This window comes from Zeugodacus cucurbitae, chromosome Y, assembly GCF_028554725.1.
Source record: "Zeugodacus cucurbitae isolate PBARC_wt_2022May chromosome Y, idZeuCucr1.2, whole genome shotgun sequence".
Classification (NCBI taxonomy): Eukaryota; Metazoa; Arthropoda; class Insecta; order Diptera; family Tephritidae; genus Zeugodacus; species Zeugodacus cucurbitae.
The window spans coordinates 9833351-9905439 of NC_071673.1; the positions used below are offsets into that span (position 1 = coordinate 9833351).

The window sequence follows — 72089 nt, forward strand, 5'->3', positions numbered from 1 at the left end:
ATTTTAATGAAATTTTTAACACTGTGTGCAGGTTGGTCCAACTTGAAAGATAGGATAGTTTATAACTCTCCTTATAGTCGCATTATTTATTTATTGCAAATTATTTCTTTATTATTAGCAAAGAGCTATCCACCAGTTGGTGGCGCTAAGTGCGCTATGTTACAGTAGATGGCGCTATATTTCTTTCTAAATTTTCATGGATTTAGGCTGTCATAACAAAAGCTGCCACTTGCTAAAAACATTAAATGAAAATGCGTTGTTTGAAGTTTATATTATACGAATCTATGACTTCCAATATTCTAAATTTAAGAAAAAATCACATACAATCCGTGAAATAAATAAAGTTATGTACATATGTATGGTCAGACAAATAAGCAATGCTGCCACTCTTTTCCAGTAAATCTTCCTCGAATTTGGGAGATTTCAGAGGAATTTAGGAAATCGCAGAGTTGATTTCTGCAAGTATTTCCTAAATGCAAAAAAAAAAAATTTCATTTATTTGCATTTAGGTATAGAATTTTGTATGGCTAATGCCCGGTTTCACAGTCCATACTTAAGTTGTGCCTAAATAAAATCTTAGCTAAGTATTGTTGCAAACTGAGTAGTCGTTTGCGTTTCACAGTCAATGCTTAATTTCTATAAAATTTTATTATGATATATGGCAACGTTATGGGCATTTAGGTATAGAATTTTGTATGGCTAATGCCCGGTTTCACAGTCCATACTTAAGTTGTGTCTAAATAAAATCTTAGCTAAGTATTGTTGCAAACTGAGTAGTCGTTTGCGTTTCACAGTCAATGCTTAATTTCTATAAAATTTTATTATGATATATGGCAACGTTATGGGCAACATATGTTTTACAAATGTCATTCATAAAAATATGTTTGAAATATTTAAATTACTAGCTGACCCGGCGAACTTTGTTCCGCCTTAATGGCAATAAATAAGCAGTTTTTTTTTTATTTTATTCGAAAAAATACAAAATAAAATTAAATAACTACATTAATCATTCATTATTATTTCTGTATTTTAGTACATAGGTTGCTCTTCACTTAAGCACCTTGTGATACACGACATTTTTTGTTTTATTATCAGGCGCAAAAACAAACAACGCAGATGGTCTTCCGACCCGTGAACATGCCACGTATAATTGACCATGGGAAAAACATGAATGTTCTAGATTTAAACCACAAACTTTTAAGGATTGGCCTTGTGATTTGTTGATTGTCACGGCAAATGCAAGACGTATCGGAAATTGAAGTCTTTTAAATTCAAACGGCATATCGGTTGGGATCATCGGGATCCTCGGAATGAGAACTTCCTCACCTTTGAATTTTCCTATCATTATCGTAGCGTAAATTACATTGTTCATCAATTTACTAACCACCAAACGCGTACCGTTGCACAGTTTTGGTTGGTTTATGTTTCGAAGCATGATTACTACGGAGCCAACGTTTAGGCGTAAATTGTGCGGTGGTAAGCCAGGTACGTCCAAAGAGTTTAAAAATTCAATTGGATAGTTGGTGGCTTCATCTTCATTTGTGACGCAGTCAATAGATTTGAATGAATGCATTGTTCCAATGATCTTATTTTGAATTATGTAGTTCAGGTCATCTACATCTTTATTCTTAGCCGCTAAAATTGCTCGCTCACTCAACCATTCATTATTTTTGTAGTTAGAAATAATATTTGGAAATACATTGTTGATAAGTTCGTCTTTTGATGAGACAAAATTACAGAAATTATTTGGAAATGATATTAATCCGCTCGATTCATCGACAGGTACTTGACCATTACCGATAGTCAGCAATTGCTCCGAGAAATCTTCAGCAGATGTATCATTAAGCAATGTAACTCTCATATTTGTTGTCAGCTGCAGTTTCTTCACATAGCGCCATAGATTTGACGATTTGAGGCAAGCGTTTATTTCGTCGGCAGCCGTAGATCTTGGAATTACTGGCAGTATTTGGCGGAAATCGCCAGACAGTAAAATCATTGCTCCTCCAAAACATCTCGAGTCATTGCGTAAATCTTTTAATGTTCGGTTAAGTGCTTCTAATGCACGTTTATGCGCCATTGTGCATTCGTCCCAGATGATGATTTTCGATGTCGCTAAAACTTTGGCCATTGCTGAGTGTTTTGCAATATTACACATTGGTTCTTCAATAGTTTGAAGATTTAACGGTAATTTGAATGCTGAATGAGCCGTACGGCATCCTTCTAACAATGTGGCTGCTATTCCAGAAGAAGCAACTGCAACCGCTATGTTGGATCTCGCCCGAACAGTTGCTAAAACTAATGACATAAGGAATGTCTTGCCAGTTCCACCAGGGGCATCTAGGAAATATAAACCACCATTTTCATCAGCGATTACCTTCATTAAAGTATCATAAACTTCCTTTTGTTGGTAATTCAACAGGGGTACATTCCTTTGAACTACTAAATCTAATTCCTGGTGATCATATTCACGTTCCCGTTCCAATTCTCGATTAAATGCGTCATTCATTTCACGATTTGGCGCTGGCATTCCTAACCTGATTAATAAATTACCGCACATGAGGTAGCACATATCTTCGATCAAGAGTAAAGCACGATTATGTATCTCCACATTCATCTCAATATCGTGATTTCTGGAACTGACACGACTTTGATGTAAAATATCTTCTGACATACTATCCTTGTATTTGTGCCACAGGTTACATGGGTTTGATGGAAAACATGTCGAAATTATGATAGCGAATAATGTGCGTATCTGACTTGGAGATGCAGAGATAATGGCTTCAGCGATTGTCGTATCCCAATGGGTATCGTTTTCTAATAAGTTCAATTCTTCACATGCAGCACGATATGTTGGGAATATTACACCATTAACAGTTCGTAGTGTCTCAAATGAAGTTGGTCCACGCACATTTACCAGCAACAACCGCAAATAGAAACATTCATCATTCTTTGGATGAACTGTATACATACGACCAAGAGCATCAGTAGAACGCACATCTGGATACCCAGAAACCGCATCACCTTGCTTCCGTCTTTGAAAATTCTTGGATGAAGCATTCCAAGTATAATAACGTTTCATCTCCGAGTAAAGCAAAGTTCGTGCAAACTGATCGCTTTGGCAGATTGCAAAAAAAACTGGTCAATGTAGTTGCTGGAGGTGTTTCAGCACGTTGCGTAGCATTCGAAGCCGTGAAATATACTCGTTGACCATTCTCTAGATGCACCGGCAAATTTATAACAGTAGAATGACGTTCGTGAATGGGAAATGCGAACATACGCCAAATCGCTTCATTACAGTTCACATAACGACCAACTTGATAGCGTGAAATTTCATCGTTGGTATTCGAGGATTGCAATCCAAAAACCGCCATATCACTGCCTTTCGTAACATATTTGCAAATATATTTTATGGACTTAACTGAATTGCAGTATTCAACGTTGCAATGTGTCTTGAACGTTTTAGAAATAAGTGGCGAATATGGAACAATCCAACTGTTGTCGACAACGAAATCCATTCTTTTCACTTTCGTTGTGACAGTTCGACCGTTGTCATCTGGTGATCGACGCCGATACAGCGGATACCCATCGTTGCCAGTGACAGTCTCCGCCGTTAATTTCCGTGGATATCGTTTAGAGCACTTTCCATCGACCATGCAAGGTGATTGGGGGTTGATGGCACCACACGGTCCATGAATCATATTAGTAGTAACAACATCATGTAGGTCTGGATCGACTTCATGAATAGGAATCTCGGCACATATGATATCATCTATTTGGTCAGGCTGAATTCTTTCCACTAACCAAATAAGAATGTGTGCGTGCGGCGGCCTCGCTTTTGCCATTCGATTGAATACATCCAGCATCGAGTATCTCCAAAGACGCGTTGTTTAACAATAAAGTTCATCAGGGACCGAATTTTTTGCCTGAATATACGTGCTGTGATGCCGTGTCTATCATTTGATGTTTGTCCGGGAAGCAGCAATTGAGTAATTTCTATCAATTTTGGATTACAGGTAAAAGTAATAAAGATATCTGGCCGGCCGTAATGACGAACATATGTCATTGCATCTTGTGCATATTCATGCATTTGACGTGGGCTGCCAATGTACGTCGCCGGCAGAATAGTTAATCGACCAATATTAGGTGCATTTCCTTCAGTACTAACTGCATCACGTAAATGGATGTACTCCTCAGAACGCAGTTTGGCTTGGTTCAACCTAATAAATGTTAAACGTTCCGTTTCTATTTTTACATACATGTCAACGCAATACTGCTGAAACAATCGACGAAACCGCAGCAAATAGTTGTCAGCATTTTGACGAATCATCAAACGATATGCATAATAATTCATTGAGCTAACTTTCTTTGTAGTTTCTTCACCTGAAATTAAAAATTTGATAATTAACCATTTCAAAGGCAAATAATACAGACATTAACCATTATTAAGATACTGATACTTTACCATTCAATGGATTTATCATTTTAATATTAAAATAATATCCATCTTCTCCTTGCCAAAACATCAGTGGGTATTGCAATGCGTCATATGATCGATGAGTTTCCGATATTTGTTGCAGTTGCCCAGTATCGCGACGTGTAAGCACAATATCGCGTTTTTCCAATTGTTCACCAACAATCAAGATGGCAACTTCGTCTACTGTTGGAGCATTAAATGTGCGTTCGTGTGTTCCAGATGGTCGTTTATCTGCTTTGATGACAACTTTATAGTCATAATTTGGCATGCGCTCTAAAGCACTCTTAAACAACCTGACCAACGCATGATGTTCATGAAGCAGACACTGCAAGTCTTGAAGAATTGCTCGCTTCATTCCTGCATTGATCCCTAGGCGTCGATCAAGTTGTTCTTCCATGTTGCCCATGAAATATATTTGTAAAAATTTATTCTGTGTATCTTCGTCCTGTCCTTGTATCTACAAAATAAAAACCAGACAGTATTAACTGGGTTATAAACACTTTTTCTGTAGGAGAGTAGTATAATACATACCAATAGATAAAGTAAGTTATTCTTTAACTACATTCTATGTAAGTACAAAAATAAATACCTTAAATGTCGGATTAAAACCTCCTTCTTCGATAATGTCTGCCCCAAATGACGTCATTTGGAAACAACTATTGTATTTTCGAGTATTTGCAAGAAAGTGGCGTGATTCTTGTGTTTCACCGCAAAGCAATGAATACAATGGCTCATGTGGCGGAGCCAACACTGGCAATTTCACTTTACCATTAACGCAGCATAATCCAGGCGTTTCTCCGGAAAACTTTAATGCACCACAATACTCGCAAACAACGTCCATTTGCCCAATGCAAACGCTAGGATGCAAGCTGTAATCATTGCTGCAATCGTATCGAAACGCAGCTCGATTCAAATCAGCTAAATATCTTGTTCTGCGTCGCAAATTATCTATTTGTTGACTTCTGTTGTTCGCTCGACGATTCTGCATTGCCAACCGAGCTGTTTCACGGGCTGCTTCACTTTGCTCTCGTGATTGAGAAGCACGAAGTCTAGCCATACTATTGCGGCGCTGTTCACGTGCAATTTCTTGTTCTTCTTCAGTCCTTTCATTTGCAGTATTTTGTATTCTTCTTGCATTACGGCTTTGTCGGGAAAGATTCGATCGTCTTGGTCGCGGCATTATTAATTAAACTTCACTTCACTTCAATCCACTTGTTAATTATTTATTTAATAGAAATAGTTTTAATATTGATTTCTTACAAATATCAAATTGTCATCCATACGTCATTACATAGCTGTCATTTTACGTCAATTACATAGCTGTCATTTGCGTTTTGTTATTCCAAGTCTGATTCTTTTTTGTTATACCACGTTTTATAGTGACTGACGTTTCATGTCAAGTCACAGAGGAACGCTGTCGAACGGGATAAAAAGTATCTTATGTCCGTCTCCTGGCTCTAAGCTACCTCCCTACCAAATTTCAGCCAAATCTGTTCTGCCGTTCTTGAGTTATAAGTGGTGTAACTAACACGACTTTCTTTTATATATATAGATAACAGACAATACATAAATTTGCGAGGAAAATTATTTCAAAAATTGATGAAAACAACAAAAGAACCCCAAATTTCAACACTAGCGAGTCGGAGCACCTATGGGAACTGAAGGAAAAGTATAAGCTGTTATTGAGTGCAAACGAACGGACACTTGCCCTACTCTACGAAAGATTTCGCTGAAAATTCAAAGCAAATTCAAAACAAAAATCAGCTGTTATTTAAGCATTGCTTAAGCCTCCCATTTTCAGTGCTTAAGCATAACCTAAGTATGAACTGTAAAACACTATTTTCCTGTTTTATCTTAAGCACAACATAAGTATGGAGTTCATTTGGAGTTAAATTTAGAGCTATATGCGCTATTGCAGTAGATGGCGCTACATGAGAATACATTTATTGACACTTATTTGTGATACTATCGGCTGACGTTGTAAGGTAATTGAATAAGTGCGCTGTATTAGACTAGATGGCGCTATAGAAGCAGATGCTGTTATATTAAAAGTCCAAACGTTTATTTTAGCTAAAATTTATTAAACGTAAAACGTGTGTTTAAAATTTATCAGACTCGGCCACACTTTGCTTTCTTTTTATTATTTAAAACTCTTTAAACGAATTAAATAAAAGTAAGTATTATTAGCTTGCTTTTCATTTTATTTAGTAAATCTTATTTTGAAAAAAAAAATCGAACCTCAATAATGCACAGACTACAGTTTCCTATTCGTTTAGCTTTTGCCATGTCCATTAATAAGTCTCAAGGCCAAACAATTTCCATTTGTGGGTTAGATTTGGATAATCCATGTTTTTCCCATGGGCAATTATATGTTGCATGCTCACGTGTGGGAAACCATCAAATCTATTTGTGTTAGCTCGAGACAGGTTAACCAAAAATATTGTGCACCAATTAGTGCTAAGTTAAATTAAAATGTTTATAATTCAAAAAAATAAATACTACTATTAAAAATTAAGAATTATCTATCCTAAGATTATAAAATTAAATGTTACATGTTATCAACTAACAATTTTGTAATTAACTTATTTGTTAAAAACTTGAATATAAAATCAAAAATGAACTATATTATGAAAATTTGTGCTTATTATCAACTCTACGAAAATTTTCATCAATAATTTTAAAAATTTTGACCTCAAGTTCATACCTCAATCCCGTGGATTTTTATACCACATATGTATATACTAAGGTTTCCGTCTTTATTCATAAATAATAATTTCACTGTAGTGAATAGTTTAATTCAACACAGCAAATCTAAAAGTGAGGAAATGTTCATTCTGAGAATTCGAATGATTCAAACCAATTTATCATTTAAGTTCAAAATTTTACAGTTTCATATGTACATACATATGTAGAGACGTTATTCCTGAATATATTAACGTTCCATACAAATAAATGGCCTTGAACAGAGTTCAAAAAGCGGCTTAACTATTTCAAATAAAAATTGAGCGGGGCGAAGTTCGCCGGGTCAGCTAGTATTATATATATATACATTAAAAAAAAAATACATATATCTTAATATATAAAAATCACGTGTCACGTTGTTTGTTTTCAATGGACTCCTAAACTACTGAACCGATTTTAATGAAATTTTTAACACCGTGTGCAGTTTGGTCCAACTTGAAAGATAGGATAGTTTATAACTCTCCTTATAGTCGCATTATTTATTTATTGCAAATTATTTGTTTATTATTAGCAAAGAGCTATCCACCAGTTGGTGGCGCTAAGTGCGCTATGGTACAGTAGATGGCGCTATATTTCTTTCTAAATTTTCATGGATTTAGGCTGTCATAACAAAAGCTGCCACTTGCTAAAACATTAAATGAAGATACGTTGTTTGAAGCTTATATTATTTGTGGTAAAGTTATACGAATCTATGACTTCCAATATTCTAAATTTAAGAAAAAATCACATACAATCCGTGAAATAAATAAAGTTATGTACATATATATGGTCAGACAAATAAGCAATGCTGCCACTCTTTTCCAGTAAATCTTCCTCGAATTTGGGAGATTTCAGAGGAATTTAGGAAATCGCAGAGTTGATTTCTGCATGTATTTCCTAAATGCAAAAAAAAAAATTTCATTTATTTGCATTTAGGTATAGAATTTTGTATGGCTAATGCCCGGTTTCACAGTCCATACTTAAGTTGTGCCTAAATAAAATCTTAGCTAAGTATTGTTGCAAACTGAGTAGTCGTTTGCGTTTCACAGTCAATGCTTAATTTCTATAAAATTTTATTATGATATATGGCAACGTTATGGGCAACATATGTTTTACAAATGTCATTCATTAAAATATGTTTGAAATATTTGAATTATAACCGACAATACATAAATTTGCGAGGAAAATTATATCAAAAATTGATGAAAACAACAAAAGAACCCCAAATTTCATCACTAGCGAGTCGGAGCACCTATGAGAACTGAATGAAAAGTATAAGCTGTTATTGAGTGCAAACGAACGGACACTTGCCCTACGCTACGAAAGATGTCGCTGAAAATTCAAAGCAAATTCAAAACAAAAATCAGCTGTTATTTAAGCATTGCTTAAGCCTCCCATTTTCATTTAAGCATAACCTAAGTATTACGTGTAAAATACTATTTTCCTGTTTTATCTTAAGCACAACATAAGTATGGAGTTCATTTGGAGTTAAATTTAGAGCTATATGTGCTATTGCAGTAGATGGCGCTATATGAGAATACATTTGTTGACACTTATTTGTGATACTAACGGTTGACGTTGTAAGGTAATTGAATAAGTGCGCTGTATTAGACTAGATGGCGCTATAGAAGCAGATGCTGTTATATTAAAAGTCCAAACGTTTATTTTAGCTAAAATTTATTAAACGTAAAACGTGTGTTTAAAATTTACCATTTATTAAACGTAAAACGTGTGTTTAAAATTTATCAGACTCGGCCACACTTTGCTTTCTTTTTATTATTTAAAACTCTTTAAACGAATTAAATAAAAGTAAGTATTATTAGCTTGCTTTTCATTTTATTTAGTAAATCTTATTTTGAAAAAAAAAATCGAACCTCAATAATGCACAGACTACAGTTTCCTATTCGTTTAGCTTTTGCCATGTCCATTAATAAGTCTCAAGGCCAAACAATTTCCATTTGTGGGTTAGATTTGGATAATCCATGTTTTTCCCATGGGCAATGGGGTCATATGTAGAAGTTCACGCAAGTGATGAAAGTTTCTGATTGCCATTCACTTGGGAGTGGCCAGGAACGATTCTTTTGCATATGACTCAAGCAGCTCACGACTTCCGGTTTTAGACCAAGTATCCCCTGGGTAGCTAACAGACATGCGTTTGGAGGCGAGCTAAAGTGAGAAGGCGAAGCCCGCTTGTGCGGTTGTGCGTAGGGCTGGAGACATACCACATAAAAAAAATCTCCCCAATGAAAACAAACACCGAGATCTCAAACTCATTGCATACCGCTGCAGCCGAAACAATTGGTCTCCGGCAACGCCAAAAAACCAGTTGGTACGATGAGAATTGTCGTTCCGCAGTGGAGAGAAAACAGACTGCCTACCTCGCAACGTTGCGATCGACCACAACACGTTCGGGGTGGGATAGATATCGAGAACTGAAGAGGGAAGCGAGACGCATTTGCAGACGTAAAAAGAAAGAGGCCGAAATGCGTGAGTATGAAAAGCTTGAAAAGTTGGCCGACATGGGTAATGCTCGAAAATTTTATGAAAAGATGAGGCGATTAACAGAAGGTTTCAAGACCGGAGCATTATCATGTAGGGACCGAGAAGGTAATCTGGTAACGGATGTCCAGGGCACACTGGGATTATGGAGGGAACACTTCTCCGACCTGCTCAATGGCAGTAAGTACAACACCAGGAGATGGCGAACCCGATTCCCCAATCGATGACGATGGAATAGATGTTCTATTACCCGACCATGAAGAAATTCGAATAGCAATTACCCGCTTGAAGAACAACAAAGCGGCGGGGGCCGATGGATTACCGGCCGAGCTATTCAAATACGGCGGCGAAGAACTGATAAGGTGCATGCATCAGCTTCTTTGTAGAATATGGTCGGAAGAAAGCATGCCTGACGATTGGAATCTTAGTGTGCTCTGCCCAATCCATAAGAAGGAAGACCCCACAATCTGCGCCAACTACCGTGGTATAAGTCTCCTCAATATCGCATATAAGGTTTTGTCGAGCGTATTGTGTGAAAGACTAAAGCCCACCGTCAACGAACTGATTGGACCTTATCAGTGTGGCTTTAGACCTTGAAAATCCACAATGGACCAGATATTCACCATGCACCAAATCTTGGAAAAGACCCGAGAGAGAAGAATCGATACTCACCATCTTTTTATCGATTTTAAAGCTGCCTTCGATAGCACGAAAAGGAGCTGCCTTTATCCCGCGATGTCTGAATTTGGTATCCCTGCAAAACTAATACGGCTAAGTAAGCTGATGTTGAGCAACACCAAAAGCTCCGTTAGGATCGGGAAGGACCTCTCCGAGCCGTTCGATACCAAACGAGGCTTCAGACAGGGTGACTCACTATCGTGCGACTTCTTCAATCTATTGCTGGAAAAAATAATAGGTCTGGTGGTGAATGAGGACAAGACGAAATATCTCCTGTCATCAAACAAACAGTCAGCGCACTCGCGTCAATGGCTCCCACGTCACTGTTGACAGTCATAACTTTGAAGTTGTAGATAATTTCGTTTATCTGGGAACCAGCATTAACAACACCAACAATGTCAGCCTTGAAATCCAACGCAGAATCACTCTTGCCAACAGGTGCTACTTTGGACTGAGTAGGCAATTGAAAAGTAAAGTCCTCTCTCGACGAACCAAAATCAAACTCTATAAGTCGCTCATTATCCCCGTCCTGATGTATGGCGCTGAAGCGTGGACCATGACAACATCCGATGAGACGACTCTTGGGGTTTTCGAGAGAAAGGTTTTGCGCAAGATTTATGGTCCTCTAAACATTGGCAACGGCGAATACCGCAGACGATGGAACGATGAGCTGTACGATTTATACGACGACATTGACATAGTTCAGCGAATAAAAAGACAGCGGCTACGCTGGCTAGGTCATGTTGTACGGATGGAAGAAAACACTCCAGCTCTGAAAGTATTCGATGCAGTACCCGCTGGAAGAAGCCGCGGAAGAGGACGACCTCCACTCCGGTGGAAAGACCAAGTGCAAAGTGACCTGGCTTCACTTGGTGTTTCCAGTTGGCGCCAAAAAGCAAAAAGGAGGAATGAGTGGCGCGCTCTGGTGGATTCGGCTATAATCGCTTAAAGCGGTTCCTACGCCAAAAATATATATATATTAACGTGAAACGTGTGTTTAAAATTTATCAGACTCGGCCACACTTTGCTTTCTTTTTATTATTTAAAACTCTTTAAACGAATTAAATAAAAGTAAGTATTATTAGCTTGCTTTTCATTTTATTTAGTAAATCTTATTTTGAAAAAAAAATCGAACCTCAATAATGCACAGACTACAGTTTCCTATTCGTTTAGCTTTTGCCATGTCCATTAATAAGTCTCAAGGCCAAACAATTTCCATTTGTGGGTTAGATTTGGATAATCCATGTTTTTCCCATGGGCAATTATATGTTGCATGCTCACGTGTGGGAAAACCATCAAATCTATTTGTGTTAGCTCGAGACAGGTTAACCAAAAATATTGTGCACCAATTAGTGCTAAGTTAAATTAAAATGTTTATAATTCAAAAAAATAAATACTACTATTAAAAATTAAGAATTATCTTTCCTAAGATTATAAAATTAAATGTTACATGTTATCAACTAATAATTTTGTAATTAACTTATTTGTTAAAACAAATTTTATGAAAATTTGTGCTTATTATCAACTCTACGAAAATTTTCATCAATAATTTTAAAAATTTTGACCTCAAGTTCAAATCTCAATCCCGTGGATTTTTATACCAGATATGTATATACTAAGGTTTCCGTCTTTATTCATAAATAATAATTTCACTGTAGTGAATAGAAATCTAAAAGTGAGGAAATGTTCATTCTGAGAATGCGAATGATTAAAACCGATTTATCATTTAAGTTTAAAATTTTACAGTTTCATATGTACATACATAGGTATGTATGTGTCATGTTAGCGTGTTGGAGAGCCATCTTCTTTATTTGTTTACACGCTACACAACAAAACAAAGAACGAACTTCGCCAAAAATATTTAAATTGATCAGAGACGTTATTCCCTGAATATATTAACATTCCATACAAATAAATGGCCTTGAACAGAGTTCAAAAAGCGTTTTAACTATTTCAAATAAAAATTGGGCGGGGCGAAGTTCGCCGGGTCAGCTAGTATACATATAAATAATTTATAAACAGTTTGATCGAATCATCAAGCAAAGTATAAGCTTCAGGGGATCGCAGTATGGCAGCTGCTCTACCACTTACAACATCTTGCCCCTTACCAAAGTCGTTTACAATTGATTCTAGGCATTGACATTGTATTAAATAATGTTTTCATAAGTAACTAGCGCGTCATACAGGTGATATTTCCGGCATTTGCTATGTTACAAATAACATTGGCATCACATATATCCATTGTCGTTTATAAATAAAATTTATAAACTTTAAATGGTTTAGAGAAGCCATACAATGCAATTGCCCCATATTTATCATTGCAGTCCAGCACGGATACGACCTTAGAGGCGTTCAGGCATAATCCAACGGACGTAGCATCATACCAATGTTCTCTCGAACAAGTATTGTACCATTGGTCCGTACCTGCGGTTCCTCTCGTACTACGCAGGAATGCTGTCGCAATAACAATTGTCATTAGTAGGGTAAAACTAACATGTCTCACGACGGTCTAAACCCAGCTCACGTTCCCTTGAATGGGTGAACAATCCAACGCTTGGTGAATTTTGCTTCACAATGATAGGAAGAGCCGACATCGATGGATCAAAAAGCGACGTCGCTATGAACGCTTGGCCGCCACAAGCCAGTTATCCCTGTGGTAACTTTTCTGACACCTCTTGTTAAAAACTCTTTAAACCAAAGGATCGATAGGCCGAGCTTTTGCTGTCTCTGTGTGTACTGAACACCGAGATCAAGTCAGCATTTGCCCTTTTGCTCTATGTGTGGTTTCTGTCCGCACTGAGCTGGCCTTGGGACACCTCCGTTATTATTTGAGAGATGTACCGCCCCAGTCAAACTCCCCACCTGGCAATGTTCTTGAATTGGATCATACCTGAGTGTTGGAGTTATACCAAATTTTAATTATAACAATAGATACATAAATATATCCATATAATGGCTAAGCAATGATACACGTTCCACTTAATCAAGTAAGTAAGGAAACAATAAGAGTAGTGGTATTTCATTGTTGATACATAACCGAAATTATATATCTCCCACTTATGCTACACCTCGTATATCTCCTTACACTGCCAGACTAGAGTCAAGCTCAACAGGGTCTTCTTTCCCCGCTAATTATTCTTTGGCTGTGGTTTCGCTAGATAGTAGATAGGGACAGATGTGGATTTGTTTTAACGTATGTACCCGTCTATGAAGGCCTTACCATACGTGTATTCAAAAACACAACGGATCAATACAATGCGTTGATCAGCGCCCTGTATTTGCTAGGCACCTTCCAGTACCAATTGGCGTGTGGTATGGACACACTTATGCCACCTTGGTAGGGCCGAGGCCCATTTAAAACCTCTGCCGTGCTTTGGTTCCGACACCCGGTTGGTTGCAACTCCACACCGAGGAGCCAAAGGCCCTCTGACTGCTCTTAGGTTTTAAAACCACAGCCACCACGAAACTCCCCGAAGGGCCGTAACCCAACGAGCAGTCGGAAACCGAAGCCTCCTGGGCTCCTGCTCCCCGTGGCACCATGTTTAAGTCTCTGGTAAGACTTTGTAGCCGAAGCTACTTCCAGTTGAGCCCTTCCATACTGCTCTGCACTGGTAGACAATTGTGGCTTGAACACAATTGTCCTTAATAAAAGGAGTGACGAGTTCCTTTTTGGAAAAAGCCATATTAAAAAGATAACATAATTCCGGTCAAGCCATGAAATATATCATCTAGCACGCATAGATAACAGACTGAGTATCAGCCATTAGCATCAGTCTGATTATCTATTTGTGCATGTTTGGATTTTAGTCGCCTCTTACGACAGGCATACCTTACCTCGGGCATATTCTCGATCCAAACCCGCAGGACCTAATGGGATTTTAGTCGCCTCTTACGACAGGCATACCTTACCTCGGACATATTCTTTACCCAAACCAGGGAAAGTAGATAGGGACATCTAAAGCCAATATTTACGTGAGTACCTGCCGACCTTGGTGAGGTTCGAGGCCTATCTAAAACCTCTGCCGTACTTTGGGTCCGGCACCCGGTTGCAATGCAACTCCACATTGAGTGACAAAGATCACTCTCCCCGCATTCGGGTATTAAACCACAACCACCACGATACTCCCCGAGGGGCCAGTCCGCATGAATAGGTTGGAGCGAACTCCAAGGGCTCCTACTCCCCGTGGTACCAGAATTAAGTCTCCGGTCAGACCTCGTAGCCAAGAAAGTACTACCAGTTGAACTTCCATACTGCTCTGGACTGATGACCAGGGGTTGGACCCCATTCTCTCATCCAATACACACACCATTCACACAAAGAAACTATTCTTGGTTTCCAGCTAATTGTCTTCGCCGCTTAAACACCTCACGCGCAAACACATCAAATAACTCTAACCGTTCGGCATCTCAACTAGTGGAGATCACACCGCTGACATCTAACCGTCCATCAGTCCAACTAATCCCCATACCCCCAAGGTCCCTAATGTCCGAGTACATCGGGCATTCAGCAATAACATGCACCCAATCCTAAACACGCGCCCCACTCATACATTCCATTCCATCAGAGAGGTGCCTCTGAAGCAAAAAAGCATTCAAAGGCCCTTGCCCCGTAAAGAGGAAAACCAGACTCAGACAGAATCTGAAATCTGGGTTTTCCCCAACAAACCCATCATCCCGAATGTACTCATAAGTCACACGACCGTTAGGACTATTATCCCAACGGTCTTGCCACCTACTTCTAACCCTGTCATCTAGAAGCCTCTTGCTTCCTAGATATCCCAACCTCTCCACATCATCGTCAGAAATCCATTCATTCCGCAGCAATAACACACTCAAACCCCTCCTCAACCTGAAAGAAACAGCACGCTGTAAAACAATCACGCTGACGGACAACCGGTGGACGCCCCGGTGACAGTCTACCCTTTAAGAGCATTGTCACCGTGTTATCCATCGATATGTCAACCCCCACACCCACACCCCAATTATGAGCAATCTCCAATAATTGACCTCCTATTTAAATTGATCAGAGACGTTATTCCCTGAATATATTAACATTCCATACAAATAAATGGCCTTGAACAGAGTTCAAAAAGCGTTTTAACTATTTCAAATAAAAATTGGGCGGGGCGAAGTTCGCCGGGTCAGCTAGTATACATATAAATAATTTATAAACAGTTTGATCGAATCATCAAGCAAAGTATAAGCTTCAGGGGATCGCAGTATGGCAGCTGCTCTACCACTTACAACATCTTGCCCCTTACCAAAGTCGTTTACAATTGATTCTAGGCATTGACATTGTATTAAATAATGTTTTCATAAGTAACTAGCGCGTCATACAGGTGATATTTCCGGCATTTGCTATGTTACAAATAACATTGGCATCACATATATCCATTGTCGTTTATAAATAAAATTTATAAACTTTAAATGGTTTAGAGAAGCCATACAATGCAATTGCCCCATATTTATCATTGCAGTCCAGCACGGATACGACCTTAGAGGCGTTCAGGCATAATCCAACGGACGTAGCATCATACCAATGTTCTCTCGAACAAGTATTGTACCATTGGTCCGTACCTGCGGTTCCTCTCGTACTACGCAGGAATGCTGTCGCAATAACAATTGTCATTAGTAGGGTAAAACTAACCTGTCTCACGACGGTCTAAACCCAGCTCACGTTCCCTTGAATGGGTGAACAATCCAACGCTTGGTGAATTTTGCTTCACAATGATAGGAAGAGCCGACATCGATGGATCAAAAAGCGACGTCGCTATGAACGCTTGGCCGCCACAAGCCAGTTATCCCTGTGGTAACTTTTCTGACACCTCTTGTTAAAAACTCTTTAAACCAAAGGATCGATAGGCCGAGCTTTTGCTGTCTCTGTGTGTACTGAACACCGAGATCAAGTCAGCATTTGCCCTTTTGCTCTATGTGTGGTTTCTGTCCGCACTGAGCTGGCCGTGGGACACCTCCGTTATTATTTGAGAGATGTACCGCCCCAGTCAAACTCCCCACCTGGCAATGTTCTTGAATTGGATCATACCTGAGTGTTGGAGTTATACCAAATTTTAATTATAACAATAGATACATAAATATATCCATATAATGGCTAAGCAATGATACACGTTCCACTTAATCAAGTAAGTAAGGAAACAATAAGAGTAGTGGTATTTCATTGTTGATACATAACCGAAATTATATATCTCCCACTTATGCTACACCTCGTATATCTCCTTACACTGCCAGACTAGAGTCAAGCTCAACAGGGTCTTCTTTCCCCGCTAATTATTCTTTGGCTGTGGTTTCGCTAGATAGTAGATAGGGACAGATGTGGATTTGTTTTAACGTATGTACCCGTCTATGAAGGCCTAACCATACGTGTATTCAAAAACACAACGGATCAAAACAATGCGTTGATCAGCGCCCTGTATTTGCTAGGCACCTTCCAGTACCAATTGGCGTGTGGTATGGACACACTTATGCCACCTTGGTAGGGCCGAGGCCCATTTAAAACCTCTGCCGTGCTTTGGTTCCGACACCCGGTTGGTTGCAACTCCACACCGAGGAGCCAAAGGCCCTCTGACTGCTCTTAGGTTTTAAAACCACAGCCACCACGAAACTCCCCGAAGGGCCGTAACCCAACGAGCAGTCGGAAACCGAAGCCTCCTGGGCTCCTGCTCCCCGTGGCACCATGTTTAAGTCTCTGGTAAGACTTTGTAGCCGAAGCTACTTCCAGTTGAGCCCTTCCATACTGCTCTGCACTGGTAGACAATTGTGGCTTGAACACAATTGTCCTTAATAAAAGGAGTGACGAGTTCCTTTTTGGAAAAAGCCATATTAAAAAGATAACATAATTCCGGTCAAGCCATGAAATATATCATCTAGCACGCATAGATAACAGACTGAGTATCAGCCATTAGCATCAGTCTGATTATCTATTTGTGCATGTTTGGATTTTAGTCGCCTCTTACGACAGGCATACCTTACCTCGGGCATATTCTCGATCCAAACCCGCAGGACCTAATGGGATTTTAGTCGCCTCTTACGACAGGCATACCTTACCTCGGACATATTCTTTACCCAAACCAGGGAAAGTAGATAGGGACATCTAAAGCCAATATTTACGTGAGTACCTGCCGACCTTGGTGAGGTTCGAGGCCTATCTAAAACCTCTGCCGTACTTTGGGTCCGGCACCCGGTTGCAATGCAACTCCACATTGAGTGACAAAGATCACTCTCCCCGCATTCGGGTATTAAACCACAACCACCACGATACTCCCCGAGGGGCCAGTCCGCATGAATAGGTTGGAGCGAACTCCAAGGGCTCCTACTCCCCGTGGTACCAGAATTAAGTCTCCGGTCAGACCTCGTAGCCAAGAAAGTACTACCAGTTGAACTTCCATACTGCTCTGGACTGATGACCAGGGGTTGGACCCCATTCTCTCATCCAATACACACACCATTCACACAAAGAAACTATTCTTGGTTTCCAGCTAATTGTCTTCGCCGCTTAAACACCTCACGCGCAAACACATCAAATAACTCTAACCGTTCGGCATCTCAACTAGTGGAGATCACACCGCTGACATCTAACCGTCCATCAGTCCAACTAATCCCCATACCCCCAAGGTCCCTAATGTCCGAGTACATCGGGCATTCAGCAATAACATGCACCCAATCCTAAACACGCGCCCCACTCATACATTCCATTCCATCAGAGAGGTGCCTCTGAAGCAAAAAAGCATTCAAAGGCCCATGCCCCGTAAAGAGGAAAACCAGACTCAGACAGAATCTGAAATCTGGGTTTTCCCCAACAAACCCATCATCCCGAATGTACTCATAAGTCACACGACCGTTAGGACTATTATCCCAACGGTCTTGCCACCTACTTCTAACCCTGTCATCTAGAAGCCTCTTGCTTCCTAGATATCCCAACCTCTCCACATCATCGTCAGAAATCCATTCATTCCGCAGCAATAACACACTCAAACCCCTCCTCAACCTGAAAGAAACAGCACGCTGTAAAACAATCACGCTGACGGACAACCGGTGGACGCCCCGGTGACAGTCTACCCTTTAAGAGCATTGTCACCGTGTTATCCATCGATATGTCAACCCCCACACCCACACCCCAATTATGAGCAATCTCCAATAATTGCCCTCCTACCCTTTCAATCTCAGATTTCGAACGACCTTTGACCAAAAGAAGTGGGTCATCCGCATACGCACAACACCTACAGAGTGTTTCGAGCTGCCCAAGCAATGAGTCCATCATGAGATTCTAAATGTATGGACCCTGCGGGCAGCCACGAACCTCTCCAATCTCCACACTCCCATTCATACCAACGATAGCGGCTTTCCTGTCCGGAAAGAAGCTCCGCCAGAGACTAATTTCCGAACAGTTAAGTTCCTCTAGCCGTTGAATCACTCGATCAAAGATTAGGTAATCAAACGCCCCCTTGAAGTCAACAAATATGCCAAAGACATATTAGTTGGTATTCTCCCTCACAGCATTCTGAACATACATCCAGCCATCTTCTACACTGCGTCCTTTCCTGAACCCATACTGCCTATTCGATCCCAAATCCAGCGTTAGCTCCTGAAGCCGTTCCACCATAACTCTTTCCAGCACTTTTCCAAGCACTGGAAGGAGACTGATGCCCAGATAAGAACGAGGATCACTCATGATCTTATCAGGAGACTTCAGGAGAGGAACAACCCTGGCACTTTTCCACTCACGTGGAAAATATCCCTCTCAAACGCACTTATCATAAATGACCTCCAAGTATTCCGGAATGAACTTCCACAAGCATTTGCACATCTCTCCTTTCAGACCATCAAAACCTGGAGACCGTTTAGGCCTAACCAGGCCAAAGGCATATCACAGCTCCCCATCATCTAATGGAGGAACAGGTACCTCATGTGCATGGGGTGCCTGAACCTCAGCCCTGGGAAAGAACGCTCCTAACAGAACCCCCGCACACTCTCTTCACGTTGATAACACAGTGTCACCAACACGAAGAGAGGTGATATCCTCCCTCTTACGACCCCTGCAGATCTTATAGACCTGACCCCAGGGGTCATCCCTATTATCATTCACAAAACTCCTCCACTCTTCTTTTTTAATTTTCACAATCATATCTTTATATTCACTCGTCGCACAACTAAAATCATACCTAATCTGGGACAGCCTATCAGAATTGAACCGCCGAACACGTTGAAACATTCGTAAAAATCACATACAATCCGTGATACTAGCGAGTCGGAGCACCTATGGGAACTGAAGGAAAAGTATAAGCTGTTATTGAGTGCAAACGAACGGACACTTGTCCTACGCTACGAAAGATGTCGCTGAAAATTCAAAGCAAATTCAAAACAAAAATCAGCTGTTATTTAAGCATTGCTTAAGCCTCCCATTTTCAGTGCTTAAGCATAACCTAAGTATGAACTGTAAAACACTATTTTCCTGTTTTATCTTAAGCACAACATAAGTATGGAGTAAAATTATAAATAAATGTCCATTTGTGGGTTTTTTTTACTGTCACCCTACTCACCTTGTGATTACTAGCCGAAAATACCAAAAAAGGATTAATAACGAATTATAAGTTATAAGATTACAAATTCGGTTTATTTCACGGTGATAAATATATAAAAATAGGTAAGTATATAAATAGTAATTTTTAAGTTTACAAATTCGGTTTACACTAGGTAAGTATATAAAATTGGAAACGAGTACGTATGAAAAATCAAAGCGTATGCAGCGACCACGGACGGCACGGTGTGTCTTCGACTGAACTCGTCGACAGACTGGTATGTGAGCGGTCTGGCCTTGACCTAGTAAGGCAAAAAGGGCAATCAGCGCGATCGCTCCTCCTTCTTTTTGTTCCTTTTGGGGTGGTGTTCTTATGTGTGATGTAGGCGTGGTATACTGATCTGGAAGTTAAGTGGTGATGTGATGATGTGGGGAGTGTGGTGAATGTGCCGTGTCAGTGTTGTGTGGTTGAGTGAAAATGTGGTGTAATGGTGTATTGGTGTGTTGGGTTGAGGGTGCTAAGACTCATTTAGACATCCCGGCCCCCCTAGGCGAGTAATTAGCCTAGTAGTCGTTGCAGTTGTTGTAAAGTAGCCACCACATTGCTGAGCCCAGTGGACCGACGGGACGGCGACCTGTGTGGACGGCGGCGTGTGAATGTGCCATAGTGTGAGCGTCGATTATCTGAGTGCCGTGGTTGCCTTCGTGCAACATGGTTCGACTGCGGGCGTTGGTTCGTACCACGGTTGCGGGGGGGCAGGTTGCCCCTCGCGATGTAGGAGGGTGTGATGCGGCCGCATGCATATTTGGCACCCATAGCTTGAAGTACACTCCGGCGTGGAGTGGGTAGTCGCCAAGCAATTCAAGCAGTGGCCATGTGCCTGGGCGATCTGCTGTCGTAGCGGTGGTAGCATCTTCTTGAAGATGCTGTAGTGTGGCAATCGGTGTGGGCGCCGACAAAGTGGGCATCGGGTGCGCTGCGGAGCTGCTGGCACCGGCGTCGGGTTCGCGCGTGATGCACGGGCAGCGGTTGGTGGCGCTATGGCCGCAGGGGTTCGAGGAGCTGGAGCGGGCCCCGGGCGTGTCACGTGGATCGTTGACCGAACGGCTGGCGTTGGTGCTGTGGGCATATCGCTATCCATATTTACCTGTTAAAATAGTACTAATATTATATGCGTGTTGTAGATATCGATATGTTAGTTGCTGCTACGTTATATAGTATGCGTTGGTCGTCATGTGGATCGACCATTTATAATTTGTTTTCATAGTTTCATTAATTATCGTTTTATCGGTTTATTGTTTTCATTTTAGGTTATTATTTTATCGGCTGTCGGCAGAAAGCATAGTTTAACGAGCGGCCTAGTTAGTGTTCCGTTTTGCGTACGAAGATCGACTACGCGAATATGACCGTCGGAGCCGTGGTAAAGCTTTTCTATGCGGCCAAGCCGCCATTCGGTTGGGGGGAGACAATCATCATTGATTGAAACGCAATCTCCAAGCTGAGGCGCCTTTTCTGGTGTTTTCCACCGGTTTTCCACCTGTGGAGGTCCTTTAAGTAATCTTCTTTCCATCGTAGACTGAATTCATGATGGAGAATTTTAATTCTTTACCATCTGTTTAATAAGGAAAGCGACGCCACGTCTGCCTCAGGTGTGGCCAGTATGGGCGCTCCTTTAAGAAAATGCCCTGGGGTTAAGGCTGTGAAGTCGGATGGATCTTGCGAGAGGATAGCGAGAGGCCGTGAGTTGAGAACGGCTTCAATTCTGGTTAACAATGTTGAGAATTCTTCATAATTAAATTTGTAGTTGCCAGCCAGCTTCTTAAAATGAGATTTGAAGCTTTTTACAGCTGATTCCCATAGGCCACCCATATGAGGAGCGCTTGGAGGAATAAACTGCCAATTGATACCTTGTGGAGCGTATTTTTGCACAATATCGGGTGATACTTGTTTCATGAAATCCACAAATTGTCTTTCTGTCGCTCTTTGAGCTCCAATAAAAGTTTTGCCATTATCGCTCATGATTTTTGAGGGAAGCCACGTCGTCCGACGAAGCGAGCAAATGCCGCGAGAAAGGCGTCCGTCGTCAGATTAGTACATAGCTCAAGGTGGACTGCTTTTGTCGTGAAACACACAGACAGCCACATAGCCTTTCATGAGCGTGGGTGATCTTAGCATGGACGCCTTTATCTGAAAAGGCCCAGCAAAATCCACACCGGTAGTAGTGAAAGGCAGAGCGAAATTGCAGCGTTCAGGTGGAAGATGTGTATTTGCGAGATGTCATTGAGATTGTTAGCGAACTGGAACCATTTTTCTAAGCGAATAGGTTTCACTTGTTCGTCCCAGTCGGTTCCGTCTAGCCATAATTTTTGTATCAGGATTTTAGCTCGTATCATAATTGGCGAAAGCCATCCTGCGGGGTCAAACAGTTTTGCCACAGAGGATAAAATGTTTCTCTTTGTTTTGGCGGATAATGCAGATATTGAATCTCTAGTGTATGAAAACTGATCAGATATCGCATTCCATTGTATGCCTAGAGTTTTTGTTGTACTTTCCTTTTCGAATATAAAGAAATTAGTATCCAACAAATTATCTATTGGTATATTTTTTATGATATTTGGGTGATTTGCCGCGATTTTCCTTAAGGGGAACCCTGCAGTTTTGAGAGCTTTTATGACCTGTGATAGTGATTCGTATGCTTGTGGAAGGCTGTGGCTTCCAGACAGAATATCGTCAACATACATATGATTTTTTAATACATCGGTTGCCAGAGGAAATTCTGACTTTGAGTCTTCTGCCAATTCGTGGAGGGTACGAATGGCCAGATATGGAGCACAGTTGACGCCGAAGGTAACTGTTTTTAGTTTAAAGTCGCGTAGTGGACTATTGGGAGATTTTCGGAAAATAATTCGTTGAAAATCTTGATCTTTTTCATGTACGACTATTTGTCGATACATTTTTTCAACGTCCCCGTTAAATACGTATCTGAATAAACGCCAATTTAGAACGAGGAGCATTAGGTCCGGCTGCAGTGTCGGTCCCGTAAATAAAATGTCATTTAGGGAATTCCCCGAACTAGTGGATCTCGATGCATTGAAAACAACTCTTACTTTTGTTGTTTTTTTGTCCGGCTTTACTACCGCATGATGTGGCAAGTAAAATGAATAGTATTTGCCGTTAATTATTTTTTCACATGGGCTTACTTCCTCCATATGATCTAAATGAAGGTATTCTTCTAAGACCTCATCATATTCTGGTTTGATTTCGCCCTTTTTAAGTAGGTTTTTTTCCATACTTAGAAACTGCTGTATTGCAGAGGTGCGAGAGTGACCTAAGGCGAGTGTGTTGGGGAATTGTTGTTTGAATGGTAGTCGTACGACGTACCGACCATTTCTTGATCTAGTAGTTGTGGCTTTGTAAAAGTCTTCACAATACTGATCTTCTGGGGTTTTAAGTGGTATAGGGGGGAGTTCTTCTAACTCCCAAAATTTTCTTAATTGTGAATTAAGGCATTCATTTGAAATTTCTTCAACTTGAGTTGTCATGGTGGAAACTGTTTCCGTAATTAGCCAACTCAGTATCCAACCGAATATTGTGTTTTGAGCTAGAAGGGTGTTTGAAATTTTTTCAACACCTTCTAGTATGATTTGCGGTATAAGGTCGCTGCCTAATAGAATATCTATTTGTGATGGAGTATTGCAGTTGGGATCTGCTAGTTTTAGGTGTAAAACTTTATCCCAATGCTTGCTCTGTATTTTGTATCTAGGAAGCATGTTTGTAAGTTGCGGTAAGATTATAGCTTCTGCTTGAATGCGCTTATCCGCTAGGGGTGAAATTAGGGTAATGGGACAGATTTTATTAGAGCTTTGGACTACTCTTCCGCCCATTCCTGAAATTTGGAAGTTGGAATGTTTGGTTGGCAATTTTATCCGATTTTGAGCTATTGCTGATATGAAGGATCTTTGAGAGCCTTGGTCTATTAGTGCTCTTAGTTTGAATATATCACCTTTATGTTCAATGGTGATGACCGCAGTGGGTAAAAGAGTTTTGCTTTCATTTTCCGAATAAAGCGCTTGAATTTTTGCTGCTTTAGAGCAACTTGGTTGTTCCTCCCTTATTTCGGGATTACCTGATGTGGTTGTAGCAACTAACCCCGTGGTTTTATGAAACTGATTTTGCTTCGTATTTTGATAATTGGTAATGTGAAACAATGAGTGATGTCTTCGTTGACAATACACACAATTAAATTTGCTTTCACAGTCTTTAGTCGTATGAGCATTCGACAGACAGTTAATACAAAGTTTATGTTGTCTGACGAGATTGTTCCTATCAGAGACGGATAGTTTTTTAAATCTCTCGCAAGATCTTATTTTATGACCCCCCTTACACATTTCACACACTGTTTGCCATTTGTTGGCACAAAGGAGTGACTTTTATTCACGTGTGTATTGTATTGGATATGTTTGCTGGCTTGAGGTTTAAGCAAGTTTTTACTCGACTCATTTTGAAGACTAGTTACATTCATATTTTGGCTGCCCTTTCGCTCAGCTATCTCGTACTGAGCAGCGAGGAATTTTTTCATTTGCTCCCATGTGGGCATCACTCTTCTATCGTCTAGTGACTGTTCCCATCGTAGTAACGCAGCATCAGGGAGTTTTTCTGCGCAAATAGTTACTATCATATGGTCCCAATATTCTACGGGAGCATTTTGTGTTTGTAATACTGATAGGCAATTTGTCACTGTCGAGTAAAACTTTTGAAATTCATGGCTTGTTTCTTGTTTGATTTTAGGGTAATGTAGTATAGTTTTAATAGGATTTTCTATCATTACTCTTTTATTTTCGTATCTTTGGACTAGTGCTTGCCAAGCCAGCTTAAAACTTTCGCCATTTAAGCCGAATTGCTTGACGATCATGCCTGCTTCCCCTTGTGTTTTATATCTTAGGTGGTATAGCTTTTGTGCATCTGCGAGCTTAGGATGATTTATAAAAAGAGCTGTGAACATGTCCCGGAAGGACGGCCATTGATCATAACATCCGTGAAATATTTCCGTATCGCATGCTGGCACTTGGAGATAAATGTCTGAATTATTTTCTTGGGGTTTTATTTGTGCCAGCTCTACTCCCGATTGGGGAGTAGGCGCGATTGACTTCAAAAGTTTTAACAAAAAAAGTTTTCAAAAGTTTGTCTACATACTGGTCTAAACAGTTTTCATATTTGGCGTAAGCCGAAGATTTAAAATTTTCTGGTAGATCTGAATCATCAGTTTCTACTATTAAGTCATACACCGCTTGGAGACGTGTCCAAAAATTTTCAATTGTTTGACCTTTTATTTCAAGTGCCGATTCAGAGTTGTTTTGCTTCGGCGAAGATGTAAATCGAGTGCAGTATCTTATTAGACAGTCACTCTCAGAAATGAATTTAGAGTACAACATCTCTTTCCCTCTTTTCGGATTTGTAGCACCTTGCTTTGAGCGTGTAGCTTCTGCCGGTGTACATGGACTCTTATCGTCTGTAATCATTTTAGGAATTTTTAAACTCTGAGTTGATTTAGAGTCTTTTGAATCTATGTTCATTTAGAAAATGTTATTTAATAATATATATATTTTCTTTCAGTGTAAACTGAGATTTGTCGTGACCGAAAACTCTTTTAAATATAAATAAGAGTTATTTTTCCGTAAGTTATTAAATGCCGCGTTTATCGTATTTTTTTTTGTTACGGAATTATCCGTATGCCCTTGTATATGAGCGCGCTCGTGATTATAAGGGTCAATGCCATTTGTACATATGTGTGCACGATATGTGCTTATGTATGTGCATATAATAATGCTCTTATATGTTCTTCGTTGTCCTGCTTGTTTTTGTTTGACAAAGAACAAGGGGAACTACGTGAAATTCGCCAATAAGGACTTTGAATTTTTATGTATATAAATGTGTACAAGTGCGCATATATATATTTATTTATTTATTTTATTTTATTTTTTTATTTTTTTCGAAGTACGTGTATATATTGTTTTTCTGTTGATTTAACCGACAGCTTTGTTTGTTATATGTTTGATATATTCGCTGTTTATTGAATTTTATAATTTGTTAGTAATAATTTCGAAATAATAAATTATTTTTCCAAATTGATATGTTCTTTAATAAATAATTTTTCCCAGTGTACGTGGGGTATAATAACACTGGTGGTTTTACGCCTTATGTATGTATAAATGATTGGTAAGAGAGAAATGATGAAATATGTTAAAATCTAATTCGTTATATGCAGGTAAATTTCGTTTGCAGTTATGTGCGAATATGTATGTATGTATAAGTGGTTGGTAAGAGAGAAATTAAGGTAAATTTCGTCTGCAGTTATGCGCGAATAAGTTGGTATATTAATCGACTTGTATATTATATCAAATATTTATGCATATATATGTGTATGTAGGAATGAAGTGAGTATGTATATATGTATGTTTTTACGCTTGTATGCTTCGATTTATTTTCCTTTTGTGTGAATTTTATTATTTGCCTTTGCTCACTTTTGGTGCAATCCTGCTTGTGTTTTAAGAAACAAAAGGGGTATTGCGTGAGAAATTTGCGAGTAAATACTTGAATTTTTTTTTTGTGTGAGTGTGAGTGTTTTTACACGAAGTTGAGCATCTGTAGGCTATTAATACTTTGTCAATTTATGTATATGGAAATCTATATATTTAGAAATTGAGTGTAAAAAACTGTTTAATTTTGCTTAATATCGGTACTTGAATTTAACCGTATATTAAGCCTTGTTTTGGTACTGTTTAAACGGATTAAAATTACTGGTTTTATGTAATATAACCGTATAAGCATACATATATACATGAAAATTTAAGTCCAAAAATGAAATGGATACACTCACTTTGAATTTCCTCAGGGGTATTGGGTATTGGCTAGATAGATATGTAAGTCCGTGTGGGTGTTAATTTGGGATGTGGCGAAGTTGTTCCTAATTTCCTCTTTTCCTGATGCTCCAATTAGTTGAGTTGATTTTGCGTTTTTTGTGGTGATTATTCTGTTTGTATTAGATTTCGCGCCCGTTTTTTTTTTCTTTTTTTTTTTTGTTTGGGTATATGTATTTATATTATGTTTTGTAGTTTTTCCTTTTCGCACAGAACTTCACCTTACACTCTCTTCATATGTATGTATTTTATGGGTCACTGACCTTCTCTATTAATTTGCACTCCACTTTATTCTTCTCTTCTTGTACTTAACACTGCACTTATCAAGGTATATTTTGTAATTTCACCACACTGTGTATATACGCACAAAAATTTTGTATTTGGCTTCTTTTTATGTTTCCTCAGAATATGCACATTTGTTTCACTGGAGCTTCACTAAACTTTTAGGTTTGTATTGTGTATTTTTTATATTGCACTTCACTTCATGTGTTGTTTTTATTTATTGGTCACTGAGTTAATGTTTTATTTTTAATTTTCATTGGTGCCTGTCTTTTAGTCTCGAAGGACCATGTCTTACACTCGCCTTTTTACAAATACCGAAGAAATAAAATAAGTGGTGTTGTCTTTTGCTTCTTTGCTTTTCGTTTATTTCAATTTACACTTTAACGCATTCCCTTCGAAAGGGTTTCACCAAAGGATATTTGGCTTTAATGGTATAACGTTTTGAATAGATAATTATTTTTAATTATAATTTATTAAATTTATGTATAAAAAATAGAAAAAAGATTGGCCGAGATGCTCGTTTATCGGAAATTACGAAAAAAAACTTGCGTGTTGATGATCGCTGATGATATCAAAAAAGGATTAATAACGAATTATAAGTTATAAGATTACAAATTCGGTTTATTTCACGGTGATAAATATATAAAAATAGGTAAGTATATAAATAGTAATCTTTAAGTTTATAAATTCGGTTTACACTAGGTAAGTATATAAAATTGGAAACGAGTACGTATGAAGAATCAAAGCGTATGCAGCGACCACGGACGGCACGGTGTGTCTTCGACTGAACTCGGCGACAGACTGGTGTGTGAGCGGTCTGGCCTTGACCTAGTAAGGCAAAAAGGGCAATCAGCGCGATCGCTCCTCCTTCTTTTTGTTCCTTTTGGGGTGGTGTTCTTATGTGTGGTGTAGGCGTGGTATACTGATGTGGGGAGTGTGGTGAATGTGCCGTGTCAGTGTTGTGTGGTTGAGTGAAAATGTGGTGTGATGGTGTATTGGTGTGTTGGGTTGAGGGTGCTAAGACTCATTTAGACAGTGGGTTAGATTTGGATAATGTTTTTCCCATGGGCAATTATATGTTGCATGCTCACGTGTGGGAAAACCATCAAATCTATTTGTGTTAGCTCGAGAGAGGTTAACCAAAAATATTGTGCACCAATTAGCGCTAAGTTAAATTAAAATGTTTATAATTCAAAAAATAAATACTACTATTAAAAATTAAGAATTATCTATCCTAAGATTATAAAATTAAATGTTACATGTTATCAACTAATAATTTTGTAATTAACTTATTTATTAAAACAAATTTTATGAAAATTTGTGCTATTATCAACTCTACGAAAATTTTCATCAATAATTTTAAAAATTTTGACCTCAAGTTCAAATCTCAATCCCGTGGATTTTTATACGAGATATGTATATACTAAGGTTTCCGTCTTTATTCATAAATAATAATTTCACTGTAGTGAATAGAAATCTAAAAGTGAGGAAATGTTCATTCTGAGAATTCGAATGATTCAAACCGATTTATCATTTAAGTTCAAAATTTTACAGTTTCATATGTACATACATAGGTATGTATGTGTCATGTTAGCGTGTTGGAGAGCCATCTTCTTTATTTGTTTACACGCTACGCAACAAAACAAAGAACGAACTTCGCCAAAAATATTTATATTGATCAGAGACGTTATTCCCTGAATATATTAACATTCCATACAAATAAATGGCCTTAAACAGAGTTCAAAAAGCGTTTTAACTATTTCAAATAAAAATTGGGCGGGGCGAAGTTCGCCGGGTCAGCTAGTCTGAATATATAAAAATCACGTGTCACGTTGTTTGTTTTCGATGGACTCCTAAACTACTGAACCGATTTTAATGAAATTTTTAACACTGTGTGCAGGTTGGTCCAACTTGAAAGGTAGGATAGTTTATAACTCTCCTTATAGTCGCATTATTTATTTATTGCAAATTATTTCTTTATTATTAGCAAAGAGCTATCCACCAGTTGGTGGCGCTAAGTGCGCTATGTTACAGTAGATGGCGCTATATTTCTTTCTAAATTTTCATGGATTTAGGCTGTCATAACAAAAGCTGCCACTTGCTAAAAACATTAAATGAAAATGCGTTGTTTGAAGTTTATATTATACGAATCTATGACTTCCAATATTCTAAATTTAAGAAAAAATCACATACAATCCGTGAAATAAATAAAGTTATGTACATATGTATGGTCAGACAAATAAGCAATGCTGCCACTCTTTTCCAGTAAATCTTCCTCGAATTTGGGAGATTTCAGAGGAATTTAGGAAATCGCAGAGTTGATTTCTGCAAGTATTTCCTAAATGCAAAAAAAAAAATTTCATTTATTTGCATTTAGGTATAGAATTTTGTATGGCTAATGCCCGGTTTCACAGTCCATACTTAAGTTGTGCCTAAATAAAATCTTAGCTAAGTATTGTTGCAAACTGAGTAGTCGTTTGCGTTTCACAGTCAATGCTTAATTTCTATAAAATTTTATTATGATATATGGCAACGTTATGGGCATTTAGGTATAGAATTTTGTATGGCTAATGCCCGGTTTCACAGTCCATACTTAAGTTGTGTCTAAATAAAATCTTAGCTAAGTATTGTTGCAAACTGAGTAGTCGTTTGCGTTTCACAGTCAATGCTTAATTTCTATAAAATTTTATTATGATATATGGCAACGTTATGGGCAACATATGTTTTACAAATGTCATTCATAAAAATATGTTTGAAATATTTAAATTACTAGCTGACCCGGCGAACTTTGTTCCGCCTTAATGGCAATAAATAAGCAGTTTTTTTTTATTTTATTCGAAAAAATACAAAATAAAATTAAATAACTACATTAATCATTCATTATTATTTCTGTATTTTAGTACATAGGTTGCTCTTCACTTAAGCACCTTGTGATACACGACATTTTTTGTTTTATTATCAGGCGCAAAAACAAACAACGCAGATGGTCTTCCGACCCGTGAACATGCCACGTATAATTGACCATGGGAAAAACATGAATCTTCTAGATTTAAACCACAAACTTTTAAGGATTGGCCTTGTGATTTGTTGATTGTCACGGCAAATGCAAGACGTATCGGAAATTGAAGTCTTTTAAATTCAAACGGCATATCGGTTGGGATCATCGGGATCCTCGGAATGAGAACTTCCTCACCTTTGAATTTTCCTATCATTATCGTAGCGTAAATTACATTGTTCATCAATTTACTAACCACCAAACGCGTACCGTTGCACAGTTTTGGTTGGTTTATGTTTCGAAGCATGATTACTACGGAGCCAACCTTTAGGCGTAAATTGTGCGGTGGTAAGCCAGGTACGTCCAAAGAGTTTAAAAATTCAATTGGATAGTTGGTGGCTTCATCTTCATTTGTGACGCAGTCAATAGATTTGAATGAATGCATTGTTCCAATGATCTTATTTTGAATTATGTAGTTCAGGTCATCTACATCTTTATTCTTAGCCGCTAAAATTGCTCGCTCACTCAACCATTCATTATTTTTGTAGTTAGAAATAATATTTGGAAATACATTGTTGATAAGTTCGTCTTTTGATGAGACAAAATTACAGAAATTATTTGGAAATGATATTAATCCGCTCGATTCATCGACAGGTACTTGACCATTACCGATAGTCAGCAATTGCTCCGAGAAATCTTCAGCAGATGTATCATTAAGCAATGTAACTCTCATATTTGTTGTCAGCTGCAGTTTCTTCACATAGCGCCATAGATTTGACGATTTGAGGCAAGCGTTTATTTCGTCGGCAGCCGTAGATCTTGGAATTAGTGGCAGTATTTGGCGGAAATCGCCAGACAGTAAAATCATTGCTCCTCCAAAACATCTCGAGTCATTGCGTAAATCTTTTAATGTTCGGTTAAGTGCTTCTAATGCACGTTTATGCGCCATTGTGCATTCGTCCCAGATGATGATTTTCGATGTCGCTAAAACTTTGGCCATTGCTGAGTGTTTTGCAATATTACACATTGGTTCTTCAATAGTTTGAAGATTTAACGGTAATTTGAATGCTGAATGAGCCGTACGGCATCCTTCTAACAATGTGGCTGCTATTCCAGAAGAAGCAACTGCAACCGCTATGTTGGATCTCGCCCGAACAGTTGCTAAAACTAATGACATAAGGAATGTCTTGCCAGTTCCACCAGGGGCATCTAGGAAATATAAACCACCATTTTCATCAACGATTACCTTCATTAAAGTATCATAAACTTCCTTTTGTTGGTAATTCAACAGGGGTACATTCCTTTGAACTACTAAATCTAATTCCTGGTGATCATATTCACGTTCCCGTTCCAATTCTCGATTAAATGCGTCATTCATTTCACGATTTGGCGCTGGCATTCCTAACCTGATTAATAAATTACCGCACATGAGGTAGCACATATCTTCGATCAAGAGTAAAGCACGATTATGTATCTCCTCATTCATCTCAATATCGTGATTTCTGGAACTGACACGACTTTGATGTAAAATATCTTCTGACATACTATCCTTGTATTTGTGCCACAGGTTACATGGGTTTGATGGAAAACATGTCGAAATTATGATAGCGAATAATGTGCGTATCTGACTTGGAGATGCAGAGATAATGGCTTCAGCGATTGTCGTATCCCAATGGGTATCGTTTTCTAATAAGTTCAATTCTTCACATGCAGCACGATATGTTGGGAATATTACACCATTAACAGTTCGTAGTGTCTCAAATGAAGTTGGCCCACGCACATTTACCAGCAACAACCGCAAATAGAAACATTCATCATTCTTTGGATGAACTGTATACATACGACCAAGAGCATCAGTAGAACGCACATCTGGATACCCAGAAACCGCATCACCTTGCTTCCGTCTTTGAAAATTCTTGGATGAAGCATTCCAAGTATAATAACGTTTCATCTCCGAGTAAAGCAAAGTTCGTGCAAACTGATCGCTTTGGCAGATTGCAAAAAAACTGGTCAATGTAGTTGCTGGAGGTGTTTCAGCACGTTGCGTAGCATTCGAAGCCGTGAAATATACTCGTTGACCATTCTCTAGATGCACCGGCAAATTTATAACAGTAGAATGACGTTCGTGAATGGGAAATGCGAACATACGCCAAATCGCTTCATTACAGTTCACATAACGACCAACTTGATAGCGTGAAATTTCATCGTTGGTATTCGAGGATTGCAATCCAAAAACCGCCATATCACTGCCTTTCGTAACATATTTGCAAATATATTTTATGGACTTAACTGAATTGCAGTATTCAACGTTGCAATGTGTCTTGAACGTTTTAGAAATAAGTGGCGAATATGGAACAATCCAACTGTTGTCGACAACGAAATCCATTCTTTTCACTTTCGTTGTGACAGTTCGACCGTTGTCATCTGGTGATCGACGCCGATACAGCGGATACCCATCGTTGCCAGTGACAGTCTCCGCCGTTAATTTCCGTGGATATCGTTTAGAGCACTTTCCATCGACCATGCAAGGTGATTGGGGGTTGATGGCACCACACGGTCCATGAATCATATTAGTAGTAACAACATCATGTAGGTCTGGATCGACTTCATGAACAGGAATCTCGGCACATATGATATCATCTATTTGGTCAGGCTGAATTCTTTCCACTAACCAAATAAGAATGTGTGCGTGCGGCGGCCTCGCTTTTGCCATTCGATTGAATACATCCAGCATCGAGTATCTCCAAAGACGCGTTGTTTAACAATAAAGTTCATCAGGGACCGAATTTTTTGCCTGAATATACGTGCTGTGATGCCGTGTCTATCATTTGATGTTTGTCCGGGAAGCAGCAATTGAGTAATTTCTATCAATTTTGGATTACAGGTAAAAGTAATAAAGATATCTGGCCGGCCGTAATGACGAACATATGTCATTGCATCTTGTGCATATTCATGCATTTGACGTGGGCTACCAATGTACGTCGCCGGCAGAATAGTTAATCGACCAATATTAGCTGCATTTCCTTCAGTACTAACTGCATCACGTAAATGGATGTACTCCTCAGAACGCAGTTTGGCTTGGTTCAACCTAATAAATGTTAAACGTTCCGTTTCTATTTTTACATACATGTCAACGCAATACTGCTGAAACAATCGACGAAACCGCACAACTCTAGTTGTCAGCATTTTGACGAATCATCAAACGATATGCATAATAATTCATTGAGCTAACTTTCTTTGTAGTTTCTTCACCTGAAATTAAAAATTTGATAATTAACCATTTCAAAGGCAAATAATATAGACATTAACCATTATTAAGATACTGATACTTTACCATTCAATGGATTTATCATTTTAATATTAAAATAATATCCATCTTCTCCTTGCCAAAACATCAGTGGGTATTGCAATGCGTCATATGATCGATGAGTTTCCGATATTTGTTGCAGTTGCCCAGTATCGCGACGTGTAAGCACAATATCGCGTTTTTCCAATTGTTCACCAACAATCAAGATGGCAACTTCGTCTACTGTTGGAGCATTAAATGTGCGTTCGTGTGTTCCAGATGGTCGTTTATCTGCTTTGATGACAACTTTATAGTCATAATTTGGCATGCGCTCTAAAGCACTCTTAAACAACCTGACCAACGCATGATGTTCATGAAGCAGACACTGCAAGTCTTGAAGAATTGCTCGCTTCATTCCTGCATTGATCCCTAGGCGTCGATCAAGTTGTTCTTCCATGTTGCCCATGAAATATATTTGTAAAAATTTATTCTGTGTATCTTCGTCCTGTCCTTGTATCTACAAAATAAAAACCAGACAGTATTAACTGGGTTATAAACACTTTTTCTGTAGGAGAGTAGTATAATACATACCAATAGATAAAGTAAGTTATTCTTTAACTACATTCTATGTAAGTACAAAAATAAATACCTTAAATGTCGGATTAAAACCTCCTTCTTCGATAATGTCTGCCCCAAATGACGTCATTTGGAAACAACTATTGTATTTTCGAGTATTTGCAAGAAAGTGGCGTGATTCTTGTGTTTCACCGCAAAGCAATGAATACAATGGCTCATGTGGCGGAGCCAACACTGGCAATTTCACTTTACCATTAACGCAGCATAATCCAGGCGTTTCTCCGGAAAACTTTAATGCACCACAATACTCGCAAACAACGTCCATTTGCCCAATGCAAACGCTAGGATGCAAGCTGTAATCATTGCTGCAATCGTATCGAAACGCAGCTCGATTCAAATCAGCTAAATATCTTGTTCTGCGTCGCAAATTATCTATTTGTTGACTTCTGTTGTTCGCTCGACGATTCTGCATTGCCAACCGAGCTGTTTCACGGGCTGCTTCACTTTGCTCTCGTGATTGAGAAGCACGAAGTCTAGCCATACTATTGCGGCGCTGTTCACGTGCAATTTCTTGTTCTTCTTCAGTCCTTTCATTTGCAGTATTTTGTATTCTTCTTGCATTACGGCTTTGTCGGGAAAGATTCGATCGTCTTGGTCGCGGCATTATTAATTAAACTTCACTTCACTTCAATCCACTTGTTAATTATTTATTTAATAGAAATAGTTTTAATATTGATTTCTTACAAATATCAAATTGTCATCCATACGTCATTACATAGCTGTCATTTTACGTCAATTACATAGCTGTCATTTGCGTTTTGTTATTCCAAGTCTGATTCTTTTTTGTTATACCACGTTTTATAGTGACTGACGTTTCATGTCAAGTCACAGAGGAACGCTGTCGAACGGGATAAAAAGTATCCTATGTCCGTCTCCTGGCTCTAAGCTACCTCCCTACCAAATTTCAGCCAAATCTGTTCTGCCGTTCTTGAGTTATAAGTGGTGTAACTAACACGACTTTCTTTTATATATATAGATAACAGACAATACATAAATTTGCGAGGAAAATTATTTCAAAAATTGATGAAAACAACAAAAGAACCCCAAATTTCAACACTAGCGAGTCGGAGCACCTATGGGAACTGAAGGAAAAGTATAAGCTGTTATTGAGTGCAAACGAACGGACACTTGCCCTACTCTACGAAAGATTTCGCTGAAAATTCAAAGCAAATTCAAAACAAAAATCAGCTGTTATTTAAGCATTGCTTAAGCCTCCCATTTTCAGTGCTTAAGCATAACCTAAGTATGAACTGTAAAACACTATTTTCCTGTTTTATCTTAAGCACAACATAAGTATGGAGTTCATTTGGAGTTAAATTTAGAGCTATATGCGCTATTGCAGTAGATGGCGCTACATGAGAATACATTTATTGACACTTATTTGTGATACTATCGGCTGACGTTGTAAGGTAATTGAATAAGTGCGCTGTATTAGACTAGATGGCGCTATAGAAGCAGATGCTGTTATATTAAAAGTCCAAACGTTTATTTTAGCTAAAATTTATTAAACGTAAAACGTGTGTTTAAAATTTACCATTTATTAAACGTAAAACGTGTGTTTAAAATTTATCAGACTCGGCCACACTTTGCTTTCTTTTTATTATTTAAAACTCTTTAAACGAATTAAATAAAAGTAAGTATTATTAGCTTGCTTTTCATTTTATTTAGTAAATCTTATTTTGAAAAAAAAAAATCGAACCTCAATAATGCACAGACTACAGTTTCCTATTCGTTTAGCTTTTGCCATGTCCATTAATAAGTCCAAGGCCAAACAATTTCCATTTGTGGGTTAGCTTTGGATAATCCATGTTTTTCCCATGGGCAATTATATGTTGCATGCTCACGTGTGGGAAAACCATCAAATCTATTTGTGTTAGCTCGAGACAGGTTAACCAAAAATATTGTGCACCAATTAGTGCTAAGTTAAATTAAAATGTTTATAATTCAAAAAAATAAATACTACTATTAAAAATTAAGAATTATCTATCCTAAGATTATAAAATTAAATGTTACATGTTATCAACTAACAATTTTGTAATTAACTTATTTGTTAAAAACTTGAATATAAAATCAAAAATGAACTATATTATGAAAATTTGTGCTTATTATCAACTCTACGAAAATTTTCATCAATAATTTTAAAAATTTTGACCTCAAGTTCATACCTCAATCCCGTGGATTTTTATACCACATATGTATATACTAAGGTTTCCGTCTTTATTCATAAATAATAATTTCACTGTAGTGAATAGTTTAATTCAACACAGCAAATCTAAAAGTGAGGAAATGTTCATTCTGAGAATTCGAATGATTCAAACCAATTTATCATTTAAGTTCAAAATTTTACAGTTTCATATGTACATACATAGGTATGTATGTGTCATGTTAGCGTGTTGGAGAGCCATCTTCTTTATTTGTTTACACGCTACACAACAAAACAAAGAACGAACTTCGCCAAAAATATTTAAATTGGTCAGAGACGTTATTCCTGAATATATTAACGTTCCATACAAATAAATGGCCTTGAACAGAGTTCAAAAAGCGGCTTAACTATTTCAAATAAAAATTGAGCGGGGCGAAGTTCGCCGGGTCAGCTAGTATTATATATATATACATTAAAAAAAAAATACATATATCTTAATATATAAAAATCACGTGTCACGTTGTTTGTTTTCAATGGACTCCTAAACTACTGAACCGATTTTAATGAAATTTTTAACACCGTGTGCAGTTTGGTCCAACTTGAAAGATAGGATAGTTTATAACTCTCCTTATAGTCGCATTATTTATTTATTGCAAATTATTTGTTTATTATTAGCAAAGAGCTATCCACCAGTTGGTGGCGCTAAGTGCGCTATGGTACAGTAGATGGCGCTATATTTCTTTCTAAATTTTCATGGATTTAGGCTGTCATAACAAAAGCTGCCACTTGCTAAAACATTAAATGAAGATACGTTGTTTGAAGCTTATATTATTTGTGGTAAAGTTATACGAATCTATGACTTCCAATATTCTAAATTTAAGAAAAAATCACATACAATCCGTGAAATAAATAAAGTTATGTACATATATATGGTCAGACAAATAAGCAATGCTGCCACTCTTTTCCAGTAAATCTTCCTCGAATTTGGGAGATTTCAGAGGAATTTAGGAAATCGCAGAGTTGATTTCTGCATGTATTTCCTAAATGCAAAAAAAAAAATTTCATTTATTTGCATTTAGGTATAGAATTTTGTATGGCTAATGCCCTGTTTCACAGTCCATACTTAAGTTGTGCCTAAATAAAATCTTAGCTAAGTATTGTTGCAAACTGAGTAGTCGTTTGCGTTTCACAGTCAATGCTTAATTTCTATAAAATTTTATTATGATATATGGCAACGTTATGGGCAACATATGTTTTACAAATGTCATTCATTAAAATATGTTTGAAATATTTGAATTATAACCGACAATACATAAATTTGCGAGGAAAATTATATCAAAAATTGATGAAAACAACAAAAGAACCCCAAATTTCATCACTAGCGAGTCGGAGCACCTATGAGAACTGAATGAAAAGTATAAGCTGTTATTGAGTGCAAACGAACGGACACTTGCCCTACGCTACGAAAGATGTCGCTGAAAATTCAAAGCAAATTCAAAACAAAAATCAGCTGTTATTTAAGCATTGCTTAAGCCTCCCATTTTCATTTAAGCATAACCTAAGTATTAAGTGTAAAATACTATTTTCCTGTTTTATCTTAAGCACAACATAAGTATGGAGTTCATTTGGAGTTAAATTTAGAGCTATATGTGCTATTGCAGTAGATGGCGCTATATGAGAATACATTTGTTGACACTTATTTATGATACTAACGGTTGACGTTGTAAGGTAATTGAATAAGTGCGCTGTATTAGACTAGATGGCGCTATAGAAGCAGATGCTGTTATATTAAAAGTCCAAACGTTTATTTTAGCTAAAATTTATTAAACGTAAAACGTGTGTTTAAAATTTACCATTTATTAAACGTAAAACGTGTGTTTAAAATTTATCAGACTCGGCCACACTTTGCTTTCTTTTTATTATTTAAAACTCTTTAAACGAATTAAATAAAAGTAAGTATTATTAGCTTGCTTTTCATTTTATTTAGTAAATCTTATTTTGAAAAAAAAAAATCGAACCTCAATAATGCACAGACTACAGTTTCCTATTCGTTTAGCTTTTGCCATGTCCATTAATAAGTCTCAAGGCCAAACAATTTCCATTTGTGGGTTAGATTTGGATAATCCATGTTTTTCCCATGGGCAATGGGGTCATATGTAGAAGTTCACGCAAGTGATGAAAGTTTCTGATTGCCATTCACTTGGGAGTGGCCAGGAACGATTCTTTTGCATATGACTCAAGCAGCTCACGACTTCCGGTTTTAGACCAAGTATCCCCTGGGTAGCTAACAGACATGCGTTTGGAGGCGAGCTAAAGTGAGAAGGCGAAGCCCGCTTGTGCGGTTGTGCGTAGGGCTGGAGACATACCACATAAAAAAAATCTCCCCAATGAAAACAAACACCGAGATCTCAAACTCATTGCATACCGCTGCAGCCGAAACAATTGGTCTCCGGCAACGCCAAAAAACCAGTTGGTACGATGAGAATTGTCGTTCCGCAGTGGAGAGAAAACAGACTGCCTACCTCGCAACGTTGCGATCGACCACAACACGTTCGGGGTGGGATAGATATCGAGAACTGAAGAGGGAAGCGAGACGCATTTGCAGACGTAAAAAGAAAGAGGCCGAAATGCGTGAGTATGAAAAGCTTGAAAAGTTGGCCGACATGGGTAATGCTCGAAAATTTTATGAAAAGATGAGGCGATTAACAGAAGGTTTCAAGACCGGAGCATTATCATGTAGGGACCGAGAAGGTAATCTGGTAACGGATGTCCAGGGCACACTGGGATTATGGAGGGAACACTTCTCCGACCTGCTCAATGGCAGTGAAAGTACAACACCAGGAGATGGCGAACCCGATTCCCCAATCGATGACGATGGAATAGATGTTCCATTACCCGACCATGAAGCAATTCGAATAGCAATTACCCGCTTGAAGAACAACAAAGCGGCGGGGGCCGATGGATTACCGGCCGAGCTATTCAAATACGGCGGCGAAGAACTGATAAGGTGCATGCATCAGCTTCTTTGTAGAATATGGTCGGAAGAAAGCATGCCTGACGATTGGAATCTTAGTGTGCTCTGCCCAATCCATAAGAAGGAAGACCCCACAATCTGCGCCAACTACCGTGGTATAAGTCTCCTCAATATCGCATATAAGGTTTTGTCGAGCGTATTGTGTGAAAGACTAAAGCCCACCGTCAACGAACTGATTGGACCTTATCAGTGTGGCTTTAGACCTTGAAAATCCACAATGGACCAGATATTCACCATGCACCAAATCTTGGAAAAGACCCGAGAGAGAAGAATCGATACTCACCATCTTTTTATCGATTTTAAAGCTGCCTTCGATAGCACGAAAAGGAGCTGCCTTTATCCCGCGATGTCTGAATTTGGTATCCCTGCAAAACTAATACGGCTAAGTAAGCTGATGTTGAGCAACACCAAAAGCTCCGTCAGGATCGGGAAGGACCTCTCCGAGCCGTTCGATACCAAACGAGGCTTCAGACAGGGTGACTCACTATCGTGCGACTTCTTCAATCTATTGCTGGAAAAAATAATAGGTCTGGTGGTGAATGAGGACAAGACGAAATATCTCCTGTCATCAAACAAACAGTCAGCGCACTCGCGTCAATGGCTCCCACGTCACTGTTGACAGTCATAACTTTGAAGTTGTAGATAATTTCGTTTATCTGGGAACCAGCATTAACAACACCAACAATGTCAGCCTTGAAATCCAACGCAGAATCACTCTTGCCAACAGGTGCTACTTTGGACTGAGTAGGCAAATGAAAAGTAAAGTCCTCTCTCGACGAACCAAAATCAAACTCTATAAGTCGCTCATTATCCCCGTCCTGATGTATGGCGCTGAAGCGTGGACGATGACAACATCCGATGAGACGACTCTTGGGGTTTTCGAGAGAAAGGTTTTGCGCAAGATTTATGGTCCTCTAAACATTGGCAACGGCGAATACCGCAGACGATGGAACGATGAGCTGTACGATTTATACGACGACATTGACATAGTTCAGCGAATAAAAAGACAGCGGCTACGCTGGCTAGGTCATGTTGTACGGATGGAAGAAAACACTCCAGCTCTGAAAGTATTCGATGCAGTACCCGCTGGAAGAAGCCGCGGAAGAGGACGACCTCCACTCCGATGGAAAGACCAAGTGCAAAGTGACCTGGCTTCACTTGGTGTTTCCAGTTGGCGCCAAAAAGCAAAAAGGAGGAATGAGTGGCGCGCTCTGGTGGATTCGGCTATAATCGCTTAAAGCGGTTCCTACGCCAAAAATATATATATATTAACGTGAAACGTGTGTTTAAAATTTATCAGACTCGGCCACACTTTGCTTTCTTTTTATTATTTAAAACTCTTTAAACGAATTAAATAAAAGTAAGTATTATTAGCTTGCTTTTCATTTTATTTAGTAAATCTTATTTTGAAAAAAAAATCGAACCTCAATAATGCACAGACTACAGTTTCCTATTCGTTTAGCTTTTGCCATGTCCATTAATAAGTCTCAAGGCCAAACAATTTCCATTTGTGGGTTAGATTTGGATAATCCATGTTTTTCCCATGGGCAATTATATGTTGCATGCTCACGTGTGGGAAAACCATCAAATCTATTTGTGTTAGCTCGAGACAGGTTAACCAAAAATATTGTGCACCAATTAGTGCTAAGTTAAATTAAAATGTTTATAATTCAAAAAAATAAATACTACTATTAAAAATTAAGAATTATCTTTCCTAAGATTATAAAATTAAATGTTACATGTTATCAACTAACAATTTTGTAATTAACTTATTTGTTAAAAAAAAATTTTATGAAAATTTGTGCTTATTATCAACTCTACGAAAATTTTCATCAATAATTTTAAAAATTTTGACCTCAAGTTCAAATCTCAATCCCGTGGATTTTTATACCACATATGTATATACTAAGGTTTCCGTCTTTATTCATAAATAATAATTTCACTGTAGTGAATAGAAATCTAAAAGTGAGGAAATGTTCATTCTGAGAATTCGAATGATTCAAACCGATTTATCATTTAAGTTCAAAATTTTACAGTTTCATATGTACATACATAGGTATGTATGTGTCATGTTAGCGTGTTGAAGAGCCATCTTCTTTATTTGTTTACACGCTACGCAACAAAACAAAGAACGAACTTCGCCAAAAATATTTATATTGATCAGAGACGTTATTCCCTGAATATATTAACATTCCATACAAATAAATGGCCTTAAACAGAGTTCAAAAAGCGTTTTAACTATTTCAAATAAAAATTGGGCGGGGCGAAGTTCGCCGGGTCAGCTAGTCTGAATATATAAAAATCACGTGTCACGTTGTTTGTTTTCGATGGACTCCTAAACTACTGAACCGATTTTAATGAAATTTTTAACACTGTGTGCAGGTTGGTCCAACTTGAAAGATAGGATAGTTTATAACTCTCCTTATAGTCGCATTATTTATTTATTGCAAATTATTTCTTTATTATTAGCAAAGAGCTATCCACCAGTTGGTGGCGCTAAGTGCGCTATGTTACAGTAGATGGCGCTATATTTCTTTCTAAATTTTCATGGATTTAGGCTGTCATAACAAAAGCTGCCACTTGCTAAAAACATTAAATGAAAATGCGTTGTTTGAAGTTTATATTATACGAATCTATGACTTCCAATATTCTAAATTTAAGAAAAAATCACATACAATCCGTGAAATAAATAAAGTTATGTACATACATATGTATGGTCAGACAAATAAGCAATGCTGCCACTCTTTTCCAGTAAATCTTCCTCGAATTTGGGAGATTTCAGAGGAATTTAGGAAATCGCAGAGTTGATTTCTGCAAGTATTTCCTAAATGCAAAAAAAAAAATTCATTTATTTGCATTTAGGTATAGAATTTTGTATGGCTAATGCCCGGTTTCACAGTCCATACTTAAGTTGTGCCTAAATAAAATCTTAGCTAAGTATTGTTGCAAACTGAGTAGTCGTTTGCGTTTCACAGTCAATGCTTAATTTCTATAAAATTTTATTATGATATATGGCAACGTTATGGGCATTTAGGTATAGAATTTTGTATGGCTAATGCCCGGTTTCACAGTCCATACTTAAGTTGTGTCTAAATAAAATCTTAGCTAAGTATTGTTGCAAACTGAGTAGTCGTTTGCGTTTCACAGTCAATGCTTAATTTCTATAAAATTTTATTATGATATATGGCAACGTTATGGGCAACATATGTTTTACAAATGTCATTCATAAAAATATGTTTGAAATATTTAAATTACTAGCTGACCCGGCGAACTTTGTTCCGCCTTAATGGCAATAAATAAGCAGTTTTTTTTATTTTATTCGAAAAAATACAAAATAAAATTAAATAACTACATTAATCATTCATTATTATTTCTGTATTTTAGTACATAGGTTGCTCTTCACTTAAGCACCTTGTGATACACGACATTTTTTGTTTTATTATCAGGCGCAAAAACAAACAACGCAGATGGTCTTCCGACCCGTGAACATGCCACGTATAATTGACCATGGGAAAAACATGAATCTTCTAGATTTAAACCACAAACTTTTAAGGATTGGCCTTGTGATTTGTTGATTGTCACGGCAAATGCAAGACGTATCGGAAATTGAAGTCTTTTAAATTCAAACGGCATATCGGTTGGGATCATCGGGATCCTCGGAATGAGAACTTCCTCACCTTTGAATTTTCCTATCATTATCGTAGCGTAAATTACATTGTTCATCAATTTACTAACCACCAAACGCGTACCGTTGCACAGTTTTGGTTGGTTTATGTTTCGAAGCATGATTACTACGGAGCCAACCTTTAGGCGTAAATTGTGCGGTGGTAAGCCAGGTACGTCCAAAGAGTTTAAAAATTCAATTGGATAGTTGGTGGCTTCATCTTCATTTGTGACGCAGTCAATAGATTTGAATGAATGCATTGTTCCAATGATCTTATTTTGAATTATGTAGTTCAGGTCATCTACATCTTTATTCTTAGCCGCTAAAATTGCTCGCTCACTCAACCATTCATTATTTTTGTAGTTAGAAATAATATTTGGAAATACATTGTTGATAAGTTCGTCTTTTGATGAGACAAAATTACAGAAATTATTTGGAAATGATATTAATCCGCTCGATTCATCGACAGGTACTTGACCATTACCGATAGTCAGCAATTGCTCCGAGAAATCTTCAGCAGATGTATCATTAAGCAATGTAACTCTCATGTTTGTTGTCAGCTGCAGTTTCTTCACATAGCGCCATAGATTTGACGATTTGAGGCAAGCGTTTATTTCGTCGGCAGCCGTAGATCTTGGAATTAGTGGCAGTATTTGGCGGAAATCGCCAGACAGTAAAATCATTGCTCCTCCAAAACATCTCGAGTCATTGCGTAAATCTTTTAATGTTCGGTTAAGTGCTTCTAATGCACGTTTATGCGCCATTGTGCATTCGTCCCAGATGATGATTTTCGATGTCGCTAAAAATTTGGCCATTGCTGAGTGTTTTGCAATATTACACATTGGTTCTTCAATAGTTTGAAGATTTAACGGTAATTTGAATGCTGAATGAGCCATACGGCATCCTTCTAACAATGTGGCTGCTATTCCAGAAGAAGCAACTGCAACCGCTATGTTGGATCTCGCCCGAACAGTTGCTAAAACTAATGACTTAAGGAATGTCTTGCCAGTTCCACCAGGGGCATCTAGGAAATATAAACCACCATTTTCATCAGCGATTACCTTCATTAAAGTATCATAAACTTCCTTTTGTTGGTAATTCAACAGGGGTACATTCCTTTGAACTACTAAATCTAATTCCTGGTGATCATATTCACGTTCCCGTTCCAATTCTCGATTAAATGCGTCATTCATTTCACGATTTGGCGCTGGCATTCCTAACCTGATTAATAAATTACCGCACATGAGGTAGCACATATCTTCGATCAAGAGTAAAGCACGATTATGTATCTCCTCATTCATCTCAATATCGTGATTTCTGGAACTGACACGACTTTGATGTAAAATATCTTCTGACATACTATCCTTGTATTTGTGCCACAGGTTACATGGGTTTGATGGAAAACATGTCGAAATTATGATAGCGAATAATGTGCGTATCTGACTTGGAGATGCAGAGATAATGGCTTCAGCGATTGTCGTATCCCAATGGGTATCGTTTTCTAATAAGTTCAATTCTTCACATGCAGCACGATATGTTGGGAATATTACACCATTAACAGTTCGTAGTGTCTCAAATGAAGTTGGCCCACGCACATTTACCAGCAACAACCGCAAATAGAAACATTCATCATTCTTTGGATGAACTGTATACATACGACCAAGAGCATCAGTAGAACGCACATCTGGATACCCAGAAACCGCATCACCTTGCTTCCGTCTTTGAAAATTCTTGGATGAAGCATTCCAAGTATAATAACGTTTCATCTCCGAGTAAAGCAAAGTTCGTGCAAACTGATCGCTTTGGCAGATTGCAAAAAAACTGGTCAATGTAGTTGCTGGAGGTGTTTCAGCACGTTGCGTAGCATTCGAAGCCGTGAAATATACTCGTTGACCATTCTCTAGATGCACCGCCAAATGTATAACAGTAGAATGACGTTCGTGAATGGGAAATGCGAACATACGCCAAATCGCTTCATTACAGTTCACATAACGACCAACTTGATAGCGTGAAATTTCATCGTTGGTATTCGAGGATTGCAATCCAAAAACCGCCATATCACTGCTTTTCGTGACATATTTGCAAATATATTTTATGGACTTAACTGAATTGCAGTATTCAACGTTGCAATGTGTCTTGAACGTTTTAGAAATAAGTGGCGAATATGGAACAATCCAACTGTTGTCGACAACGAAATCCATTCTTTTCACTTTCGTTGTGACAGTTCGACCGTTGTCATCTGGTGATCGACGCCGATACAGCGGATACCCATCGTTGCCAGTGACAGTCTCCGCCGTTAATTTCCGTGGATATCGTTTAGAGCACTTTCCATCGACCATGCAAGGTGATTGGGGGTTGATGGCACCACACGGTCCATGAATCATATTAGTAGTAACAACATCATGTAGGTCTGGATCGACTTCATGATCAGGAATCTCGGCACATATGATATCATCTATTTGGTCAGGCTGAATTCTTTCCACTAACCAAATAAGAATGTGTGCGTGCGGCGGCCTCGCTTTTGCCATTCGATTGAATACATCCAGCATCGAGTATCTCCAAAGACGCGTTGTTTAACAATAAAGTTCATCAGGGACCGAATTTTTTGCCTGAATATACGTGCTGTGATGTCGTGTCTATCATTTGATGTTTGTCCGGGAAGCAGCAATTGAGTAATTTCTATCAATTTTGGATTACAGGTAAAAGTAATAAAGAGATCTGGCCGGCCGTAATGACGAACATATGTCATTGCATCTTGTGCATATTCATGCATATGACGTGGGCTACCAATGTACGTCGCCGGCAGAGTAGTTAATCGACCAATATTAGCTGCATTTCCTTCAGTACTAACTGCATCACGTAAATGGATGTACTCCTCAGAACGCAGTTTGGCTTGGTTCAACCTAATAAATGTTAAACGTTCCGTTTCTATTTTTACATACATGTCAACGCAATACTGCTGAAACAATCGACGAAACCGCAGCAAATAGTTGTCAGCATTTTGACGAATCATCAAACGATATGCATAATAATTCATTGAGCTAACTTTCTTTGTAGTTTCTTCACCTGAAATTAAAAATTTGATAATTAACCATTTCAAAGGCAAATAATACAGACATTAACCATTATTAAGATACTGATACTTTACCATTCAATGGATTTATCATTTTAATATTAAAATAATATCCATCTTCTCCTTGCCAAAACATCAGTGGGTATTGCAATGCGTCATATGATCGATGAGTTTCCGATATTTGTTGCAGTTGCCCAGTATCGCGACGTGTAAGCACAATATCGCGTTTTTCCAATTGTTCACCCACAATCAGGATGGCAACTTCGTCTACTGTTGGAGCATTAAATGTGCGTTCGTGTGTTCCAGATGGTCGTTTATCTGCTTTGATGACAACTTTATAGTCATAATTTGGCATGCGCTCTAAAGCACTCTTAAACAACCTGACCAACGCATGATGTTCATGAAGCAGACACTGCAAGTCTTGAAGAATTGCTCGCTTCATTCCTGCATTGATCCCTAGGCGTCGATCAAGTTGTTCTTCCATGTTGCCCATGAAATATATTTGTAAAAATTTATTCTGTGTATCTTCGTCCTGTCCTTGTATCTACAAAATAAAAACCAGACAGTATTAACTGGGTTATAAACACTTTTTCTGTAGGAGAGTAGTATAATACATACCAATAGATAAACTAAGTTATTCTTTAACTACATTCTATGTAAGTACAAAAATAAATACCTTAAATGTCGGATTAAAACCTCCTTCTTCGATAATGTCTGCCCCAAATGACGTCATTTGGAAACAACTATTGTATTTTCGAGTATTTGCAAGAAAGTGGCGTGATTCTTGTGTTTCGCCGCAAAGCAATGAATACAATGACTCATGTGGCGGAGTCAACACTGGAAATTTCACTTTACCATTAACGCAGCATAATCCAGGCGTTTCTCCGGAAAACTTTAATGCACCACAATACTCGCAAACAACGTCCATTTGCCCAATGCAAACGCTAGGATGCAAGCTGTAATCATTGCTGCAATCGTATCGAAACGCAGCTCGATTCAAATCAGCTAAATATCTTGTTCTGCGTCGCAAATTATCTATTTGTTGACTTCTGTTGTTCGCTCGACGATTCTGCATTGCCAACCGAGCTGTTTCACGGGCTGCTTCACTTTGCTCTCGTGATTGAGAAGCACGAAGTCTAGCCATACTATTGCGGCGCTGTTCACGTGCAATTTCTTGTTCTTCTTCAGTCCTTTCATTTGCAGTATTTTGTATTCTTCTTGCATTACGGCTTTGTCGGGAAAGATTCGATCGTCTTGGTCGCGGCATTATTAATTAAACTTCACTTCACTTCAATCCACTTGTTAATTATTTATTTAATAGAAATAGTTTTAATATTGATTTCTTACAAATATCAAATTGTCATCCATACGTCATTACATAGCTGTCATTTGCGTTTTGTTATTCCAAGTCTGATTCTTTTTTGTTATACCACGTTTTATAGTGACTGACGTTTCATGTCAAGTCACAGAGGAACGCTGTCGAACGGGATAAAAAGTATCCTATGTCCGTCTCCTGGCTCTAAGCTACCTCCCTACCAAATTTCAGCCAAATCTGTTCTGCCGTTCTTGAGTTATAAGTGGTGTAACTAACACGACTTTCTTTTATATATATAGATAACAGACAATACATAAATTTGCGAGGAAAATTATTTCAAAAATTGATGAAAACAACAAAAGAACCCCAAATTTCAACACTAGCGAGTCGGAGCACCTATGGGAACTGAAGGAAAAGTATAAGCTGTTATTGAGTGCAAACGAACGGACACTTGCCCTACTCTACGAAAGATTTCGCTGAAAATTCAAAGCAAATTCAAAACAAAAATCAGCTGTTATTTAAGCATTGCTTAAGCCTCCCATTTTCAGTGCTTAAGCATAACCTAAGTATGAACTGTAAAACACTATTTTCCTGTTTTATCTTAAGCACAACATAAGTATGGAGTTCATTTGGAGTTAAATTTAGAGCTATATGCGCTATTGCAGTAGATGGCGCTACATGAGAATACATTTATTGACACTTATTTGTGATACTATCGGCTGACGTTGTAAGGTAATTGAATAAGTGCGCTGTATTAGATTAGATGGCGCTATAGAAGCAGATGCTGTTATATTAAAAGTCCAAACGTTTATTTTAGCTAAAATTTATTAAACGTAAAACGTGTGTTTAAAATTTACCATTTATTAAACGTAAAACGTGTGTTTAAAATTTATCAGACTCGGCCACACTTTGCTTTCTTTTTATTATTTAAAACTCTTTAAACGAATTAAATAAAAGTAAGTATTATTAGCTTGCTTTTCATTTTATTTAGTAAATCTTATTTTGAAAAAAAAAAATCGAACCTCAATAATGCACAGACTACAGTTTCCTATTCGTTTAGCTTTTGCCATGTCCATTAATAAGTCTCAAGGCCAAACAATTTCCATTTGTGGGTTAGATTTGGATAATCCATGTTTTTCCCATGGGCAATTATATGTTGCATGCTCACGTGTGGGAAAACCATCAAATCTATTTGTGTTAGCTCGAGACAGGTTAACCAAAAATATTGTGCACCAATTAGTGCTAAGTTAAATTAAAATGTTTATAATTCAAAAAAATAAATACTACTATTAAAAATTAAGAATTATCTATCCTAAGATTATAAAATGAAATGTTACATGTTATCAACTAACAATTTTGTAATTAACTTATTTGTTAAAAACTTGAATATAAAATCAAAAATGAACTATATTATGAAAATTTGTGCTTATTATCAACTCTACGAAAATTTTCATCAATAATTTTAAAAATTTTGACCTCAAGTTCATACCTCAATCCCGTGGATTTTTATACCACATATGTATATACTAAGGTTTCCGTCTTTATTCATAAATAATAATTTCACTGTAGTGAATAGTTTAATTCAACACAGCAAATCTAAAAGTGAGGAAATGTTCATTCTGAGAATTCGAATGATTCAAACCAATTTATCATTTAAGTTCAAAATTTTACAGTTTCATATGTACATACATAGGTATGTATGTGTCATGTTAGCGTGTTGGAGAGCCATCTTCTTTATTTGTTTACACGCTACACAACAAAACAAAGAACGAACTTCGCCAAAAATATTTAAATTGATCAGAGACGTTATTCCTGAATATATTAACGTTCCATACAAATAAATGGCCTTGAACAGAGTTCAAAAAGCGGCTTAACTATTTCAAATGAAAATTGAGCGGGGCGAAGTTCGCCGGGTCAGCTAGTATTATATATATATACATTAAAAAAAAATACATATATCTTAATATATAAAAATCACGTGTCACGTTGTTTGTTTTCAATGGACTCCTAAACTACTGAACCGATTTTAATGAAATTTTTAACACCGTGTGCAGTTTGGTCCAACTTGAAAGATAGGATAGTTTATAACTCTCCTTATAGTCGCATTATTTATTTATTGCAAATTATTTCTTTATTATTAGCAACGAGCTATCCACCAGTTGGTGGCGCTAAGTGCGCTATGGTACAGTAGATGGCGCTATATTTCTTTCTAAATTTTCATGGATTTAGGCTGTCATAACAAAAGCTGCCACTTGCTAAAACATTAAATGAAAATACGTTGTTTGAAGCTTATATTATTTGTGGTAAAGTTATACGAATCTATGACTTCCAATATTCTAAATTTAAGAAAAAATCACATACAATCCGTGAAATAAATAAAGTTATGTACATATATATGGTCAGACAAATAAGCAATGCTGCCACTCTTTTCCAGTAAATCTTCCTCGAATTTGGGAGATTTCAGAGGAATTTAGGAAATCGCAGAGTTGATTTCTGCATGTATTTCCTAAATGCAAAAAAAAAAATTTCATTTATTTGCATTTAGGTATAGAATTTTGTATGGCTAATGCCCGGTTTCACAGTCCATACTTAAGTTGTGCCTAAATAAAATCTTAGCTAAGTATTGTTGCAAACTGAGTAGTCGTTTGCGTTTCACAGTCAATTCTTAATTTCTATAAAATTTTATTATGATATATGGCAACGTTATGGGCAACATATGTTTTACAAATGTCATTCATTAAAATATGTTTGAAATATTTGAATTATAACCGACAATACATAAATTTGCGAGGAAAATTATATCAAAAATTGATGAAAACAACAAAAGAACCCCAAATTTCATCACTAGCGAGTCGGAGCACCTATGAGAACTGAATGAAAAGTATAAGCTGTTATTGAGTGCAAACGAACGGACACTTGCCCTACGCTACGAAAGATGTCGCTGAAAATTCAAAGCAAATTCAAAACAAAAATCAGCTGTTATTTAAGCATTGCTTAAGCCTCCCATTTTCATTTAAGCATAACCTAAGTATTAAGTGTAAAATACTATTTTCCTGTTTTATCTTAAGCACAACATAAGTATGGAGTTCATTTGGAGTTAAATTTAGAGCTATATGTGCTATTGCAGTAGATGGCGCTATATGAGAATACATTTGTTGACACTTATTTGTGATACTAACGGCTGACGTTGTAAGGTAATTGAATAAGTGCGCTGTATTAGACTAGATGGCGCTATAGAAGCAGATGCTGTTATATTAAAAGTCCAAACGTTTATTTTAGCTAAAATTTATTAAACGTAAAACGTGTGTTTAAAATTTACCATTTATTAAACGTAAAACGTGTGTTTAAAATTTATCAGACTCGGCCACACTTTGCTTTCTTTTTATTATTTAAAACTCTTTAAACGAATTAAATAAAAGTAAGTATTATTAGCTTGCTTTTCATTTTATTTAGTAAATCTTATTTTGAAAAAAAAAATCGAACCTCAATAATGCACAGACTACAGTTTCCTATTCGTTTAGCTTTTGCCATGTCCATTAATAAGTCTCAAGGCCAAACAATTTCCATTTGTGGGTTAGATTTGGATAATCCATGTTTTTCCCATGGGCAATGGGGTCATATGTAGAAGTTCACGCAAGTGATGAAAGTTTCTGATTGCCATTCACTTGGGAGTGGCCAGGAACGATTCTTTTGCATATGACTCAAGCAGCTCACGACTTCCGGTTTTAGACCAAGTATCCCCTGGGTAGCTAACAGACATGCGTTTGGAGGCGAGCTAAAGTGAGAAGGCGAAGCCCGCTTGTGCGGTTGTGCGTAGGGCTGGAGACATACCACATAAAAAAAATCTCCCCAATGAAAACAAACACCGAGATCTCAAACTCATTGCATACCGCTGCAGCCGAAACAATTGGTCTCCGGCAACGCCAAAAAACCAGTTGGTACGATGAGAATTGTCGTTCCGCCGTGGAGAGAAAACAGACTGCCTACCTCGCAACGTTGCGATCGACCACAACACGTTCGGGGTGGGATAGATATCGAGAACTGAAGAGGGAAGCGAGACGCATTTGCAGACGTAAAAAGAAAGAGGCCGAAATGCGTGAGTATGAAAAGCTTGAAAAATTGGCCGACATGGGTAATGCTCGAAAATTTTATGAAAAGATGAGGCGATTAACAGAAGGTTTCAAGACCGGAGCATTATCATGTAGGGACCGAGAAGGTAATCTGGTAACGGATGTCCAGAGCACACTGGGATTATGGAGGGAACACTTCTCCGACCTGCTCAATGGCAGTGAAAGTACAACACCAGGAGATGGCGAACCCGATTCCCCAATCGATGACGATGGAATAGATGTTCCATTACCCGACCATGAAGCAATTCGAATAGCAATTACCCGCTTGAAGAACAACAAAGCGGCGGGGGCCGATGGATTACCGGCCGAGCTATTCAAATACGGCGGCGAAGAACTGATAAGGTGCATGCATCAGCTTCTTTGTAGAATATGGTCGGAAGAAAGCATGCCTGACGATTGGAATCTTAGTGTGCTCTGCCCAATCCATAAGAAGGAAGACCCCACAATCTGCGCCAACTACCGTGGTATAAGTCTCCTCAATATCGCATATAAGGTTTTGTCGAGCGTATTGTGTGAAAGACTAAAGCCCACCGTCAACGAACTGATTGGACCTTATCAGTGTGGCTTTAGACCTTGAAAATCCACAATGGACCAGATATTCACCTTTCACCAAATCTTGGAAAAGACCCGAGAGAGAAGAATCGATACTCACCATCTTTTTATCGATTTTAAAGCTGCCTTCGATAGCACGAAAAGGAGCTGCCTTTATCCCGCGATGTCTGAATTTGGTATCCCTGCAAAACTAATACGGCTAAGTAAGCTGATGTTGAGCAACACCAAAAGCTCCGTCAGGATCGGGAAGGACCTCTCCGAGCCGTTCGATACCAAACGAGGCTTCAGACAGGGTGACTCACTATCGTGCGACTTCTTCAATCTATTGCTGGAAAAAATAATAGGTCTGGTGGTGAATGAGGACAAGACGAAATATCTCCTGTCATCAAACAAACAGTCAGCGCACTCGCGTCAATGGCTCCCACGTCACTGTTGACAGTCATAACTTTGAAGTTGTAGATAATTTCGTTTATCTGGGAACCAGCATTAACAACACCAACAATGTCAGCCTTGAAATCCAACGCAGAATCACTCTTGCCAACAGGTGCTACTTTGGACTGAGTAGGCAATTGAAAAGTAAAGTCCTCTCTCGACGAACCAAAATCAAACTCTATAAGTCGCTCATTATCCCCGTCCTGATGTATGGCGCTGAAGCGTGGACCATGACAACATCCGATGAGACGACTCTTGGGGTTTTCGAGAGAAAGGTTTTGCGCAAGATTTATGGTCCTCTAAACATTGGCAACGGCGAATACCGCAGACGATGGAACGATGAGCTGTACGATTTATACGACGACATTGACATAGTTCAGCGAATAAAAAGACAGCGGCTACGCTGGCTAGGTCATGTTGTACGGATGGAAGAAAACACTCCAGCTCTGAAAGTATTCGATGCAGTACCCGCTGGAAGAAGCCGCGGAAGAGGACGACCTCCACTCCGGTGGAAAGACCAAGTGCAAAGTGACCTGGCTTCACTTGGTGTTTCCAGTTGGCGCCAAAAAGCAAAAAGGAGGAATGAGTGGCGCGCTCTGGTGGATTCGGCTATAATCGCTTAAAGCGGTTCCTACGCCAAAAATATATATATATTAACGTGAAACGTGTGTTTAAAATTTATCAGACTCGGACACACTTTGCTTTCTTTTTATTATTTAAAACTCTTTAAACGAATTAAATAAAAGTAAGTATTATTAGCTTGCTTTTCATTTTATTTAGTAAATCTTATTTTGAAAAAAAAATCGAACCTCAATAATGCACAGACTACAGTTTCCTATTCGTTTAGCTTTTGCCATGTCCATTAATAAGTCTCAAGGCCAAACAATTTCCATTTGTGGGTTAGATTTGGATAATCCATGTTTTTCCCATGGGCAATTATATGTTGCATGCTCACGTGTGGGAAAACCATCAAATCTATTTGTGTTAGCTCGAGACAGGTTAACCAAAAATATTGTGCACCAATTAGTGCTAAGTTAAATTAAAATGTTTATAATTCAAAAAAATAAATACTACTATTAAAAATTAAGAATTATCTTTCCTAAGATTATAAAATTAAATGTTACATGTTATCAACTAACAATTTTGTAATTAACTTATTTGTTAAAAAAAAAATTTTATGAAAATTTGTGCTTATTATCAACTCTACGAAAATTTTCATCAATAATTTTAAAAATTTTGACCTCAAGTTCAAATCTCAATCCCGTGGATTTTTATACCACATATGTATATACTAAGGTTTCCGTCTTTATTCATAAATAATAATTTCACTGTAGTGAATAGAAATCTAAAAGTGAGGAAATGTTCATTCTGAGAATTCGAATGATTCAAATCGATTTATCATTTAAGTTCAAAATTTTACAGTTTCATATGTACATACATAGGTATGTATGTGTCATATTAGCGTGTTGAAGAGCCATCTTCTTTATTTGTTTACACGCTACGCAACAAAACAAAGAACGAACTTCGCCAAAAATATTTATATTGATCAGAGACGTTATTCCCTGAATATATTAACATTCCATACAAATAAATGGCCTTAAACAGAGTTCAAAAAGCGTTTTAACTATTTCAAATAAAAATTGGGCGGGGCGAAGTTCGCCGGGTCAGCTAGTCTGAATATATAAAAATCACGTGTCACGTTGTTTGTTTTCGATGGACTCCTAAACTACTGAACCGATTTTAATGAAATTTTTAACACTGTGTGCAGGTTGGTCCAACTTGAAAGGTAGGATAGTTTATAACTCTCCTTATAGTCGCATTATTTATTTATTGCAAATTATTTCTTTATTATTAGCAAAGAGCTATCCACCAGTTGGTGGCGCTAAGTGCGCTATGTTACAGTAGATGGCGCTATATTTCTTTCATGGATTTAGGCTGTCATAACAAAAGCTGCCACTTGCTAAAAACATTAAATGAAAATGCGTTGTTTGAAGTTTATATTATACGAATCTATGACTTCCAATATTCTAAATTTAAGAAAAAATCACATACAATCCGTGAAATAAATAAAGTTATGTACATATGTATGGTCAGACAAATAAGCAATGCTGCCACTCTTTTCCAGTAAATCTTCCTCGAATTTGGGAGATTTCAGAGGAATTTAGGAAATCGCAGAGTTGATTTCTGCAAGTATTTCCTAAATGCAAAAAAAAAAAATTTCATTTATTTGCATTTAGATATAGAATTTTGTATGGCTAATGCCCGGTTTCACAGTCCATACTTAAGTTGTGCCTAAATAAAATCTTAGCTAAGTATTGTTGCAAACTGAGTAGTCGTTTGCGTTTCACAGTCAATGCTTAATTTCTATAAAATTTTATTATGATATATGGCAACGTTATGGGCATTTAGGTATAGAATTTTGTATGGCTAATGCCCGGTTTCACAGTCCATACTTAAGTTGTGTCTAAATAAAATCTTAGCTAAGTATTGTTGCAAACTGAGTAGTCGTTTGCGTTTCACAGTCAATGCTTAATTTCTATAAAATTTTATTATGATATATGGCAACGTTATGGGCAACATATGTTTTACAAATGTCATTCATAAAAATATGTTTGAAATATTTAAATTACTAGCTGACCCGGCGAACTTTGTTCCGCCTTAATGGCAATAAATAAGCAGTTTTTTTTTTTTATTTTATTCGAAAAAATACAAAATAAAATTAAATAACTACATTAATCATTCATTATTATTTCTGTATTTTAGTACATAGGTTGCTCTTCACTTAAGCACCTTGTGATACACGACATTTTTTGTTTTATTATCAGGCGCAAAAACAAACAACGCAGATGGTCTTCCGACCCGTGAACATGCCACGTATAATTGACCATGGGAAAAACATGAATCTTCTAGATTTAAACCACAAACTTTTAAGGATTGGCCTTGTGATTTGTTGATTGTCACGGCAAATGCAAGACGTATCGGAAATTGAAGTCTTTTAAATTCAAACGGCATATCGGTTGGGATCATCGGGATCCTCGGAATGAGAACTTCCTCACCTTTGAATTTTCCTATCATTATCGTAGCGTAAATTACATTGTTCATCAATTTACTAACCACCAAACGCGTACCGTTGCACAGTTTTGGTTGGTTTATGTTTCGAAGCATGATTACTACGGAGCCAACCTTTAGGCGTAAATTGTGCGGTGGTAAGCCAGGTACGTCCAAAGAGTTTAAAAATTCAATTGGATAGTTGGTGGCTTCATCTTCATTTGTGACGCAGTCAATAGATTTGAATGAATGCATTGTTCCAATGATCTTATTTTGAATTATGTAGTTCAGGTCATCTACATCTTTATTCTTAGCCGCTAAAATTGCTCGCTCACTCAACCATTCATTATTTTTGTAGTTAGAAATAATATTTGGAAATACATTGTTGATAAGTTCGTCTTTTGATGAGACAAAATTACAGAAATTATTTGGAAATGATATTAATCCGCTCGATTCATCGACAGGTACTTGACCATTACCGATAGTCAGCAATTGCTCCGAGAAATCTTCAGCAGATGTATCATTAAGCAATGTAACTCTCATGTTTGTTGTCAGCTGCAGTTTCTTCACATAGCGCCATAGATTTGACGATTTGAGGCAAGCGTTTATTTCGTCGGCAGCCGTAGATCTTGGAATTACTGGCAGTATTTGGCGGAAAATGCCAGACAGTAAAATCATTGCTCCTCCAAAACATCTCGAGTCATTGCGTAAATCTTTTAATGTTCGGTTAAGTGCTTCTAATGCACGTTTATGCGCCATTGTGCATTCGTCCCAGATGATGATTTTCGATGTCGCTAAAAATTTGGCCATTGCTGAGTGTTTTGCAATATTACACATTGGTTCTTCAATAGTTTGAAGATTTAACGGTAATTTGAATGCTGAATGAGCCGTACGGCATCCTTCTAACAATGTGGCTGCTATTCCAGAAGAAGCAACTGCAACCGCTATGTTGGATCTCGCCCGAACAGTTGCTAAAACTAATGACTTAAGGAATGTCTTGCCAGTTCCACCAGGGGCATCTAGGAAATATAAACCACCATTTTCATCAGCGATTACCTTCATTAAAGTATCATAAACTTCCTTTTGTTGGTAATTCAACAGGGGTACATTCCTTTGAACTACTAAATCTAATTCCTGGTGATCATATTCACGTTCCCGTTCCAATTCTCGATTAAATGCGTCATTCATTTCACGATTTGGCGCTGGCATTCCTAACCTGATTAATAAATTACCGCACATGAGGTAGCACATATCTTCGATCAAGAGTAAAGCACGATTATGTATCTCCTCATTCATCTCAATATCGTGATTTCTGGAACTGACACGACTTTGATGTAAAATATCTTCTGACATACTATCCTTGTATTTGTGCCACAGGTTACATGGGTTTGATGGAAAACATGTCGAAATTATGATCGCGAATAATGTGCGTATCTGACTTGGAGATGCAGAGATAATGGCTTCAGCGATTGTCGTATCCCAATGGGTATCGTTTTCTAATAAGTTCAATTCTTCACATGCAGCACGATATGTTGGGAATATTACACCATTAACAGTTCGTAGTGTCTCAAATGAAGTTGGCCCACGCACATTTACCAGCAACAACCGCAAATAGAAACATTCATCATTCTTTGGATGAACTGTATACATACGACCAAGAGCATCAGTAGAACGCACATCTGGATACCCAGAAACCGCATCACCTTGCTTCCGTCTTTGAAAATTCTTGGATGAAGCATTCCAAGTATAATAACGTTTCATCTCCGAGTAAAGCAAAGTTCGTGCAAACTGATCGCTTTGGCAGATTGCAAAAAAACTGGTCAATGTAGTTGCTGGAGGTGTTTCAGCACGTTGCGTAGCATTCGAAGCCGTGAAATATACTCGTTGACCATTCTCTAGATGCACCGGCAAATTTATAACAGTAGAATGACGTTCGTGAATGGGAAATGCGAACATACGCCAAATCGCTTCATTACAGTTCACATAACGACCAACTTGATAGCGTGAAATTTCATCGTTGGTATTCGAGGATTGCAATCCAAAAACCGCCATATCACTGCCTTTCGTAACATATTTGCAAATATATTTTATGGACTTAACTGAATTGCAGTATTCAACGTTGCAATGTGTCTTGAACGTTTTAGAAATAAGTGGCGAATATGGAACAATCCAACTGTTGTCGACAACGAAATCCATTCTTTTCACTTTCGTTGTGACAGTTCGACCGTTGTCATCTGGTGATCGACGCCGATACAGCGGATACCCATCGTTGCCAGTGACAGTCTCCGCCGTTAATTTCCGTGGATATCGTTTAGAGCACTTTCCATCGACCATGCAAGGTGATTGGGGGTTGATGGCACCACACGGTCCATGAATCATATTAGTAGTAACAACATCATGTAGGTCTGGATCGACTTCATGAACAGGAATCTCGGCACATATGATATCATCCATTTGGTCAGGCTGAATTCTTTCCACTAACCAAATAAGAATGTGTGCGTGCGGCGGCCTCGCTTTTGCCATTCGATTGAATACATCCAGCATCGAGTATCTCCAAAGACGCGTTGTTTAACAATAAAGTTCATCAGGGACCGAATTTTTTGCCTGAATATACGTGCTGTGATGCCGTGTCTATTATGTGATGTTTGTCCGGGAAGCAGCAATTGAGTAATTTCTATCAATTTTGGATTACAGGTAAAAGTAATAAAGAGATCTGGCCGGCCGTAATGACGAACATATGTCATTGCATCTTGTGCATATTCATGCATATGACGTGGGCTACCAATGTACGTCGCCGGCAGAATAGTTAATCGACCAATATTAGCTGCATTTCCTTCAGTACTAACTGCATCACGTAAATGGATGTACTCCTCAGAACGCAGTTTGGCTTGGTTCAACCTAATAAATGTTAAACGTTCCGTTTCTATTTTTACATACATGTCAACGCAATACTGCTGAAACAATCGACGAAACCGCAGCAAATAGTTGTCAGCATTTTGACGAATCATCAAACGATATGCATAATAATTCATTGAGCTAACTTTCTTTGTAGTTTCTTCACCTGAAATTAAAAATTTGATAATTAACCATTTCAAAGGCAAATAATACAGACATTAACCATTATTAAGATACTGATACTTTACCATTCAATGGATTTATCATTTTTAAATTTAAATAATATCCATCTTCTCCTTGCCAAAACATCAGTGGGTATTGCAATGCGTCATATGATCGATGAGTTTCCGATATTTGTTGCAGTTGCCCAGTATCGCGACGTGTAAGCACAATATCGCGTTTTTCCAATTGTTCACCAACAATCAGGATGGCAACTTCGTCTACTGTTGGAGCATTAAATGTGCGTTCGTGTGTTCCAGATGGTCGTTTATCTGCTTTGATGACAACTTTATAGTCATAATTTGGCATGCGCTCTAAAGCACTCTTAAACAACCTGACCAACGCATGATGTTCATGAAGCAGACACTGCAAGTCTTGATTAATTGCTCGCTTCATTCCTGCATTGATCCCTAGGCGTCGATCAAGTTGTTCTTCCATGTTGCCCATGAAATATATTTGTAAAAATTTATTCTGTGTATCTTCGTCCTGTCCTTGTATCTACAAAATAAAAACCAGACAGTATTAACTGGGTTATAAACACTTTTTCTGTAGGAGAGTAGTATAATACATACCAATAGATAAACTAAGTTATTCTTTAACTACATTCTATGTAAGTACAAAAATAAATACCTTAAATGTCGGATTAAAACCTCCTTCTTCGATAATGTCTGCCCCAAATGACGTCATTTGGAAACAACTATTGTATTTTCGAGTATTTGCAAGAAAGTGGCGTGATTCTTGTGTTTCGCCGCAAAGCAATGAATACAATGGCTCATGTGGCGGAGTCAACACTGGCAATTTCACTTTACCATTAACGCAGCATAATCCAGGCGTTTCTCCGGAAAACTTTAATGCACCACAATACTCGCAAACAACGTCCATTTGCCCAATGCAAACGCTAGGATGCAAGCTGTAATCATTGCTGCAATCGTATCGAAACGCAGCTCGATTCAAATCAGCTAAATATCTTGTTCTGCGTCGCAAATTATCTATTTGTTGACTTCTGTTGTTCGCTCGACGATTCTGCATTGCCAACCGAGCTGTTTCACGGGCTGCTTCACTTTGCTCTCGTGATTGAGAAGCACGAAGTCTAGCCATACTATTGCGGCGCTGTTCACGTGCAATTTCTTGTTCTTCTTCAGTCCTTTCATTTGCAGTATTTTGTATTCTTCTTGCATTACGGCTTTGTCGGGAAAGATTCGATCGTCTTGGTCGCGGCATTATTAATTAAACTTCACTTCACTTCAATCCACTTGTTAATTATTTATTTAATAGAAATAGTTTTAATATTGATTTCTTACAAATATCAAATTGTCATCCATACGTCATTACATAGCTGTCATTTTACGTCAATTACATAGCTGTCATTTGCGTTTTGTTATTCCAAGTCTGATTCTTTTTTGTTATACCACGTTTTATAGTGACTGACGTTTCATGTCAAGTCACAGAGGAACGCTGTCGAACGGGATAAAAAGTATCCTATGTCCGTCTCCTGGCTCTAAGCTACCTCCCTACCAAATTTCAGCCAAATCTGTTCTGCCGTTCTTGAGTTATAAGTGGTGTAACTAACACGACTTTCTTTTATATATATAGATAACAGACAATACATAAATTTGCGAGGAAAATTATTTCAAAAATTGATGAAAACAACAAAAGAACCCCAAATTTCAACACTAGCGAGTCGGAGCACCTATGGGAACTGAAGGAAAAGTATAAGCTGTTATTGAGTGCAAATGAACGGACACTTGCCCTACTCTACGAAAGATTTCGCTGAAAATTCAAAGCAAATTCAAAACAAAAATCAGCTGTTATTTAAGCATTGCTTAAGCCTCCCATTTTCAGTGCTTAAGCATAACCTAAGTATGAACTGTAAAACACTATTTTCCTGTTTTATCTTAAGCACAACATAAGTATGGAGTTCATTTGGAGTTAAATTTAGAGCTATATGCGCTATTGCAGTAGATGGCGCTACATGAGAATACATTTATTGACACTTATTTGTGATACTATCGGCTGACGTTGTAAGGTATAGAAGCAGATGCTGTTATATTAAAAGTCCAAACGTTTATTTTAGCTAAAATTTATTAAACGTAAAACGTGTGTTTAAAATTTACCATTTATTAAACGTAAAACGTGTGTTTAAAATTTATCAGACTCGGCCACACTTTGCTTTCTTTTTATTATTTAAAACTCTTTAAACGAATTAAATAAAAGTAAGTATTATTAGCTTGCTTTTCATTTTATTTAGTAAATCTTATTTTGAAAAAAAAAAATCGAACCTCAATAATGCACAGACTACAGTTTCCTATTCGTTTAGCTTTTGCCATGTCCATTAATAAGTCTCAAGGCCTAACAATTTCCATTTGTGGGTTAGATTTGGATAATCCATGTTTTTCCCATGGGCAATTATATGTTGCATGCTCACGTGTGGGAAAACCATCAAATCTATTTGTGTTAGCTCGAGACAGGTTAACCAAAAATATTGTGCACCAATTAGTGCTAAGTTAAATTAAAATGTTTATAATTCAAAAAAATAAATACTACTATTAAAAATTAAGAATTATCTATCCTAAGATTATAAAATTAAATGTTACATGTTATCAACTAACAATTTTGTAATTAACTTATTTGTTAAAAACTTGAATATAAAATCAAAAATGAACTATATTATGAAAATTTGTGCTTATTATCAACTCTACGAAAATTTTCATCAATAATTTTAAAAATTTTGACCTCAAGTTCATATCTCAATCCCGTGGATTTTTATACCAGATATATACTAAGGTTTCCGTCTTTATTCATAAATAATAATTTCACTGTAGTGAATAGTTTAATTCAACACAGCAAATCTAAAAGTGAGGAAATGTTCATTCTGAGAATTCGAATGATTCAAACCAATTTATCATTTAAGTTCAAAATTTTACAGTTTCATATGTACATACATAGGTATGTATGTGTCATGTTAGCGTGTTGGAGAGCCATCTTCTTTATTTGTTTACACGCTACACAACAAAACAAAGAACGAACTTCGCCAAAAATATTTAAATTGATCAGAGACGTTATTCCTGAATATATTAACGTTCCATACAAATAAATGGCCTTGAACAGAGTTCAAAAAGCGGCTTAACTATTTCAAATAAAAATTGAGCGGGGCGAAGTTCGCCGGGTCAGCTAGTATTATATATATATACATTAAAAAAAAAATACATATATCTTAATATATAAAAATCACGTGTCACGTTGTTTGTTTTCAATGGACTCCTAAACTACTGAACCGATTTTAATGAAATTTTTAACACCGTGTGCAGTTTGGTCCAACTTGAAAGATAGGATAGTTTATAACTCTCCTTATAGTCGCATTATTTATTTATTGCAAATTATTTCTTTATTATTAGCAAAGAGCTATCCACCAGTTGGTGGCGCTAAGTGCGCTATGGTACAGTAGATGGCGCTATATTTCTTTCTAAATTTTCATGGATTTAGGCTGTCATAACAAAAGCTGCCACTTGCTAAAACATTAAATGAAAATACGTTGTTTGAAGCTTATATTATTTGTGGTAAAGTTATACGAATCTATGACTTCCAATATTCTAAATTTAAGAAAAAATCACATACAATCCGTGAAATAAATAAAGTTATGTACATATATATGGTCAGACAAATAAGCAATGCTGCCACTCTTTTCCAGTAAATCTTCCTCGAATTTGGGAGATTTCAGAGGAATTTAGGAAATCGCAGAGTTGATTTCTGCATGTATTTCCTAAATGCAAAAAAAAAAATTTCATTTATTTGCATTTAGGTATAGAATTTTGTATGGCTAATGCCCGGTTTCACAGTCCATACTTAAGTTGTGCCTAAATAAAATCTTAGCTAAGTATTGTTGCAAACTGAGTAGTCGTTTGCGTTTCACAGTCAATGCTTAATTTCTATAAAATTTTATTATGATATATGGCAACGTTATGGGCAACATATGTTTTACAAATGTCATTCATAAAAATATGTTTGAAATATTTGAATTATAACCGACAATACATAAATTTGCGAGGAAAATTACATCAAAAATTGATGAAAACAACAAAAGAACCCCAAATTTCATCACTAGAGAGTCGGAGCACCTATGAGAACTGAATGAAAAGTATAAGCTGTTATTGAGTGCAAACGAACGGACACTTGCCCTACGCTACGAAAGATGTCGCTGAAAATTCAAAGCAAATTCAAAACAAAAATCGGCTGTTATTTAAGCATTGCTTAAGCCTCCCATTTTCATTTAAGCATAACCTAAGTATTAAGTGTAAAATACTATTTTCCTGTTTTATCTTAAGCACAACATAAGTATGGAGTTCATTTGGAGTTAAATTTAGAGCTATATGTGCTATTGCAGTAGTTGGCGCTATATGAGAATACATTTGTTGACACTTATTTGTGATACTAACGGCTGACGTTGTAAGGTAATTGAATAAGTGCGCTGTATTAGACTAGATGGCGCTATAGAAGCAGATGCTGTTATATTAAAAGTCCAAACGTTTATTTTAGCTAAAATTTATTAAACGTAAAACGTGTGTTTAAAATTTACCATTTATTAAACGTAAAACGTGTGTTTAAAATTTATCAGACTCGGCCACACTTTGCTTTCTTTTTATTATTTAAAACTCTTTAAACGAATTAAATAAAAGTAAGTATTATTAGCTTGCTTTTCATTTTATTTAGTAAATCTTATTTTGAAAAAAAAAAAAATCGAACCTCAATAATGCACAGACTACAGTTTCCTATTCGTTTAGCTTTTGCCATGTCCATTAATAAGTCTCAAGGCCAAACAATTTCCATTTGTGGGTTAGATTTGGATAATCCATGTTTTTCCCATGGGCAATGGGGTCATATGTAGAAGTTCACGCAAGTGATGAAAGTTTCTGATTGCCATTCACTTGGGAGTGGCCAGGAACGATTCTTTTGCATATGACTCAAGCAGCTCACGACTTCCGGTTTTAGACCAAGTATCTCCTGGGTAGCTAACAGACATGCGTTTGGAGGCGAGCTAAAGTGAGAAGGCGAAGCCCGCTTGTGCGGTTGTGCGTAGGGCTGGAGACATACCACATAAAAATAATCTCCCCAATGAAAACAAACACCGAGATCTCAAACTCATTGCATACCGCTGCAGCCGAAACAATTGGTCTCCGGCAACGCCAAAAAACCAGTTGGTACGATGAGAATTGTCGTTCCGCAGTGGAGAGAAAACAGACTGCCTACCTCGCAACGTTGCGATCGACCACAACACGTTCGGGGTGGGATAGATATCGAGAACTGAAGAGGGAAGCGAGACGCATTTGCAGACGTAAAAAGAAAGAGGCCGAAATGCGTGAGTATGAAAAGCTTGAAAAGCTGGCCGACATGGGTAATGCTAGAAAATTTTATGAAAAGATGAGGCGATTAACAGAAGGTTTCAAGACCGGAGCATTATCATGTAGGGACCGAGAAGGTAATCTGGTAACGGATGTCCAGAGCACACTGGGATTATGGAGGGAACACTTCTCCGACCTGCTCAATGGCAGTGAAAGTACAACACCAGGAGATGGCGAACCCGATTCCCCAATCGATGACGATGGAATAGATGTTCCATTATCCGACCATGAAGCAATTCGAATAGCAATTACCCGCTTGAAGAACAACAAAGCGGCGGGGGCCGATGGATTACCGGCCGAGCTATTCAAATACGGCGGCGAAGAACTGATAAGGTGCATGCATCAGCTTCTTTGTAGAATATGGTCGGAAGAAAGCATGCCTGACGATTGGAATCTTAGTGTGCTCTGCCCAATCCATAAGAAGGAAGACCCCACAATCTGCGCCAACTACCGTGGTATAAGTCTCCTCAATATCGCATATAAGGTTTTGTCGAGCGTATTGTGTGAAAGACTAAAGCCCACCGTCAACGAACTGATTGGACCTTATCAGTGTGGCTTTAGACCTTGAAAATCCACAATGGACCAGATATTCACCATGCACCAAATCTTGGGAAAGACCCGAGAGAGAAGAATCGATACTCACCATCTTTTTATCGATTTTAAAGCTGCCTTCGATAGCACGAAAAGGAGCTGCCTTTATCCCGCGATGTCTGAATTTGGTATCCCTGCAAAACTAATACGGCTAAGTAAGCTGACGTTGAGCAACACCAAAAGCTCCGTCAGGATCGGGAAGGACCTCTCCGAGCCGTTCGATACCAAACGAGGCTTCAGACAGGGTGACTCACTATCGTGCGACTTCTTCAATCTATTGCTGGAAAAAATAATAGGTCTGGTGGTGAATGAGGACAAGACGAAATATCTCCTGTCATCAAACAAACAGTCAGCGCACTCGCGTCAATGGCTCCCACGTCACTGTTGACAGTCATAACTTTGAAGTTGTAGATAATTTCGTGTATCTGGGAACCAGCATTAACAACACCAACAATGTCAGCCTTGAAATCCAACGCAGAATCACTCTTGCCAACAGATGCTACTTTGGACTGAGTAGGCAATTGAAAAGTAAAGTCCTCTCTCGACGAACCAAAATCAAACTCTATAAGTCGCTCATTATCCCCGTCCTGATGTATGGCGCTGAAGCGTGGACGATGACAACATCCGATGAGACGACTCTTGGGGTTTTCGAGAGAAAGGTTTTGCGCAAGATTTATGGTCCTCTAAACATTGGCAACGGCGAATACCGCAGACGATGGAACGATGAGCTATACGATTTATACGACGACATTGACATAGTTCAGCGAATAAAAAGACAGCGGCTACGCTGGCTAGGTCATGTTGTACGGATGGAAGAAAACACTCCAGCTCTGAAAGTATTCGATGCAGTACCCGCTGGAAGAAGCCGCGGAAGAGGACGACCTCCACTCCGGTGGAAAGACCAAGTGCAAAGTGACCTGGCTTCACTTGGTGTTTCCAGTTGGCGCCAAAAAGCAAAAAGGAGGAATGAGTGCCGCGCTCTGGTGGATTCGGCTATAATCGCTTAAAGCGGTTCCTACGCCAAAAATATATATATATTAACGTGAAACGTGTGTTTAAAATTTATCAGATTCGGCCACACTTTGCTTTCTTTTTATTATTTAAAACTCTTTAAACGAATTAAATAAAAGTAAGTATTATTAGCTTGCTTTTCATTTTATTTAGTAAATCTTATTTTGAAAAAAAAATCGAACCTCAATAATGCACAGACTACAGTTTCCTATTCGTTTAGCTTTTGCCATGTCCATTAATAAGTCTCAAGGCCAAACAATTTCCATTTGTGGGTTAGATTTGGATAATCCATGTTTTTCCCATGGGCAATTATATGTTGCATGCTCACGTGTGGGAAAACCATCAAATCTATTTGTGTTAGCTCGAGACAGGTTAACCAAAAATATTGTGCACCAATTAGTGCTAAGTTAAATTAAAATGTTTATAATTCAAAAAAATAAATACTACTATTAAAAATTAAGAATTATCTTTCCTAAGATTATAAAATTAAATGTTACATGTTATCAACTAACAATTTTGTAATTAACTTATTTGTTAAAAAAAAATTTTATGAAAATTTGTGCTTATTATCAACTCTACGAAAATTTTCATCAATAATTTTAAAAATTTTGACCTCAAGTTCAAATCTCAATCCCGTGGATTTTTATACCAGATATGTATATACTAAGGTTTCCGTCTTTATTCATAAACTAGCAGACTCGGCCACACGTTTTTGTGGCTAAGGTATACATTAAATTAGTAAATCATTCAATGCAGAGAAAAACTGCTTATGCATAAAGACGAAAACGTTATAGCCGATAAACATTAAAATGATTGACAGACATTATTGTAGATATGTGTTAAGTATAAATCATCATAATTTGTAAAACTTTGATTTTTTTAATCGTATATTGGAGAAAGTAACAAATGACCAAATTTCATAGTTGGCATTATCTTGGCTTTGGTGACGATATTGATTATCTTCTTCTCAGCCAGTCTTGTTCTTTTGCAAAGTTTGATGTTGATTTATGTTACGCAGCATGATGACAACTCACACTACTTTTAATTGCAGGTGAGTGGGGATAGTCCAGCAATTTAAAATAGTCTGTGGGATAATTGAATACGTCATTCTGGTTTGTAGCTGTGTCAACTCTCCTTTAAAGAAATTCTAAATTGTCGCATTAAGATCAAATAGATCCTTGTTTTTTTTTTACCACCAAGATAGGTCATTCAATCAGCCATTTATGTTTATTATATTATGGTTTCATGTTAGGAAAAGCACGACGAATAAGCTTTGTTAATTGGCGAATCTTTATGTGTCGCCACAAATTAGATGATTTTAGGAATGTGATTAGTTCGTCAGCAACAGTTGATCCAGGAATAGTCTGGCGAAAATCACCTGCCAACAGAATCATGGCTTAACCAAAAATATTTTCATTGTCGCGTAAATCTTTTAAAGTCCTGTGCAGTACCTCCAGCGACTTGAATATCTGAAAAACCTTCTTTATAGTTTTATTTTTGGCGATTTTACAGACTGGTGTTTCGTTGATTTGAAATTTAGAAGTAATTTCAAGGCCGAATTGCCGTTCGTCTGCCTACTAACAGGTGCCAAGTTGCCCATATTTCCATTATAACTGGGCGTTGAAAATGAGTGAAATCGGTTCAGGAATTACCTCAAACCTCATGTACCATATGTATATGCTGATTTTCGTTATTCTATTGGACTTTATTTCAAATTGTGTATAATAAAATTACATCAATAAATTGCGAGAGTATAAAATGTTCGGTTGCCTTTCCCTACTTGTTACAAATTGTTTTGGGCTATAGACACAGCCTTATACAATTGAACAATGATAAAAATATTTTAACAAAGCAGCAATGACAACTTTCAAAATATTATTATTTTTTGTTTTGTTTTTTTTTTTTTATATTTTTGTTGTCAATTCAAATAAAATTATCTTTTTGTTATCTTCCTCACAATTTTTCGATATATACTTACTTTCTAATCCTTCCCTGGCCTTCCATAAATATTTCAAAACTAAAATTAGCCAGATCGGTTTGGCCCTTCTCAACTTTTTTCGAGACTTGTGGATTTAAGACTTTTTCAGTAAATTTTTCTAATTTTTCTCTTCATAAGAACCATCCCGGTACCTCTAAAAACATTCTAAACAAAGAATTTGCGAAATCGGTTCAGCGGTTCTCGAGTTATGCGCTTAGCAACACATTTTGCGATTCATTTTTATATTATTGAAGATAATAATTTCACTGTAGTGAATAGTTTACTACAACAAAGCAAATCTAAAAGTGAGAAAATGTTCGTTCTGAGAATTCGAATGATTCAAACCGATTTATCGTTTAAGTTCAAAATTTTACAGCTTCATATGTACATACATAGGTACATATGTATGTGTCATGTTAGCGTGTTGGAGAGCCATCTTCTTTGTTCGTTTACACGCTACACAACAAAACAAAGAACGAACTTCGCCAAAAATATTTATACTGATCACAGACGTTATTCCCTGAATATATTAACATTCCATACAAATAAATGGCCTTTAACAGAGTTCAAAAAGCGTTTTAACTATTTCAAATAAAAATTGGGCGGGGCGAAGTTCGCCGGGTCAGCTAGTATTATATATATATACATTAAAAAAAATACATATCTTAATATATAAAAATCACGTGTCACGTTGTTTGTTTTCGATGGACTCCTAAACTACTGAACCGATTTTAATGAAATTTTTAACACTGTGTGCAGTTTGGTCCAACTTGAAAGATAGGATAGTTTATAACTCTCCTTATAGTCGCATTATTTATTTATTGCAAATTATTTGTTTATTATTAGCAAAGAGCTATCCACCAGTTGGTGGCGCTAAGTGCGCTATGTTACAGTAGATGGCGCTAAATTCGTTTCTAAATTTTCATGGATTTAGGCTGTCATAACAAAAGCTGCCACTTGCTAAAAACATTAAATGAAAATGCGTTGTTTGAAGTTGATATTATTTGTGGTAAAGTTATACGAATCTATGACTTCCAATATTCTAAATTTAAGAAAAAATCACATACAATCCGTGAAATAAATAAAGTTATGTACATATGTATGGTCAGACAAATAAGCAATGCTGCCACTCTTTTCCAGTAAATCTTCCTCGAATTTGGGAGATTTCAGAGGAATTTAGGAAATCGCAGAGTTGATTTCTGCATGTATTTCCTAAATGCAAAAAAAAATTTCATTTATTTGCATTTTGGTATAGAATTTTGTATGGCTAATGCCCGGTTTCACAGTCCATACTTAAGTTGTGCCTAAATAAAATCTTAGCTAAGTATTGTTGCAAACTGAGTAGTCGTTTGCGTTTCACAGTCAATGCTTAATTTCTATAAAATTTTATTATGATATATGGCAACGTTATGGGCAACATATGTTTTACAAATGTCATTCATAAAAATATGTTTGAAATATTTAAATTATAACAGACAATACATAAATTTGCGAGGAAAAGTATATCAAAAATTGATGAAAACAACAAAAGAACCCCAAATTTCATCACTAGCGAGTCGGAGCACCTATGAGAACTGAATGAAAAGTATAAGCTGTTATGGAGTGCAAACGAACGGACACTTGCCCTACGCTACGAAAGATGTCGCTGAAAATTCAAAGCAAATTCAAAACAAAAATCAGCTGTTATTTAAGCATTGCTTAAGCCTCCCATTTTCATTTAAGCATAACCTAAGTATTAAGTGTAAAATACTATTTTCCTGTTTTATCTTAAGCACAACATAAGTATGGAGTTCATTTGGAGTTAAATTTAGAGCTATATGTGCTATTGCAGTAGATGGCGCTATATGAGAATACATTTGTTGACACTTATTTGTGATACTAATGGCTGACGTTGTAAGGTTATTTAAGTAAGTGCGCTGTATTAGACTAGATGGCGCTATAGAAGCAGATGCTGTTATATTAAAAGTCCAAACGTTTATTTTAGCTAAAATTTATTAAACGTAAAACGTGTGTTTAAAATTTACCATTTATTAAACGTAAAACGTGTGTTTAAAATTTATCAGACTCGGCCACACTTTGCTTTCTTTTTATTATTTAAAACTCTTTAAACGAATTAAATAAAAGTAAGTATTATTAGCTTGCTATCTATTTGTTTTAGCTCGAGTTAGGTTAACCAAAAATATTGTGCACCAATTAGTGCTAAGTTAAATTAAATTGTTTATCCTAAAATTATAAAATTAAATGTTACATGTTATCAACTAACAATTTTGTAATTAACTTATTTGTTAAAAACTTGAATATAAAATCAAAAATGAACTATATTATGAAAATTTGTGCTTATTATCAACTCTACGAAAATTTTCATCAATAATTTTAAAAATTTTGACCTCAAGTTCAAATCTCAATCGGGTGGATTTTTATACCAGATATGTATATACTAAGGTTTCCGTCTTTATTCATAAATAATAATTTCACTGTAGTGAATAGTTTACTACAACACAGCAAATCTAAAAGTGAGGAAATGTTCATTCTGAGAATTCGAATGATTCAAACCGATTTATCATTTAAGTTCAAAATTTTACAGTTTCATATGTACATACATAGGTATGTATGTGTCATGTTAGCGTGTTGGAGAGCCATCGTCTTTATTTGTTTACACGCTACACAACAAAACAAAGAACGAACTTCGCCAAAAATACTTAAATTGATCAGAGACGTTATTCCCTGAATATATTAACATTCCATACAAATAAATGGCCTTGAACAGAGTTCAAAAAGCGGTTTAACTATTTCAAATAAAAATTGGGCGGGCGAAGTTCGCCGGGTCAGCTAGTATTATATATATATACATTAAAAAAAAATACATATATCTTAATATATAAAAATCACATGTCACGTTGTTTGTTTTCGATGGACTCCTAAACTACTGAACCGATTTTAATGAAATTTTTAACACTGTGTGCAGATTGGTCCAACTTGAAAGATAGGATAGTTTATAACTCTCCTTATAGTCGCATTATTTATTTATTGCAAATTATTTGTTTATTATTAGCAAAGAGCTATCCACCAGTTGGTGGCGCTAAGTGCGCTATGTTACAGTAGATGGCGCTAAATTTCTTTCTAAATTTTCATGGATTTAGGCTGTCATAACAAAAGCTGCCACTTGCTAAAAACATTAAATGAAAATGCGTTGTTTGAAGTTTATATTATTTGTGGTAAAGTTATACGAATCTATGACTTCCAATATTCTAAATTTAAGAAAAAATCACATACAATCCGTGAAATAAATAAAGTTATGTACATATATATGGTCAGACAAATAAGCAATGCTGCCACTCTTTTCCAGTAAATCTTCCTCGAATTTGGGAGATTTCAGAGGAATTTAGGAAATCGCAGAGTTGATTTCTGCATGTATTTCCTAAATGCAAAAAAAAATTTCATTTATTTGCATTTTGGTATAGAATTTTGTATGGCTAATGCCCGGTTTCACAGTCCATACTTAAGTTGTGCCTAAATAAAATCTTAGCTAAGTATTGTTGCAAACTGAGTAGTCGTTTGCGTTTCACAGTCAATGCTTAATTTCTATAAAATTTTATTATGATATATGGCAACGTTATGGGCAACATATGTTTTACAAATGTCATTCATAAAAATATGTTTGAAATATTTAAATTATAACAGACAATACATAAATTTGCGAGGAAAAGTATATCAAAAATTGATGAAAACAACAAAAGAACCCCAAATTTCATCACTAGCGAGTCGGAGCACCTATGAGAACTGAATGAAAAGTATAAGCTGTTATGGAGTGCAAACGAACGGACACTTGCCCTACGCTACGAAAGATGTCGCTGAAAATTCAAAGCAAATTCAAAACAAAAATCAGCTGTTATTTAAGCATTGCTTAAGCCTCCCATTTTCATTTAAGCATAACCTAAGTATTAAGTGTAAAATACTATTTTCCTGTTTTATCTTAAGCACAACATAAGTATGGAGTTCATTTGGAGTTAAATTTAGAGCTATATGTGCTATTGCAGTAGATGGCGCTATATGAGAATACATTTGTTGACACTTATTTGTGATACTAATGGCTGACGTTGTAAGGTTATTTAAGTAAGTGCGCTGTATTAGACTAGATGGCGCTATAGAAGCAGATGCTGTTATATTAAAAGTCCAAACGTTTATTTTAGCTAAAATTTATTAAACGTAAAACGTGTGTTTAAAATTTACCATTTATTAAACGTAAAACGTGTGTTTAAAATTTATCAGACTCGGCCACACTTTGCTTTCTTTTTATTATTTAAAACTCTTTAAACGAATTAAATAAAAGTAAGTATTATTAGCTTGCTATCTATTTGTTTTAGCTCGAGTTAGGTTAACCAAAAATATTGTGCACCAATTAGTGCTAAGTTAAATTAAATTGTTTATCCTAAAATTATAAAATTAAATGTTACATGTTATCAACTAACAATTTTGTAATTAACTTATTTGTTAAAAACTTGAATATAAAATCACAAATGAACTATTTTATGAAAATTTGTGCTTATTATCAACTCTACGAAAATTTTCATCAATAATTTTAAAAAT

At 37.2% G+C, this 72089-nt stretch overlaps 4 protein-coding genes across 4 annotated transcripts in view; all 4 read right to left on the reverse strand.

Moving 5' to 3' along the window:
* The window catches only part of LOC128923510 (uncharacterized), a 26459-nt gene extending 22761 nt beyond the window's left edge, over nt 1-3698 (reverse strand). Inside the window, exons 1-2 of the mRNA XM_054235770.1 lie at nt 3137-3698; nt 1385-2958 (exon numbers count right to left, since the gene is read on the reverse strand). Of these exons, the coding sequence (XP_054091745.1) occupies nt 1385-2958; nt 3137-3698 (2136 nt within the window). The remainder of the gene's footprint in view (nt 1-1384; nt 2959-3136) is intronic.
* Nucleotides 3699-30264: 26566 nt separating this feature from the next.
* LOC128923511 (uncharacterized) lies at nt 30265-32668 on the reverse strand. Its single transcript, XM_054235771.1, has 2 exons — nt 30356-32668; nt 30265-30309 (listed from the first exon to the last, which is right to left on the reverse strand). The coding sequence occupies exons 1-2, from the start codon at nt 32666-32668 to the stop codon at nt 30265-30267; spliced, it is 2358 nt and encodes a 785-aa protein (XP_054091746.1).
* A 603-nt stretch (nt 32669-33271) lies between these two features.
* Nucleotides 33272-45367, reverse strand: LOC128923512 (uncharacterized). Its single transcript, XM_054235772.1, has 3 exons — nt 42934-45367; nt 33434-33902; nt 33272-33351 (listed from the first exon to the last, which is right to left on the reverse strand). The coding sequence occupies exons 1-3, from the start codon at nt 45244-45246 to the stop codon at nt 33272-33274; spliced, it is 2862 nt and encodes a 953-aa protein (XP_054091747.1). The 5' UTR covers nt 45247-45367.
* Nucleotides 45368-45990: 623 nt separating this feature from the next.
* LOC128923513 (uncharacterized) lies at nt 45991-57866 on the reverse strand. The gene is made up of 2 exons (XM_054235773.1): nt 55479-57866; nt 45991-46479 (listed from the first exon to the last, which is right to left on the reverse strand). Exons 1-2 carry the CDS (start codon nt 57864-57866, stop codon nt 45991-45993), a joined length of 2877 nt encoding a protein of 958 aa, XP_054091748.1.
* Between the last annotated feature and the right edge of the window lie 14223 nt (nt 57867-72089).

Coding starts and splice junctions, on each gene's coding strand:
- LOC128923511 (XM_054235771.1), bottom strand. CDS start 32,668: ATGATTCATGGACCGTGTGGTGCCATCAACCCCCAATCACCTTGCATG. Junction 30,310..30,355: donor GCAACGGTACGCGTTTGGTG/GTTAGTAAATTG, acceptor CGATAATGATAG/GAAAATTCAAAGGTGAGGAA.
- LOC128923512 (XM_054235772.1), bottom strand. CDS start 45,246: ATGATTCATGGACCGTGTGGTGCCATCAACCCCCAATCACCTTGCATG. Junction 33,903..42,933: donor GCAACGGTACGCGTTTGGTG/GTTAGTAAATTG, acceptor TTTATTTTGTAG/ATACAAGGACAGGACGAAGA. Junction 33,352..33,433: donor AATGATAAATCCATTGAATG/GTAAAGTATCAG, acceptor TTTTAATTTCAG/GTGAAGAAACTACAAAGAAA.
- LOC128923513 (XM_054235773.1), bottom strand. CDS start 57,866: ATGGATGATATCATATGTGCCGAGATTCCTGTTCATGAAGTCGATCCA. Junction 46,480..55,478: donor GCAACGGTACGCGTTTGGTG/GTTAGTAAATTG, acceptor TTTATTTTGTAG/ATACAAGGACAGGACGAAGA.